At 45.4% G+C, this 71,193-nt stretch overlaps 4 protein-coding genes across 4 annotated transcripts; all 4 read left to right on the top strand.

Annotated features, from left to right (window-relative positions):
• The first annotated feature begins 13,363 nt into the window (after positions 1-13,363).
• LOC117887554 (olfactory receptor 14A16-like) lies at positions 13,364-14,320 on the top strand. The gene has a single exon (XM_034790203.1). The coding sequence runs from the start codon at positions 13,364-13,366 to the stop codon at positions 14,318-14,320; it is 957 nt and encodes a 318-aa protein (XP_034646094.1).
• A 14,162-nt stretch (positions 14,321-28,482) lies between these two features.
• On the top strand, positions 28,483-29,136 carry LOC117887556 (olfactory receptor 14A16-like). The gene has a single exon (XM_034790204.1). The coding sequence runs from the start codon at positions 28,483-28,485 to the stop codon at positions 29,134-29,136; it is 654 nt and encodes a 217-aa protein (XP_034646095.1).
• A 12,291-nt stretch (positions 29,137-41,427) lies between these two features.
• On the top strand, positions 41,428-45,201 carry LOC117887557 (olfactory receptor 14A16-like). Its single transcript, XM_034790205.1, has 2 exons — positions 41,428-42,337; positions 45,011-45,201. The coding sequence occupies exons 1-2, from the start codon at positions 41,428-41,430 to the stop codon at positions 45,199-45,201; spliced, it is 1,101 nt and encodes a 366-aa protein (XP_034646096.1).
• A 13,605-nt stretch (positions 45,202-58,806) lies between these two features.
• Positions 58,807-59,763, top strand: LOC117887558 (olfactory receptor 14A16-like). Its single transcript, XM_034790206.1, has one exon. The coding sequence runs from the start codon at positions 58,807-58,809 to the stop codon at positions 59,761-59,763; it is 957 nt and encodes a 318-aa protein (XP_034646097.1).
• The last annotated feature ends 11,430 nt before the right edge of the window (positions 59,764-71,193 follow it).

Here is a 71,193-nt window from a genome sequence, read left to right on the forward strand (position 1 = left end):
TCTCCGTCATTCACTTAAGCAGACACTTTAGGTCCATATTGTCTGACCATGTCTTCTAGTCTGGGGTTGTCTGACTGTCTGAGTCTGTCAGTCCTCCCCTTTCTCCAAGTTGTGATGGCCATCGTTCGTGGGGAGCATTGCCTAGTGGTCAGGGGTTTGGGCCCTTTGACCTGCAGAGGGGGTTTTGGTAAGGAAGCCCGGGCCCTCCCACTCCACTGGTCCCTGGCCCAGGGCCCTATGAGGGTGACAAAAGGATCTGAAACCTAGGAGTGCCTTAAGGCTGCCCTCCTTGGGCCAATTCCTACCATCCCTCTATTGTCCACAGTTCATAGTCTGCACAGGAAAGCATGGAGGGGGTGTGACAGACCCCCATGGTACAACCTGGACTGTGGAACTGCTGTGTCCCCTTTTACTCTCTGGCTCAGGGTACCTCTCACACTGCTTTACTAGTGACCAGCAGCCCCTTCAGGCTTCGCTCTCACACAACCATTAGCATGTCAAGGCACACCCAGAGTTACATACAGGCTCTCACAGCCTCTCATGAACTATACATATGGAGACACCAGCAAATCGCCCCAACCCCTGCCTTGCACCCCTGAAATGTACTGTCTTACACTGCTCAAGACCTTCTTCATCAGTGCAAGCACATTAATTAGTTTGCCACTTCATCAAAGGATAGTGGTCATGCGCGAGTCTTTGTAATCTGAGCAGATTCCCCAAGCACTTTAGACAAACTCATTGGTAAAGATAAAACATTAAAATAAACGTATTAACTACATAAAGATAGATTTTAAGTAATTATAACTGTTAGGCATAGAGGTCAGAGTTGGTTACATAAGAAATAAAAGGTAAAATCATAGTCTTTGGGCTGATCTACACAAGGGGGGGATCGATCTAAGATACGCAACTTCAGCTACACGAATAGCATAGCTGAAGTCGAAGTATCTTAGATCGAATTACCTGGGGTCCACACGGCGCGGGATCGACGGCCGCGGCTCCCCAGTCGACTGCACTACCGCCGCTCGCTCTGGTGGAGTTCCGGAGTCGACAGTGAGCGCGTTCGGGGATTGATATATCGCGTCTTAACGAGACACAATATATTGATCCCGGATAAATCGATTGCTACCCGCCGATACAGCAGGTAGTGAAGACGTACTCTAAATTGTAAGCTTTATCAGACTAAGCCAGATTTGAATCAAGCAGTTTTTCTCACCCCACTAGACATTGTAAGTAGTTCACAGTTCTTTGGTCCCAGGCTGAACAGAGAATTCAGCCTGTGTATTATCTTCCCAGTTCAAAATCTTTTCTTCCAAACTTTCTTGTTGCCTTCAGAGAAGGTGGGGGAGGAGAGAGGTGAAATGGTGATGTCATTTCCCCTCATTTTATACTCTTTTCCAGGTGCTGGAAAGATCCTTGCTGTGTCATGGGGATTAGACAGCCCCCATTGTGTACGTGCTCTCTCAGGAGTCTCCGGGAGGGGCCCACTGGGAGAGTAGATTCTCCTTAATGGGTCATCAACACATAGCTGGCTAGTCCTGATGAAAATCTGTCTTGGGGGTGTTAGTTGCTCATTTGTTGCCACTGAAAGACTAGTTGTGGCCATCTCCCAGACTCACAACATACTTCAGTAACATACATAAAGCAAAGCTTCATAACTTCACATACAATGGTAATGCATATAATTCAACAGGATACTAATGTTCAACAGATCATGACTTCTCAAATCATAGAATCGTAGGACTGGAAGGGACTTCGAGAGGTCATCTAGTCCAGTCCCCTGTACTCATGGCTGGACTAAGTATTCTCTAGACCATCCCTGACAGGTGTTTGTCTAATCCCCTCTTAAAAATCTCCAATGATGGAGATTCCACAACCCCCCGAGGCAATTTATTCCAGTGCTTAACTATCCTGACAGTTAGGAAGCTTTTCCTAATGTGCAACCTAAATCGCCCTTGCAGCAAAGGTCAATGAGAACAATTTTTCTCCCTCCTCCTTGTAACAACCTTTTATGTACTTGAAAACTGTTATTATGTCTCCCCTCAGCTTTCTCTTCTCCAGGCTAAATAAACCCATTTTTTTCAATCTTCCCTCATGTTTTCTAGACCTTTAATCATTTTTGTTGCTCTTCTCTGGATTTGCTCTAATTTTTCCACATCTTTCCTGAAATGTGGTGAACTGGACACAATACTTCGGTTGGAGTATTGATACCTCACAAGGCATACTTTGTACATAACATATCATAATCATAAAACATTGGTGAATATGTGGGTACACGGTGTTATTTTGAGATACAGTGTGTAACAGGGGCCAGCTCACCATGTGGCACCTCTTCATGGCCAGGAGTGGCATGGTAGTTCTCTCACTGCTTCCTGTGGTGACTTGGCCTTCTGGCCAGGTCAGTTCTGAGTCTCTTTCCCCTTCAGGGCCAGTCCATAAACCACACACAGGGAATTAACACAAATAAACTGGATTAGTAGGTGAGAGGGGGAAATGCGTCCCTCTCAGGGTCTATGAGAAGCAGGTCCTCCCTTTCCTCAGGGAGGGACCTTCAAAAGCTGTGGATGGAAGAGATTCTTCCTTCCCTCAGTCCTTTCCTCAAGAGCTGCAAGATGAGGGTCCTTTCTCTCCCTGGTCTACCCCCAAGTGAGTTGTTCTGTTCCCTTTTAACTCCTCCTCCAGCCTGTGCATCTCTTACAGGTGTGGTGGGGCAGGGCTGGCTGAGTCCAGAGCAGCTCCTTAATCCCTCGTTGCCCAGTGTGGCGTTTGTATATCCCATCACATAAGAACATAAGAACGTCCATAATAGGTCAGACCAATGGTCCATCTAGCCCAATATCCTGTCTTCCGACAGTGGCCAATGCCAGAGACTAGGGACACCATCATTGCCCATCCTGGCTAATAGCCATTGATAGACCTATCCTCCATGAACTTATCTAGTTCTTTTTTGAACCCTGTTATAGTCTTGGTCTTCACAACATCCTCTGGCAAAGAGTTCCACAGGTTGCCCATGTGTTGTGTGAAGAAATACTTCCTTTTGTTTGTTTTAAACCTGCTGCCTACTAATTTCATTGGGTAACCCCTAGTTCTTGTGTTATGAGAAGGAGTAAATAACACTTCCTTATTTACTTTCTCCACACCAGTCATGATTTTATAGACCTCTATTATATACTCCCGTCTCTTTTCCAAGCTGAAAAGTCCCAGTCTTTTTAATCTCTCCTCATATGGAAGCTGTTCCATACCCCTAATATTTTTTGTTGCCCTTTTCTGTACCTTTTCCAATTCCAATATATCTTTTTTGAGATGGAGCGACCAGATTGTAAGGGGGATTCTTTTTTTGATTCCCCCCCTTTGCCATCTTGCTTTTTTGTATGTTGTTGTTTGTCCTCCATGTTGGCCACCCTTCTTCATGAAGGAATTTTCACCCTTTTTCCCAGCGTGGGAAAGCTTGGGTCAGATGACTGTCTGATCTGCCTAGCAACAGCAAAGAATCTGTCCAACGACAGCAGGTCACAAAAGGGTGGAGCAACCTGTGATCTGGGCTGTCTGATGTAGTGACAGACTGTGCTTGCACTCACTGCTGTCTTCTACAAACAGTCAGTAGGATTGTTGTCTCAGCTGAAATAGGAAAGAGAGCAGTCTGAACCCATGCTGGCACACACTGTACTAGCTGTAGTACTGTATGTGCCCACACGCTTGGCAGTCACCCCAGAAAGGTTGACCTGTCTATACCATCTCACTTCCTGCCTAGACATACTTACCATCTGTTATAGTCCGCAGTGCTTCCACTCCGGATAGCCAACATCTGCTATTCCCCAAGTTATAGTCTGCATATTTACACCCAGGACTATGTATCAAGAATATAAGAAAGAAGACCCTGAAGGCAGATTACCTGTGTGTATCCTTGTGTACCTGTGTTTCTGTTCCCATCCTGTTCCCAGTGTCCGGATCGTTGTCGTCTTCCCTGGAGTCCGTGTGTCCCTTATCCTACAAGAGATGATGATGTAAATCTTTGTGATTCTTTCCCTTACCTACCCATGTTGTACTTTGTCTCTGGGGTTCTGGGCTTAAGGCCCACTGTTAATGTATTATAATACCGAGCTATTACTAGTTATTTAGCTGTTATCGTTTACTTACCTGTTGCCCTCATGCTGGGGGTCCCATTTAATAAAATCTGTTTCTTTGCACCGTATCTTTCTGTCAGTCATCTATCAATAACAGACCCTGATGATAGAAGCGGGATAAGGGGGCCGGCATTTGCGTCTTTTATATTTTAACCCACTGTTTTAGGTCATCACTTTAGTTTTCGGGTTAACATATTGACGACCACAGCAGGACCCCCTTTTGTTTGTTTAGTAATTTTAGCTACGTTATTGTTTGCTCGGTTCGGTTATTTTGGCAGCCAATAGGCTGTGTGGGCGGGTTGCCGTTCCAAGAGCGCCGGAGCAGTGCCAGAAGTGGGCAAGCCTTGTGTGCCGGTGGCTAGAGAGAAAAGAAGCAGCTGAAGTGCTGTGAAGGGTGGACTACCCACCCCTCTTCAGTGTGATTTATTGTTTGGGCCCATTGTGGAAAGACAGCCTGAGCGCTGTGGTGGTATTGCTTGCAGTATCCCTCACCAAGAGTGTCAGTGGGCAGCCGGCAGACTGCAGTGAAAGCCCAGCTCTGGTGGAAGGCAGCAGCATTGTAGTTTTGAGCAGGTTGATGCCTGGCTCATTGCGGGACCTACCTCAGTCTGTGGGAAGACAGCCGAGCTGCTGCCAGGAAGGGGAGCTAACTACTTCCGACACATATCAGACAGGGCCGAATGTGTCAGTACTGTAGCCTGATACAAAGGCTTCAGCAGAGGGCTTAAATGTCCAGGGTCCCATTTGGTTGTACTACATGGCCAAGATGTGTGCTTGGACCTATGAAGAATCCAGATGGCTGCCACTCCTGAAGTATCCCTGCAGTCAAGCGCGTCTTACTTTGGCAAGGGGGAAAATCCATGGGCAGAGGGGCTGTTCTGCGGTGGGAATTCTTACACCACCTTGTTGAGCAAGTGGGAAAGCTTTGTCCAGGATGAGCCAAAGCCTAACAAGAAGCAAAAGAATAGGGCCTTAATTTATGGGCTACATATGGTTTGCAGGTAGTTACAAGCATATAGTATTATGCAAGGGTTAACCATATCCCAACTAGAGGGCCGGGTAAAAGCTAAAAACACCAAGTTAGACAAGTTAGGTGGTAGGGTGGAAAGGTTAGAATCCCAGAATGGAAGCTATCCAGCACAGATAGGCAGGTTGGATCTGCAGGTGAGGGACTTCAGTGATCTCCTAGCCAAAAAGGAGAATGAGATCCAATCACTAACAACTAAACAAGAGGAATCCCAAGCTGCCATTGGGGAGCTAATGAAGGAGGTCTGCTCCAGCTAGAGCCAGCAAGCTGAGCATTCCAACGGCCAGAAAAGAGTGAAGAAGCTTCAGCAGAAGCTGCTGCACACGAGGGGGCTCCTAAGAGCCATCAGCCGAGGCCTTCTGAGAAAAAGTTCAGGAGAATCAAGTAGTGGTACCAGCAGCTCGAGTGATACTGAGCAAAAGATTCTTCATAAAACAAGGTGGCTGCAACCGAAAAGAGTGAAAGGACAACTGCCTTCTGCTCCCATAGAAGAAGATCTCCCAGCAGCAACAGAGACGAAGATCCAGGAGGGGAGAATCTTGCCCATGGCACCACTAACAATGACGATAATCAGCTACGGGCCAGATTCAACACACCCATTGGACACCTGGCATGAGATCAAGCCATATGCTCCTGAGCAGGCCTGAGCAGTAGGAAAGCCCTTGGGCTCCCCGAACAGGGAGACGGCCTTAGACTGGCTGGCCAAAATAAGCTCCCTCCCAGGACTCAATAAGGAGGATGCTATTGCCTTAATATGGGAGTCTGTGCCAGGAGAGGACTTCAGAGCTCTCCCCATCCATCTGCAGGTGGCTGACACCGATACCACCATGCAGCTGTATGAGGGTGTAAAGAATTATATTTTCCTCACCAGAACTTAATTGGCAAGTATTACTCAGAGAGACAGGGGGCCCAAGAATGCCCCGAGAGATATCTTAGTAGGAAGAAGCTGCTGTTCCAGCTTGCAGATGGCCATTCTTGTGGCACCCCGGAATTTCAGGAGCAGTTCCCACTAGTTAGCTCCCACTTTAAAGGTGGCAATGGGACCGGTGGATCACTAGATCACACCCCTGAGAGATATGGAGGATAGGATGTGGGAAGCCTTTGAAGTCCAAAGGGAAGCATTCCTGGCATTCAAAAAGGTCTCCGCAGTCACGGACAAGCGCAGTAAGGAAAAGGAGCTCAATGTGAAAGACTCTGATCACCTGAAGAAGACCAGAAAGCACGTTACATTCCAGCAAGATAAATACCAGAGTAGTTCCAACAGCAAGGAACAAAGAACATTCCACAACATTTTGTGGCAAAAGCTGCTTCACTTTGAAAACAAAGAAGCTATCAACGGTCTGCCGACTGAGGAGCTACTGCAAAAGCTAGAACAGCATAGAAGAAAACATGAAGATGCAACCGCGTATGAGCCTCCAAAAGGTATCACAAATGAGGTTGAACCAGCTTTTGTAACCTGAGCAGATTTACCAAACACTTCAGACAAACTCACTGGTAAGAATAAACATAAAAATAAGTTTATTAACTACAGAAGATACATTTTAAGTGATAGGCAAAAAGTCAGATAAGTTACCAAAAGAAAATAAAAGCTAAGCATGCAATCTAAACTCTCCACCTTATTAAACTTAGACAATATCTAGTTTAAGCATTTTTTCTCACCCCACTGGATATTGTAGATTGCTTATTGTCTTGGATACACAGGCCTTTCCCTGTCAGGCCTGGGGACCAGTCTCTTCAGCTCCAGCGTTCCTATTGCCCCGCATATCACAGTCCCTAGGATCTCCACCAGGGTTTTCTGATTCCAGCCCAGCTTCTGTGTAATATATGGATGAGGATTACAAAGAGATTTAGGCACCTAAAGATGGAGACAGGCACCTAGTGAGATTAATCAAAGATCCTAAGTAAGTCAGGTGGCTAAATCCCATGGACGTTCAATGGGAGTTAGGCACCTAACCTGCTATTGTAATAGAATAGCTAGGTGCCTAAATCCCTTTATAATCCTGGCCCCGTGTCTATCTTCTCAAGTTCTAAGGCCTGGGCTTCACTTGAACTCCAGAAACATTAAACCTATCATTTGCAAATGAGCCTATTGGAGCAAACCTTGGGTTTATACAACTGATACACCACCATCTGCAAACCTCTGCAAGAGCAGACCATAATGGACTTTATCCAGGGAAATGTAGGTGCTTACAGGGTTAGGCAGCAGCTGAGCAGAGGTTTTGAGGATGTAAATTTTGGACTTAGGCACCTAAATGCTTTTGTGGATCTAGCTCTCGGCTACTGCTCAGTGGGGCTGGGTTTGGACAGGTAACTTAGAGGTGAAAGCAGCAACTTCATCTCGTATCTCCCGAGCCAGCCTGTCCCATCCTGCTCTACAATGTTTGTAGCATCCACATGGAAATGGGGTGTGAACTGAGACCTCATCTCCTTTCAAATGTTCAGGGGGCTAAGATAAGGGACAGTCGTGCTCGCTAAAGATGCCTGATTGGGGCACAATCTATTCCCAGGCCCTGCCACAGTGTGGTGCACACCGCATGGTGTGCAAGGGACAGAACATCAACCCAGGGATTCAGTTACTGATAGCAAACAAAGCAATCAGACCAAGCAGGGAATCCCTTAGAAAACTCCCGTGAGGAGCACAGAGCTTTGATTATCCCCAGTGGGCATTAGCAGGGGAGAGAGTAGAAAACAGCTCAGCAGAAGGGACCCAATGTATCTTGGGTGCAAAATCACTGATTTCCCTGGAGAGGCCCCAGGAATGGGCTTGGCCCTCTGGAGGAACCAGTGATTGACTCTGCAGCATCCTGTGCAATTAGAGCAGACACAAGGGGCTGTGGGTGCTGCAGAATCTGTAACCATACAGCGAACTTTTACTACAGGCCATGAGCTGTGAGAGTGATTTTCAGAGTGACTTCAGGGAATTACATGCCCAGCTCCCATTGACTGACAGGCCCAACAAGGACAATAACAGAACACCACTGGCCATCACATACAGCCCTCAGCTAAAACCTCTCCAGCGCATTATCCACGATATACAACCTATCCTGGAAAATGATCCCTCACTCTCACAGACCTTGGGAGGCAGGCCAGTCCTCTCTTACAGACAACCCCCCAACCTGAAGCAAATACTCACCAGCAACTACACACCGCACCACAGAAACACCAACCCAGGAACCAATTCCTGTAGCAAACCTTGTTGCCTACTCTGTCCCCATATCTACTCTGGCGACACCATCAGAGGACCCAACCACATCAGCCACACCATCAAGGGTTCATTCACCTGCACATCTACTAATGTTATATATGCCATCATGTGCCAGCAATGCCCCTCTGCCACTTACATTGGCCAAACCAGACAGTCCCTCCGCAAAAGAATAAATGGACACAAATCGGACATCAGGAATGGTAACATACAAAAGCCAGTAAGTGAACACTTCAATCTCCCTGGTCATTCTATTACAGATTTAAAAGTCACTATCATTGAACAAAAAAACTTCAGAAACAGACTTCAAAGAGAAACAGCAGAACTAAAATTCATTTGCAAATTTAACACCATTAATCTGGGCTTGAATAGGGACTGGGAGTGGCTGGCTCATTACAGAAGCAGCTTTTCCTCTCCTGGAATTGACACCTCCTCATCTATTATTGGGAGTGGACTACATCCACCCTGATTGAATTGGCCCTGTCAACACTGGTTCTCCACTTGCGAAGTAACTCCCTGCTCTCCATGTGTCAGTATATAATGCCTGCATCTGTAACTTTCACTCTATGCATCTGAAGAAGTGAGGTTTTTACCCACGAAAGCTTATGCCCAAATAAATCTGTTAGTCTTTAAGATGCCACCAGACTCCTTGTTGTTTTTGTAGATACAGACTAACACGGCTACCCCCTGATACTTGAGCCCTGGTTTGACCTCTATCTGGGCACAAAAAATCAGCACCAAAACACACCAACGTTAAGAAAAGTTAGAAATAACTCCTTTGGAGTCAATGGGGCTGATTTCCTCTCACTCATCCTGGTGTAAATCAGGAGTAACTACATTGCAGTTAATAAGCCTGATTCCCCCATCACTCTTTGCAGGGTAAGTCCATGGAGTTAAAATGGAGTATGTCTGGTCTAAGGAAGAGGAGATTCAGGCCCATTGACTCCAGCCCCTGCTGCATCCTCCACCCCCTGAATCCCCTTATCCTACTCCCTGAGTGTTTCCCTCCCTCTGCCTCACACAGGCCAGACCCCCAAACAAACATCCACAGCACCTAACCCCCTCCATCAATCTCACAACCCTCCACCCCACATACCCTCTCAGCCCCTATTCTTTGAGATTCCCCCTCCCATGGCCCAGAGCCAATTCCCCTATCCAGAGTTCCTGACTGAGCTTCCTCAGAGATCCCTGCTTAACTCCTCTGTCCACCAGTCCCCTCCTCTGCTTAACCCAACTCCCCTAAAATGGCCCCAGCCCTAGGGAGCATCCCCCACCTCAGCTCCAAACACCTGCCCATTCTCTCCTCCTTCTCCCCATTGACAAGCCTTGGCCACCATTTCCTTCCTTCCCATCTCTCATTCTTCCTCTGCCTGGCCCAGTCCCTTTTCTGAACAGTATATTCAGGGTGGCCTCTGCCCAGCCCCACCCAGTACACAGCTAACCTGGGGAAACTCACTGCCACAAGGTATCACTGAGACAAAATGACCAGCAGGCTGAGACACTGACAGGGATCATGAAAGCCTTCACAGTTACATTCGATCAGAGAATGAATTAAACCGCCATGATGCAAGTCTCCAACCGGCCACTCACAGGGAATCTCCCTGACGTAGAGGTTAGTGCAGAATTGTCCATTGAGGGGGGGGCGGGGTCCCTGCCCCTCCCTCTACAGTAGCTGGTGCTGGTCCCTCCAGGACTCACTGCTCTGAGCAGGGCTGTTCCCAGGAGCCTGGGGAAAGAGGCAAATTTATTCCCACAAAGCTCTGCTGACTCTCAGGGTTGGATTCAGACACTCCAGGGCCATGCAAGGGACTCTGCCCCCTTGATCTGGTGTCCCACGTGGAGTGTCAGTGGCAGGAGGCCCTCAAAGAGAGGCTGAGATAGTGGCATAGGACCCCTGCTCTGACCTGGAAGAGGACTCCTTGGGATCAGCATGGTGCCCACAGACAGGCAGGGGGCAGTCATGTTACTCCGAGTCTTTACCTCCCCAGCCAGGGTGTATCTGCTTGGGTGAGGGGGTCAGGACTGCTGTGCTCTTCCCCTCCTCCTGCACACTGAGCCCCCTGCTGGGGTGGGGTTGGTAGAGTCCTCCAGAGCAGTGGGGCTGGGAGTTCATACCCCATGGAGATGCCTGGGGCAGTTCCCTTCTTCCAGAGCCCTTGTCTCAGGCCCTCTTCAGACTCAGGCAGACGATGCTACAGATGCTGCAGTGGGGGCAGATCTCCCCATCCCATCCCTGTTGTTTCATGCTGTGGGTGATGCAGTATCTGTTGCTGGCCCCTGTCAGAGATGGGGCACTGGACTCTGGTGATTCCTATGTTTCTGTGGAACACAGGCAAATTCTGTTTGGGAAATAAAAAGACAAATATTTCACCCAGATCTATGAAAATTCATTAAGAGCTCAAAGAAAACTGAATCATGGATCATCTCTAAATAAAAGTTTCATTATGAATTTTCTCATCCAGTCTCAATTATTATGCCCCAGATTTTGGTAAAGTGAGCCACAGAGAGTTGAAGTAACATAGCTGCATAGTTTTTGGCATCTTGTGACCTCTTATATCTAGATCCCTGGCTGTACTAGTTATCATTTCAGGCTGGGGTTCTCAAGGGAGTCTAAGGGAGTTAGGAGCCCAGGATATACATCCTTACTGCCATAGGCTCCTTTGCGAATCCCAGACTTTCAGGAGAAGCCCCAGCCCACGGACCAGGATTATAAAGGCACCTAAAGAAAGAGACAGGTGCCCATGGGAATTTACAATAGCATCTAAGCAGGTTAAACTCCTAACTCCCAGTGAATAACCATGGGACTTAGCCACCTAGCTCATTTAGGAGCATTGATAAATCCCCGTAGGTGCCTGTCTCCATCTTTGTAATCGTGGCTCAGAGAAAACACAGAAGCTGGGCTGGAATCAGGGAACACTGGGGGAGATCATATGTGGAGGTGCTATGTGGGGTTCATACTTGTGGGACAAAATGGCTCTAGGCATCTATGCACTCACCTCTGGGCCACTGCTGCTAAGCTGTGCAGGGCTCCAGGGAGTGTGTCCTGCTAGCCCTTAGGAAATAGACATGAATAAATCACCTTCCTGCAGCATCAGTCCTTTAATGCCAGTGATGCTCAATGCCAGCTACACACAGATCATCTGCAGAGAGCAACAGGTTTGAGTCTAGTTCTGTCAGTTCAGAGGAGGTGGGGAAAGGATTCTCGGATACCTGTGTGTGCCTTTAGCTTCTAGATTCTGGTATATAGATAGATATTGACCAAAGAATCCTGGTACTGGATGACTGAATGTTTCATATGTTGGGAAAAAATCCACAAAGATCAGTACAGTAAGTTTGCTATTTCAATTAAATGTGTTGGGGGGTCAACATACAGGGGGAAATTAAGATGCTAAATAAGACTTTCATTATGAACTCATTAAGACTTTTACTTTCAATTTAATCAAATACCTGTTGCTGATTGGAATTTTTCCACCCTTTGGGAAAAATTTGACTTTTCACCGGAAACCCCAAATCAGTTTTTTCCCCAGTTTTTGGCAAATGAAAACTTTCTGCTGAAAACTGGATTTTTTTTTATCACAATACCAAAAAAGTTTGGTTTTTGAGTTTTCAGTTTCTTTACAAAATAATCCCAAAATGTTTGAGATTCTGAGATTTTGTTGGTGGTGGTATGGTTTAGATAAAAAACCAATCTCCCTTAAAAATAACACAGCTGAAAATTTCCAACCAGCCATAAATTTTAAATAAATTGGAGAACATTAATATTGCCTGATAAGAGCTTGATTTCAAACCATTTATTCTATTGCAGCTGTGTGATTTCTCTTTCAAAGGGATAGTTGCGTAGAGGTAACAATTAAATAACCAGTAACGTTGGCAGCACACACAATGTTTTATACAGACTAAAATCTTTAAATCCCAGTTTAGAGTTGAACCAGGCAGCCAAAGCCTGTCTATCCTGACCCCATTCAAGGACATACAGGAGCTCACTGGGAGTAGAACGCTGATCTCCTGGTCTAGCTCCACACTGCTGCCAGCTGAGTATAAACATTGTAAATAGGTGTGCAAAACATTCACAGACTAAGACATGGGGCCATGTTATCAAAGTTATTTAGGTGTCTAGTGGGATTTTCAGAAGCACCTAGGAGCTTATAACTCATTAATTTCAAGGGGTTTTGGGGGCCTAGATGGTTTTGAAAATCCCACTAGGTGCCTTTAACAATCAGCTCCACAGCCCCTCTCCGAAAGCTCTTACTGTCCTCGTAGACATGGCAGAGAAAGGGAGGGAGGGAAAACAGAGGCAGAAAAAGGGGAAATGACTGGCCTAAGGTCACACAGCATGTCACTGGCAGAGACAAGAGTAGAACCCAGGTGTCCTGACAACCGCTGCACCGGACAGCACAGAGTAAACAATACAACATAGTGGTGACCGAGGGATGCTGCTAGTCCATTGTTACATTCAAACTGAAGTGCAGCTGGGAGTTGGTCCCATAAATCAATTTGTAAGCAGGCATCAGACTGTCTAGGCACAGAGATTTCAGATGAGCTGCTACTTATGATGCAGGAAGAGTCTATGTCATATTGCTCTTCAAAGTGGAACTCAGGCCGTGTTGGCATTTTAGTCTATTAGTTTAATGTCCAAGTTGTGAGCTCGGTGATGGTCGCAATGGAGGGACCCTCTTTGCAAGAATTGTTGGATTTGGAGTGTGCTTTGTTCCATCGTTCATACTGCATTTATCAAGCCACACCTTGGGCCAAATCCTCAGATCATGTAAAGTGATGCTCTGTTGAGTTTAAAGGAGGTTGTACTAGTATGATAATATGACTGATGGATTATCAGAGCTGAGGAGTACTAACAACACCTAGTCGTTGTAAGTGATGAGTTCTGTGCACCTTTGAGATTCATATAATGAGATATTAGAGAAAGGGGAATCAGAGCAATTGTTTCTCTCACTCTAATCCTGACCATTGTCCTTCTCATTCCCTGCACAGCCATCACACAGTGTACTGAAGAAGAAAATGTCCAACCAAACCACCGTGACCGAATTTCTTCTCCTGGGATTCTCTGACGTTCGGGAATTGCAGATTTTACACTTTGTGGTGTTTCTACTGCTTTACCTGGCATCCCTGCTGGGGAACCTTCTCATCCTCACAGCCATAGCCCTCGACCACCACCTTCACTCCCCCATGTACTTCTTCCTGATGAATCTGTCCATCCTAGACTTCGGCTCCATCTCTGTCACCATCCCCAAATCCATGGCCAATTCCCTCACGAACACCAGATCAATTTCTTATTCTGGATGTGTTGCCCAAGTCTTTTTTTACATATTCTTTGCTTCAGCAAATTTTGCCTTACTGACTATCATGGCATATGACCGATACGTCGCCATCTGCCAACCACTGTACTATGAGATGGTGATGACTAGGAGAGCTTTCGTTCAAATGACAGCCAGTGCCTGGATCAGTGGTATTCTCAACTCTGTATTGCACACTGGGAACACGTTTGCGATATCCTTCTGTGGAGGCAACATGGTGGATCAGTTCTTCTGTGAAATCCCCCAGCTCCTCCACCTTGCCTGCTCTGACTCACACCTCGGTGAAGTTGTTGTTATTTCTCTTAGTGTGCCTTTATTTTCAATCTGCTTTGCTTTTATAATTGTGTCATATGTTCAGATCTACAAAGCAGTGCTGAGAATCCCTTCTGAGCAGGGCCGGCATAAAGCGTTCTCCACCTGCCTCCCTCACCTCATTGTGGTCTCCTTATTCCTTTTCACTGGCACCTTTGCCTTCCTGAAACCCACCTCCAACTCAACCTCAGATCTGAATCTCTTGGTGGCTGTTCTCTATTCCGTAATGCCCCCAATAATGAATCCGGTCATCTACAGCTTCAGAAACAAGGACATGAAAGATGCACTGAATAAACTGATAGGTTGGAGGTTATTCAGGAAGAATAAAATGTCTATATTTCGCCACTGATCACAATTTTACTCTGTGTTTCTTTATAAATATAATCATCTGATGACATTACTGCCTTCATGATAACATACTGTGCAATCAGTTTATGCAGTATTGAGTATTTACACTAATAAAAATCCAGACAAACTTAAATCAAGAAAAAAAGTAGTTACTAGAGGTTTACATCAATGAATTTAAAATCGGAATCTATCTATCTATCTATCTGTAACCCTTCTGCCCCTCTGAGTTGGCAGCAACAAGGGCCGGGTTCAGTATCTAGGGGTTCCGTTTCAATAACGCAATGCAAAACCAGCTTGAGCCCCCACCCATTGACCTGGGACAATTACATACCACCCCTCTGGGCGCCTCTAGGAGGCAATACTTCTCCTCTGAGTGTAGCAAAAGGCTTTTAATAAAGGAGGGAAACAATGTGACATTATGTTCGGGAAACACCAGAAACAGGATTCATAACACAAACCATGAGCAAAAGACCCACCTTCAAGTAAGTTTGGCAGTGTCCTTTTCCCCTCAGGGTCTTAAGTCCAATCACCCCAAAGTCCAACAACCCCAAAGTCTCTGTCCCTGGTCAGTGCCGCCCCAGAGTTCAAAAGTTTATCTGTGGAGTTTTACCCCCCCAGCCTGGGCGGAAATGTGGGGGGCACACAGGATGTTAAGAGGCACTTTATGTGGTCTGAGGCCGACTGACCCATCTCTCCGTGCAGTTCTGCTGCAGACTTCACCACGAATGGCTCCGCTTTACCAGCCGTGCCGCACTGCGCCGCTCCTCCAGCCGCCCCCGCAAACTGCTCCGCTCTGCTCCCCGTTCCGTGGACTGCTCCAACCGTCCCACAAACTGCTAAGCTCTGCCAGCCGCTCCACTCCACCAGCCGTCCCATGAACCACTCCAGCTGCCCCCGCAAATGGCTCAGCTCCGATCTGCGCTGCTCGCTGTTCCGTGGGCTGCTCCAACCAGCCCACAAACTGCTCGGCTCTGCCAGCTGCTTAGCAATATTTTTTCAGGCTCCCCCACTGTTTAACACAGCACTCAGTGATCTCAGCTCAGCAATTTTAGCTCTTTTAGTGATTTCAGCTCTTAGTGATTTCAGCTTGTAGTAGGGGAGCCCCAGTGCTTGTGCACCATTGGCCCAAAGTGACTTCAGTTCAGCAATTTCTAACTAGATTCTTAATGGAAGCAAACTTAGCTCTGCTATTTAACAGTATAATTGGTGTTCCAGGCCCTCAAAAGGCACCCATACAATCAGGTATACATACCTGTCCCCAACCTCTCTCAATTCACTATGTTTTGTAACCCATGCCCCTTGTCTAGCGAGTGCTACTTAGTTACTGGTGAGTCCCTCTGTCATACAACAGTTCCACTGGCCTTGATTCACAGAATCAGGGTAACAACACTTTATTCTTCCTGCCCCAATAACAGAGAAACTGGGGATCCCACACCAGACAAAATAACCATTTTCAGTTGTTGTTGTCCCAGGCTAGGCAGGTGGGTGTGCCTATGCAAACAAGATCAGCCCCTGAAGTTCTTTTCCACCCTTGCCATAATTCACCACCAGATGTCAGGGTAGAGCTCATCCTGACTCTGCTTACATATCTATCTATCTATCTATCTATCTATCTACTGCTAGCCATCACCATTCTATGTGATAATCTTGCACATAAAATCAGTAGCCACAGCAAAGTCCCTACTGGGTTCTCTGGCTCTTCTTATTTTTCAGGATAATAACTCTGACTGAGGTATCAATTCATTTGTTCTTTGGGTTTTATTTTTATTTTTTTGTCAAATGTTTAGTTTATGTTGTGACGTTGTGCAGTCTATATGGTTTTATAAAAACTTGATAATAGGTCAATATAATGTAACTGAGATAGTTTTAGAGAAAATATGGTAATAAGTGAATGTAAGTAACTGGGATATGCCTCATGCAAAAGGTCTCTTGTAAGGTATCATTCCAAAGCTTATAATCTACTGAGTGTGATCATCTGATTTGTATAAATGTACCACTCTGGTATCCAAAACTAGAAATATAAAATGTAACTCCGAGGGCCTATTGTAATTGTGTAAAGTGTGGACCATTAATGATGGTTTGGAATCTTGATGACTCCCATTGTCTGCAGATGGCTGTATTTACCTGTGAGTCTTCCTGTATATGTGTGTGCTGGCAAGTGAGTAATGAAGTCTTGCAGTGACATGTGATCATGTCACCTGAACTGGAATCCATCTTTAACCTGGTGCTTTTCCAGTGAGGGGGGGTGGAAACCCAGAGAGACAAAGAGTTCCCGCCTTATGCAAAAGATATATAAAGGGGGGAAGAGAACAGAGAAGGGGAGAAGCCATCATGAAGAATCCCCTAGCTACCACCTGAGCTGCAACAAGAGCTGTACCAGGGGAAAGAATTGTGCCCAGGCCTGGAAGGTGTCCAGTCTGAGAAAAACTTACTGAAACATCTCTGAGGGTGAGATTATCTGTATTTAGTTTGATTAGGCATAGATTTGCGCATTTTATTTTATTTTGCTTGGTGACTTACTTTGTTCTGTCTGTTACTACTTTGAACCACTTAAATCCTACTGTCTGTATTTAATAAAATCACTTTTTATTTAGTAATTCACTCAGAGTATGTATTAATACCTGGGGGAGCAAACAGCTGTGCATATCTCTCTATCAGTGTTATAGAGGGCAAACAATTTATGAGTTTGCCCTGCATAAGCTTTATGCAGGGTAAAACAGATTTATCTGGGTTTAGACCCCATTGGGAGTTGGGCATCTGAGTGCTAAAGACAAGCATGCTACTGCGAGCTGTTTTCAGGTAAACTTGCAGCTTTGGGACAAGTGATTCAGACCCTGGGTCTGTGTCTGGAGCCAGACGGGAGCGTCTGGCTCAGCAAGACAGGGTGCTGGAGTCCTGAGCTGGCAGGAAAAACAGAAGCAGGGGTAGTCTTTGCACATTGGGTGGCAGCTCCCAAGGGGGTTTCTGTGATCCAACCCGTCACATATGTTTCTTGTTTTTATTTGTTTCTTTCTTCCAGGTGGATTTGCAGGTGGGATGGCCTGGAGAGATGGCAAGTGTTTTCTTAGACAGTATTTTCAATGTTTGCCTTCTCTTGAGAGTGCTCATATGTCATCTCTTTGATGGGGTTTTCTGAGTGAGCTGAAGGTTTGCTCCCCACAATGATAAAGGGTTGTATTATTAATGATGTGTTAGGGGAGAAAAAGCCTCAGGTAGCTGTCTTTTATTATTTTAACCCAAAGAAGAGGTCCATGTAGCTCAAAAGCTTATTCCTCTCACCAAGAGAAGGTGGTCCAATAAAAGTATCTCACCAATCTCCTCTATGTAAGAAATGTGTCATTCTTGCTATGGTACAAAGCCTGTTTTGAAGAGAAACTTTTTCCAGTGTTTTCTACAGAAAATCTAACTCGGGACAATAAGGCCAAATTTGGATCCCATTGAATTCACTGAGGTTTAGCCCCTCACTTCAAAAAAATTAGGCTTTGGCCAATAGCATATATACAGAAGGATCCAGAATTGGCTGACAGACTTCTGGAGAAAGTGAGTGTGACATATATGTAAGAGTCTGATATAGCAACTCATCTAAACCAGCACCAACGTAGAGTAGACACATTGACATCACCAATTTAATACTGATGAGGTTTTAGCCCAAATTCTCTGGGCTCCACTCAGTAGTGACATAAACACTGGTGTAAGTTACTTGTTTGGGTTCATTTTGTTCTAGCCTTGGTGTAAGTGGAAATGTGCCATCCACAGAACCATAGAATCATAGAATATTAAGGTTGGAATAGATCTCAGGAGGGCATGTAATCCAATCCCCTGCTCAAAGGAGGACCAACACCAACTAAATCATCCCAGCCAGGGCTGCATGCATTGATCTGCATGCACTGATCTGGTGTTCTATACACTATCCCATATAGATCTACTCACCTCCAAGTGAGAAAGGATCTCAAAGTTATTAGTATTATAATACCATCTTTGTGCATGGTTCTGTAAACTATATATATGACAGACAAAAACAGATCATGTGATTAGACAGAGAGACAGACAGATATGACCATTTCTTCTCTTAACACACAACCTCATTTAGTCATAATGATAGATTTCTATTTGATTGTGAATTATGATAGCTAGCTAGATAACAAATAATCTATGAAAATGATTGTGCTTCTTTTCCTGTTAATGATTGTCTTTGTCCACATCATGATTTTCTTATAAGTACTCCTTATTAAAAATTATTTAGCAAAGATTTTTTATGACTATATCTTACTCCATTATTTCCCGCAGCTCCTAAGATGGTGAGATTTTAGTCCATGGAAATGTGATACCTAGAATGCATCATTTCTTCACATGCCAAGTCCAGTTGATTTTAGGGGTTCTTTAACATTTGTATTTGCTGTTTCGTTAATTTTAAAACTAAATTTGCAATAATTATTTTGAGTCACATTTTCAAATGTTGCTTTTATTCTGCATCCTGAAAGGACTCCAGAATTGTGCAAAAAATTACATATTTGGGCTTTTATTTTCAAGGGATTCTAAGCAAGTTCATGCAGTAGATAGGAATTCAGAACTTGCTCCAGGCCCAGGTCCTCCAAGCTATTATGCATCTAGCTCTCATGGGACTTGTTTTTTGGTTTTGCCACTGACATACTTGGTGGCTCTGGGCAATAGCCAATACTTGGTGCTTCACAGCAGGTAAAAAATCAACTCATCCAGTGCTGCACATGGAATGTAACTTATTCTTTATGCCCAGAGGCCAGCTCAGAAGAACTCATTTCCCATTCAGGCACCAAATTAAATTGTGCCCATAGATTAATTTAATCTGATAATGACATGAAGTCCTGGCACAATCAAGGACATATGATGTGATTGGAATAGCAGAAACTTGGTGGGACAGTTCACATGACTGGAGCACTGTCATGGATGGGTATAAACTGTTCAGGAAGGACAGGTACAGGAGGAAAGGTGGAAGAATTGCATTGTATGTAAGAGAGCGGTATGACTGCTCAGAACTCCGGTATGAAACTAGAGAAAAGCCTGGTGAGAGTCTTTGGGTTAAGTTTAGAGGAGAGAGCAACGAGCGTGATGTCATGGTGGGCGTGTGCTATAGACCACGGAATCACAAGCATGAGGTAGACCAGGCTTTCTTCGGACAACTAACTGAAGTTTCCAGATCACAGGACCTTGTGGACTTCAATCACACTGACATCTGCTGGGAGAGCAATAGACCAATGCACAGACAATCCAGGAAGTTTTTGGAGAATGTTTGGAACAACTTCCTGGTACAAGTGCTGGAGGAACCCACTAGGGGCTGTGCTCCTCTTGACCTGCTGCTTAGAAAGAAGGAAGAGTTGGTCGGGGAAGTAGAAGTGGCTGGCAACCCAGGGAGCAGTGACCATGAGATGGTTGAGTTCAGGATCCTGACAAAAGGAAGAAAGGAGAGTAGCAAAATATGGAGACCCTGGACTTCAGAAAAGCAGACTTAGACTCGCTTAGGGAACTGATGGACAGGATCCCCTGGGAGAATAACATGAGGGGGAAAGGAGTCCAAGAGAGCTGGCCGTATTTTAAAGAAGCCTTATTGAGGGTGCAGGAACAAACCATCCCAATGTTCATTAAGAATAGCAAATATGGCAGGCGAACAGCTTGGCTTAACAGTGAAATCGTTGGTGAGCTTAAACTCAAAAAGGAAGCTAACAAGAAGTGGAAATTTGGACAGATGACTAGGGAGGAGTATAAAAATATTGCTAGAGCATGCAGGGGTGTAATCAGGAAGGCCAAGGCACAATCAGAGTTGCAGCTAGCAAGGGATGTGAAGGTAACAAGAAGGGTTTCTACAGGTATGTTAGCAACAAGAAGAAGGTATGGGAAAGAGTAGGACCCTTACTGAATGGGGTAGGCAACCTAGTGACAGATGATGTGGAAAAAGCTGAAGTACTCAATGCTTTTTTTGCCTTCTTCTTCACAGACATGGTCAGTTCCCAGACTGCTGCACTGGGCAACAAAGTATGGGGAGGAGGTGAGTAGCCTTCAGTGGTGAAAGAACAAGTTAAGAACTATTTAGAAAAGCTGGACATGCACAAGTCCGTGGGTCCAGATCTAATGCATCCAATGGTGCTGAGGGAGTTGGCTGATGTGATCGCAGAGCCATTGGCCATTATCTTTGAAAATTCGTGGCGACTGCGGGAGGTCCTGGATGATTGGAAAAAGGCAAATAGAGTGCCCATATTTTAAAAAGGGAAGAAAGAGAACTCAGGGAACTACAGACTACAGTCAGTCTCACTTCAGTCCCCGACAAAATCATGGAGCAGATTCTCAAGGAATTCATTTTGAAGCACTTGGAGGAGAGGAAGGTGATTGGGAACAGTCAACATGGATTCACCAAGGCCAAGTTATGCCTGACCAACCTGATTGCCTTCTATGATGAGCTAATTGGCTCTGTGGATATGGGGAAAACCATGGATGTGAAATATCTTGACTTTAGCAAATCTTTTGTTATGGTCTCCCACAGTATTCTTGCCAGCAAATTAAAGAAGTATGGAATAGATGAATGGACTATAAGGTGGATAGAAAGCTGGCTAGCTTGTTGGGCTCAACGGGTAGTAATCAATGGCTCCATGTCTAGTTGGCAGCCGGTATCAAGCGGAGGTCTCCAGGGATCGGTCCTGGGGGCAGTTTTGTTCAACATTTTTATTAATGATCTGGATGATGGGATGAATTGCACCCTCAGCAAGTTCGCAGATGACACTTTGCTGGGGGGAGAGGTAGGCACGCTGGAGGGTAGAGATAGACCTAGACAAATTGGAGGATTGGGCCAAAAAAAAGGTCATGAGATTCTACAAGAACAAGTGCAGAGTCCTGCACTTAGGAAGGAAGAATCCCATGCACAGCTACTGTCTGGGGATCAACTGGCTAAGCAGCAGTTCTGCAGAAAAGGACCTGGGGATTACAGTGGACGAGAAGCTGGATATGAGTCAGCAGTGTGCCCTTGTTGCCCAGAAGGCCAACATCATATTGGGCTGTATTAGTAGGAGCATTGCCAGCAGATTGAGGGAAGTGATTATTCCCCTCTATTCGGCACTGGTGAGGCCATACCGGGAGTATTGCGTTCAGCTTTGGTCCCCCCACTACAGAAGGGATGTGAACAAATTGGAAAGAGTCCAGCGGAGGGCAATGAAAATGATTAGGGAGCTGGGGCACATGACTTACAAGGAGAGGCTCAGGGAACTTGGGGTTATTTAGGGTACGTCTATACTTACCTCCGGGTCCAGCGGTAAGCAATCAATCTTCTGGGATCGATTTATCGCGTCTTGTCTAGACGCGATAAATCGATCCCGGAAGTGCTCGCCGTCGATGCCGGTACGCCTGCTCCACGAGAGGAGCACGCGGAGTCGACGGGGGAGCCTGCCTGCCGCGTGTGGACCCGCGGTAAGTTTGAATTAACATACTTCAACTTCAGCTACTTTATTCACGTAGCTAAAGTTGCGTATCTTAGTTCGAAGTGGGGGGGGTTAGTGTGGACCAGCCCTTAGTCTGCATAAGAGAAGAGTGAGGCAGGATTTGATAACAGCCTAAGGCTGAGGTCTCTTCCAACCCAAATATTCTATGATTCTATGATTGTAGAGAAGGGGGGAAGGACTAGGAGGTGAGGCTGCGCAAAATCGATCTTGCTCTTGAGGGATAAAGACAAAATTCACTACAAAATATTTTGACTATAGTCTGGTATCCCAAAATGCGCCAAAAAGGGTCTCAGCTTGCTGTTTACACAAAATAAGCCCCTTCTGCGGAAATGGTTTAGTCCGAAAGTCCCTACCTGGCTTCTCTGCACAGCCACTGTGGGAGGAGGGGGGCCAAACACCCGGGAAAGACTGAGCTGTGGGTTTCTCTGGTGGCTGCATCCCAAGAGCTACTCCTGCAATGAAGGAGAAAAACATGTCTGCTCACACACAGGTAATTCTGTGGAGTTAATGAAGGAACAGGCTATTCCAGGCTAGCTGAGGTTCTGGTGCCACTGGGTTCTTAGCTATTGTAGGTCACATGTCAGTGCAACAAATATATATTAAGATCTGCACAGGCTTTGTAACACCCTTTGTGCCTCAGCCCTGCCTTGTTTTTAGCCAAGGGTCCTGACAGGCAATCTGCCATCATGTGAGATCCATGGTGGGATGTGTGTTCCCCCTCTATGGCGTTTGGGTCAGTTAGAGCACGTTGTTAGGGTGCTTTGCGCAGAGGTGAGATCAGAGCTGGGCTCACAGCCCTGGAGACCAGATTCAGCTATTTAGCCCCAGAACAGGTACAGCCTGGGCTGTGACTGTGTTTGAAGCCTGCACATGCCGGGATCAGCTTGAAAACTGCAGGGAGTCTTTCAGTCCCTGATCCTGTTTAGTCCATCGCCTCTCGGCCAAATCTGCCCAATGTGGGGAAAAGGGAGTGCCCCTCTGTGGAGTGGATCCCCATCTGCTAGGAACTGTAGAGAGACCCAGCAACTCAGGACACCCAGGAAAGGACAGGGCAATGGCAGTTGGATAACATAGTGATGGGTGCATGACAGATAGATGGATAGATAGATAGATAGATAGATAGATAATGAGTAAACAATTCTGATGCTTGAGAATCAACTGCATCACAAGCTGAGACAAATTCCACTAAGACCAGCACAGTAAGTTTGGTATTGCAGTTATATATTTGGGGGGATTAATATATAGGGGAAATATAAGAATATAAATATGAAATTACAATCTGATCTCTTTTAGATATTTGATATCAATTTAATTAAAATATCTGATGCTGGTCAGATTTTTTTTTTCCCTGGAAAATTTTGAATTTTCACTGTAAACCCTAAAAGTGATTTTTTCCCTCTCCTACAGTTTCTGACAGTCAAAAAAATTCAGCTGAAAACTAAACATTTCTTTTTAAAATGTTCAGTTTTACAAGAATGATAAACAGTTTCCAAGACAACTGTCTGATTTGGAGAAAAAAATTGTTTAGCTGAAAACCCTATTTTCCATCAAAAATAAATAAATTAACAGCTAGCTTGACAAAGAGAAGGTACAGGGATGACTTGATAAACGTCTGTAAGTATCTACATGGAGAAAACAAATTGTGGATCAGGTCTAAATAAATGTCTCCATGTGAATTACCTATCCACTCCCTGTAAGTAACCCTCATGTCACAGTTGGAGAAACCAAGGAACAGAGATTTGAGGTAATTTATTTGCATATCTAGGCTTAGATCACAGGAGCTGTATTGTCTTGATCACCTCTCTAGCCCCTGCTGCCTAGCTGTACTTGTTATCATTTTAGACTGGAATTCTCAAGGGAGTGTAAGGGAGTTAGGCAAACAAGATGTACATGCCTTACTTCCTTAGGTTCCTTTGCGAATCCCACCCTTCATTTTCTGAGATTCAAGAAAAGCCCAGCCCTTGGAAGTAACAAGATAGACACAGGGCTAGATTACAAATTGGTTTAGGCACCTATATATAGATATAGATGCCTATTGGGATTTTCAATACCCCCTAAGCAGGTTAGGCACCTAACTCTCATTGAATGTTCATGGGATTTAGCCAACTAGCTCACTTAGGAGTGTTGATAAATCCTACTGGGTGCTTGTCTCCATCTGTAGGTGCCCAAATCTCTTTGTAATCCTGGCCTACAGGTAACACAGAAGATAGGGTGGAGTCAGGGTACCGGCGGGAGATCCTAGTGTAAGGAGACTGTTGCCCCTTACTAACATTCAGTGGGGGTGTTTTGGTTGGCTAGCTCCCAGCACTAAAAGGGGAAGGGTCATTGGGAAATTAGGACCCTGAGACTGACAGTCCCCAGGAACAATGGCGAAAGGCCAGTGCTCCGGGTCAGCCTGATTGACAGGGCGGGCAGGCTTATCAGCATGACAGGAGGCCAGGGTGGGTCCCGTCCTCCGTGTGAGTTGGAATTGCCTGGGTCAGACTGAGTGGGGCTGAGGTAAGGAGAAAGCAGGGGCCCAAGCTGAGCTGGGGAGCAAAACCGTGCCAGATCCAGAGGGGCCAGAGGCGCAGCCACAGAGCCAGAGACGTAGCCCAGGGAGAGCAGATCCTGTGCTGGGAGCAGAGCTGCAGCCACCAGAGCCAGGTGTGGTGAGCAAGTGGGGCCAGCCAAGGCGGGACCTTGGGCAAAGGGCCCAGCACAGAAAGACACCTCCAGACAAGGGCCCTTGCAGGCCAGACCAGGAGGGGGACCGTAACCTGACGGGGGGCTGAGGCTGGGAAGAAGGGTCCCACCACTCAAAGCCCGGAGGTGTGTGGCCACCACCATTGCAAGTGTCCAACCTGCATCATACCTGCAGCACAGCCAGGGCCTGAGAAGAAAATCTGGGACCTACAAGGAACAGACTGCAAAGTGCCCTGATGTCCAGAGACACTGTTTGTGATGTTCCCTGCCACAGAGCAGGGTGATGTATTTCCTTCAACCTTTCCCATTTTTCCTAATTCTTTTCTTTAGATTAATTGTTAATTAAACAACTTGTATTTGTTTTAAATTGTATGGAATAATCAGTGGGTCAGTGCCCAGTGCAGAGAGAGTACCCCGAAGTGGGGACACCCTAGCCCCTGCCCTAGGTGACCACAGCAGGGTTGGGGATTGAGTCCCCCAGGAATCCTGGGCCCAGCCTTGTTGGGGTTATGAGAACTCTGCCAGACAGGAAAGTGGAAGGGGAGCCCTCAAGGGCAGGGAGGCCTCTGGGTAGAGGAAGTGGAAGCGAGGACTCAGATCCTTTCGCTAGCCCACTTCACCGGGGTAGTGCAGAAGGCAGGAAAGTTCCCCACAATAGCGGGACCATTCCCCCGCTTACACTAGGGCCTCTGCCATGCAGGGGTCAGACAAGGGGATCATAATGGTACCTTTTGCCTTGAAATCCATTAATTTATGAACTTTTGCCTCTGGGCCTCAGCTTCTGAGCTGTGCAGGGCTTCAGGGAGTGAGTCCTGCAAGCCCTTAGGAAATAAAGACCAAAGAATCCTGGTGCTGGAGGATCGAATGAATCGCAAGATGGGAAAAAATCCACAGTGACCAGCACAGTAAGTTCACTATTTCTGTAAAATACTGTTGTGGATTAATATACAGAGAAATGTAAGACCCTAAACATAAATTACAATTTGAACCCTTGAAGACTTCAGCTGTCAATTAAGTCAGACATCTAGACCCAGTCAGAAAAAAATCAGTGCGAAATTTCGACTTTGTATCAAAGCCTGAAATCAGAATTTTTTTCAGTATTTGTCAACCAAAAATGTATTTGTTTTTATCTAATTACTATTATTACCTGGAAATATTAAGTTAAGAACAGAAGAAAATTTTGGTTTTCAGTTTTCCAAATAAATAAATAAATAGGTTTTTGCTAAGTAGAGAATACTCTTTCCCTGAACATATTTGTTTAGTTCAAAATCGCATTTTTGGGGGAAAAAAATGGACGGAAAATCTTTGACCACCCCAAATTGGAAACTAAGCTTTAAAGAAAGGTGGGAACATTATTATTTTTAATAATACAGCAATTTCAAACCTAGTTGTTCTATTGCAACCGTGTTTATTTCTGTTTCAAAGGAATACTTATGGCACGGTAAAATACAAGCAAGCAGCAAAGCCCGCAGATTGTGTTTTATACACACTAGCACTTGTAAACTGAGATGGGTGGAGGGATAGCTCAGTGGTTTGAGCATTGGCCTGCTAAACCCAGGGCTGTAAATTCAATCCTTGAGAGGGCCATTTAGGGATCTGGGGCAAAAATCTGTCTGGGGATTGGTCCTGCTTTGAGCAGGGGGTTGGACTAGATGATCTCCTGAGGTCCCTTCCAACCCTGATATTCTATGATTCAGAGATGTGCCAACAGTCTGAAGCCTCTCTATCTCAGTCCTGCTCAAGACACAGAGAGGGTCAAGGAGGATAGAAGGAAGATCTCCTGCTCGCACCCCATATCCTCTGTCCCACACTGCTGCCAGCTGAACACCAATGCTGTAAACAGGTGCACAGAACATACTGTCAGAGAAAAACAGAGTTCTCACTGTTTGGGTACAGTAAGTCAGATGCTTTATTAACTCTCACAACTGCGCAGAGGGAGAGAGCTACGCAGGTCTCTCAACAGGTAAACAATTACAGAAAGCATTTATACCTTTTGTTACAGACAATAATAAGCAACAACTGCATTTTGTTTATACATAGATGAATCTGATATCTTGTTTTGCTCACTAATGTAGACTCTTAGTCTACATTCCATATTATCTACACAAGGTCGCAGCAACTTCTCACACAGTTCTTTCCCACTCGCCTCACACATTCCTCGCTTCTACAAATCTCGCGTTATTAGGGTTACAGTTAGCCTAACTCTTGCTAACGAACTGTCATGCATTGCACCCCCTTCCTGTCAGTTCTTTCTCTGCTTCCACAATACACATCATAAAACACAGCCCCTCTCTAACCGAGATCACAGTCCTTAGTAGACAACGCAGAGAAAGGCGGGAGAGGAAACAGAGGCACAGGGAGGGTAAGTGACTGCCCAAGGTCACCCAGCAGTCAGTGGCAGAGTCAAGAACAGAACCCAAGTCTCCTGATTGCCACTGACTCGCAGGGCACAGAAATGAAGGTAGAAAGGGAAAGATAAAACAGAGCAGCAACAGAGGGATGCTCCTAGCCCATCATCACACAGAGACACAAGTGCAGCTGGTATTTGCAGCCATGAATCAATCTGTAAGCAGGTAGCAGGCCGTCTCTACACAGAACTCAGTGTGGAATCATCACAGATGAGCTGGCGCTCGGCACGCTGTGTGTGTCTGTGTTGTGTTTCCCTAGGAAGAATGAATCAGGCATTGCTGGTGGTTTGGAAATTTCCTGTCCATGTTGTTACCTTGCTGTTTGTCCTAAGAAAAACTGACTAGAAGGGACTTGGATCATTGAGTCCAATCCCCTGCTCTCACTCTCAACCCAGTCATATAATCCCCGTCAAAAACTGATCCAACCCCGTCTTAACACCAGTTAAGTTTTGTCCCCAACTGCTCCTATTCGGATGCTGTTCCAGATCTTCCCTCCTCTGATGGGGACAAACCTTCTTCTCATTTCCAAGCTGAATTTACTCCTGGCCAATTTATCCCCATTCCTTCTTGTGCTGATATTGTCCTTTAGCATCAATAGCTCTGCTCCCTTCCGCATGTTTACTCCCTTGATGTATTTATAAAGGTTAAATTAGCCAAACTCTTTTAGGCTATGTGTACTCAGCAAGCTAGGGCTGTGAATCACCAGCTTGCATACATGTACTCACCCTAGCTCGACGAGTATAAATAGCAGTGTAGCTGCGATAGCAGGATTGGCAGCATGGCTTAGCCATACTGAGTACAAACCCACCTGAACCCTGGGGGTATGTATTCGGCACAGATTCCCATGCTACCATGGCTATACTACTTTTCAGACTTGTGCTAGCTGTCGTCAAGCTATTGCAGGTAGTGTATGCGATCTGGGAATCACTCTCCCTATTTTGTAGTGTAGATGTAGCCTTATTCCTCTCTCCTCAAATAGCTCTCCATTGTAGCAATAGGATGACCATCATTCCTAAAATCGTTGGGATTGGGATGTAACTTGTTCCATATTTACACTGCATTTTATCAAGCCTCATCATGGACCAGATCCTCAGATCATGGAAAGGGACACAGTAAATGTAAGGGAACTGTGGCAATTTACACTGGTGTGACAATGCTCCTCACTAGTGGTGTCATTGTCAGAGGTGAGGAGGCATGAGCGCTCTAGCCTGACCATTGCCCTTGCCCTTCCTTCCACAGCAGCCCATGATGTACTGAGAAAGAAAATGTCCAACCAAACCACCAAGCCTGACTTCCTTGTCCTGGGATTGTTTTAGGTTCAGGAGCTGTAGATATTACACTCTGTGGTGTTTCTAGGGATTTACCTGGCAGCCCTGGTGAGAAATCTCCTTGTTATTATCCTTGTAGTCGTCGAACACCATCTTCATACCGCCCTGTACTTTTTCCTGATGAATTTGTCCATACTAGACCTCAGATCCATCTTCGTCTCCGTCCCCAAGTCCATGCTCACTTCCCTATTGAATAGCAGGTCGATTTCTTACACTAGATGAGTAGCCCAAGTTTTTCTCTTCATTTTCTTCACTGTGGCTGACTTTGCTTTTCTCACCATCATGGTTTATGACTGCTATGTTGCCCTCTGCCAACCACTGCACTATGAGACTATAATGAACAAGAGAGCTGGTGTCCAAATGGCAGCCAGTGCCTGGATCAGTGGAATTCCCATTTCTACTCTGGAGACTGGGAACATATTTGCATTAACCTTTTGTGGAGGCAACATGGTGGATCAGTTCTTCTGTGAAATCCCCCAGCTGCTCAAGATCGCCTGCTCTGACTCATACATCGGTGAAGTTGTTGTTACTTCTTTTCTCTTGTTCTTAGGCTTAAACTGCTTTGCTTTTATAATTGTGTCATATGTTCAGATCTTCAAAACAGTGCTGAGAATCCCCTCTGAGCGGGACTGGCATAAAGTCTTCTCCACTTGTCCTCCTCACCTCATTGTGATCTCCTTGTTACTTTGCACTGGTACCTTTGTCTACCTGAAACCCACCTCCAGTTCAACATCAGGTCTGGATGTCATGGTGGCTGTTCTCTATTCTGTGGTGCCTCCACTGATGAATCCAGTCATGTACAGCATGAGGAAGAAGGAGATAAAAGTGCCCCGAGGAAACCGACTGAAGGGAAGTTATTCAAGAAGAATACAATTTCCACATTTCTCCCATGACCATGTTTGCATACTGTGCTTCTTTACAGATATAATCAACTGATGACATTATTGTCTCCATGGGAATGTGATGTGCAGTCTTTTTATGCAAAAACTCTATATTCACAGTAGTAATAATCCAGACTAAGTTCACTGAAGTCAGTGGAGTTACTCTAGGTTTACACCAGTGTAAATTATATAAGAATCTATCTATCTATCTATCTATCTATCTATCTATCTATCTATCTATTAAAAAAATAATTGTGAACACAGAGTTGAGGTCACCTAGTGATAGCTCTTGCCGTACCAGAGCATAAAGTTCAGCAACACTTAAACTTTGGAGACCCAAGAAATACAGAGTTAAGGTACATACATGCTCACATAACCTTAACTCTGCCCCCAGGATCTGACAATAGCCACTGGGAATTATCTGCCTGCACTCCAGCTCCATTCACTGTGCTAGCTGTAGCTGTATTGAATAGTGGAGGCTGTAGGTGGGGCAAATTGGTGGAGGTGTGATTTGACATGAGTAGATTTTGGGATTAGCTGAGGACCATCACAGAGCCGTGATTGTGATATAACAAGATCTGGGTCTGAGTCCCCCCATGTGTGTGATAGTGGAGAGAGGTGCACCTGTTCCTTGAGAGTTCCATCTGCATCAGTTCAATACAGAACTGTGTAGGTTGTGTCAGTAGCAGGGCACTGGTTTCTTCTTGCCATGGGTATAGCCAGCAGTGAAGTGGGATACGAGAGCAGGCTGTGGATTTAATGATGGGTAGGGAAGTATAAATTTAGATTTCAGAGTAGCAGCCGTGTTAGTCTGTATCCGCAAAAAGAACAGGAGTACTTGTGGCACCTTAGAGACTAACAAATTTATTAGAGCATAAGCTTTCGTGGACTACAGCCCACTTCTTCGGATGCATACAGAGTGGAATCCATGCATCCGAAGAAGTGGGCTGTAGTCCACGAAAGCTTATGCTCTAATAAATTTGTTAGTCTCTAAGGTGCCACAAGNTAACAAATTTATTAGAGCATAAGCTTTCGTGGACTACAGCCCACTTCTTCGGATGCATACAGAGTGGAATCCATGCATCCGAAGAAGTGGGCTGTAGTCCACGAAAGCTTATGCTCTAATAAATTTGTTAGTCTCTAAGGTGCCACAAGTACTCCTGTTCTTTTTATAAATTTAGATGATCTCCTGTGGGCAGGTGTGAAGGGGCTGTAAAAGGGCATGAAGTGGCTGTTAAACTTCACAGGTGTGGTGTTCCATCAGGGGAGCAGGCTGTGTTTGAGGGCAGGGCAGGTGAAGGTAGCTCCAGTGACAAGGCAGAGTGGAAGTGTGTGCTGTTATATTTGCACCCCGCAGAGATAGACACTGACCCCAAGGAAGCTGACAGGAACCCAGCTGGGTGTTGTGCTCTTTTTATTTTTCTAGCTGCAGAACTGAAAGTAACATGAAAGTGAGGCTGTGTGCTGGGGAGGGGAGAGTGCTCAAACATTGAAAGGCACAGGACATCATGTGTGTTATGAGTGTCGTGAGGCATTGCACAGGGACAAGTAAGTTATGATTATGAAGGCATTTAATTCAAATCTGCATTTCCTTGTTAGAAGCGTGAGTTTAGCTGAACTTGACCTTCTGGACAGGCACGAGCTGTTACTGGGAAACCGTAACTCTCTGTTAATGAAGATTTCAGCCATTTTATTTCCTAATTTTTTAAGAGAAAGAAAGAAAGGAGTTAGTGGTCACTGTGGTGGCTGTAGGTGGCCGTGGATATGGATGATGAGTGAAGCAAAAGGCTTTTTTAAGAACCATCACATTTTTCTGGAAAGGAGCTGTATTCTGTGCACTGCTTGGCCAATCTGGGTTCCCCTCACATCCACCCCCCACATCTCGGTAAGCGCAGCACAAAGCTGGACACAGCCATCTGCAGCAATGCAGGCTCAGAGCGGTGGGAAGTGGCCTGTTCATCTCATTGAGCTGTTCTCAGCAGAGTGAGAAACACTTGCAGAAGACAGTACAGCCTGAAACAATTGATCGGAGAGATGTGAACTGCTCCACTCATATGAATCCCCCAGGTGCCAGCAGGCTGTTCAGTGTGTTGTGGGTACATGTCCCTGTTTGCCTCTTCACAGCTTGACACCCCAAGGGGAGGCGCTTCTCCAGACCCTAGTAACATCGGGAGGGGTGTCTAAGGAGACAGCCTCAGTTCCCTCCCCCCACTCCGCCGCACCGAACGGCAAGGTCAAGGCCCCCAAGATCACAAAAGAGGAAGAGGGAGGGAGCTCGGACCCCCAGAAATGCATCAAGAGCCCCCTCCCCCCAATATTGACACACACAAGAGAGGGGAATGTGGACCTGTCAGGCGTCCTGCCCCTTGTTTTAGTTCTGGATCCAGCAGAGAAGGAGACAGTCACACAGGCTGAGAGAGCGCTGATGGAAACACAGCAGGGTGCTCTACTAGCTTTTACAAAACTGAAACTAATAGGTAAGTGTGGCTTTTTGCTGGGGAGGGGAGAGAGTATAGAGATCCCTGAACACTGAAAGAAACAGGACATCAACCCATCTGTTGTCCCAGCCCCCCTGTCACTCACCCTCATGTCCCCCCTTACCAGTGTCCCACCCCTCCTCATCTCCTGACCCCCAACCCACCTCCTACCCACCCTCCCTTTCCATCCTCTTCCCCATAATCACCCCTCTCCTTGCTGCCCCAAAAATCCTTCTTCCAAAATTCCCACACCCATCATCCTCTCCTCCCAGCAGGTAAGTACGTTTCAAAAATAGTTTCAGCACCTCTTAAATATCCTGCTGTGCTCAGGTGACATTTCCCCAAAATTCAAAACCTTCAGACAGAGCCAGATGCCTCCTGTTCTTAGTTTCAGATTTCTGCTCAGGGTTAGATCTCAACTCAAAGTGCCCAGCTGGCATGCAGTTTTGCCAGCCAAAACATTCCACCTTATTGGTAGCTTTCAACCAGCTCATCCTCTCCCCATGCATGTGCCCATGTAATTCATTCTGCACAACTCCAAGCAGTTCTGAGGCTGAAGGGCCCAACTGAGAGCTAAACTCTGGCTAATAACACTGTAACTTTATTTCCCCCAAAGAGCTGCTGGGGTGACCCTTGAGTACTGGAAATGCTCCCTGCTGTGAGGATCTGAGACCTGGTTTGATCTCTATCTGAGCACAAAAAATCAGCACGAAAACACACTAACGTTAAGAAAAGTTAGAAGTAACTCCTTTGGAGTCAATGGGGCTGATTTCCTCTCACTCACCCTGATGTAAAACAGGAGTAACTCCATTGCAGTCAAGGAGCCTGATTCCCCCATTACTCTCTACAGGGTAAGTCCATGGTGTTACAATGGACTATGTCTGGTCTAAGGAAAAGGAGATTCAGGCCCTTTGACTCCAGCCCCTGCTGCATCCTCCACCCACTGAACCCCCTTATCCTACTCCCTGAGTGTTTCCCTCCCTCTGCCTCACACAGCTCAGACCCCCAAACAAACACCCACAACCCCTAATCCCCTCCCTCCCTCTAACAACGCTCCACCCCACAGACCCTCTCAGCCAGGGCTGGCTCCAGGGTTTTTGCCGCCCAAAGTGGCAGGGGAAAAAAAAAAAGCCGTGATCAGTTCCAAACACCTGCCCATTCTCTCCTCCTTCTCCCCATTAGCAAACCCTGGCCACCATTTCCTTCCTTCCCCACTCTCATTTTTCCTCTGCCTGGACCAGTCACTTTTCTGAACAGTATTTCCAGGGTGGCCTCTGACCAGCCCCACCTAGTACACACCTAACCTGGGGAACTCACTGCCACAAGGTATCGCTGAGACAAAATGACCAGCAGGGTAAGACACTGACAGGGATCGTGAAAGCCTTCACAGTTACATTCTATCAGAGAATGAATTAAACCACCATGGTGCAGGTCTCCAACCAGCCACTCACTCACAGGGTATTTCCCTGATGTGGAGGTTAGTGCAGAATTTTCCATTCGGGGGTTTCCTGCCCCTCCCCCTACAGTAGCTGCCACTGGTCCCTCCAGGAGTCACTGCTCTGAGCAGGGCTGTTTCCAGGAGCCTGGGGAAAGAGGCAAATTTATTCCCATAAAGCTCTGCTGACTGTCAGGGCTGGATTCAGACACTCCAGGGCCATGCAAGAGACTCTGCCCCCTTGATCCAATGTCCCACGTGGATTGTCACTGGCAGGAGGCAGGAGGCCCTCAAAGAGAGTCTGGGACAGTGGCATAGGAACCCCGCTCTGTCCCAGAAGAGGAGCAGACTAGATGATCATAATGGTCCCTTCTGACCTTAAAGTCTATGAGTCTATGAGACTGTCCCCCAACCCCTTGGGATCAGCATGGTGCCCACAGAGAGGCAGGGGCCAGTCGTGGTACTCTGAGTCCTTACCTCCCCAGCCAGGGTGTATCTGCTTGGGTGAGGGGGTCAGGACTGCTGTGCTCTTCCCCTCCTCCTGCACACTGAGCCCCCTGCTGATGTGACTTTGGTGGAGTCCTCCAGAGCAGTGGGTATGGAAATTCATACCCCACGTTGATATCTGTGGCAGTTCCTTTCTCCCAGAACCATTGTCTCAGGCTCTCTTCAGACTCAGGCAAATGATACTGCAGATGTTGCAGTGGGTCAGATCTCCCCATCCCATCCCTATTGTTCCAGGCTGTGGGTGATGCAGTATCTGTTGCTGGCCCCTGTCAGAGCCAGGGCACTGGACTCTGGTGATTCCTATATGCCTGTAGAACACAGGCAAATTCTGTTTCGGAAAAAAAAGACAAATATTTCATCCAGATCTATGAACATTCATTAAGAGCTCAAATAAAACTGAATCATGGATCATCTCTAAATAAAAATTTCATAATGAATTTTTCATCCAGTCTCAATTATTATGCCCCAGATTTTGGTAAAGTGAGGCACAGAGAGTTGAAGTAACATAGCTGCATAGCTAGGCTTAGATTACAGGAGTTCTTGGCATTTTGTGACCTCCTCTCTCTAGATGCCTGGCTGTACTAGTTATGGTTTCCGGCTGGGTTTCTCAAGGGAATCTAAGGCCTGGTCTACACTATGAGTGTAGGTCTAATTTAGCAGCGTTAAATCGAATTGAGTCTGAATACGTCCACACGACGAAGCCCTTTTTTTCTACTTAAAGGGCCCTTTAAACCGATTTCTTTACTCCACCTCCAATGAGGGGATTAGTGCTGAAATTGACCTTTCCGGGTCGGACTTGGGGTAGTGTGGACGGAATTCGACAGTATTGGCCTCCGGGAGCTATCCCAGAGTCTTCATTGTGACCGCTCTGTACAGCACTTTCAACTCAGATGCACTGACCAGGTAGACAGGAAAAGGCCCGCGAACGTTTGAATTTCATTTCCTGTTTGCCCAGCATGGAGAGCACAGGTGACCATGCAGAACTCATCAGCACAGGTAACCATGATGGAGTCCCAGGATCGCAAAAGAGCTCCAGCATGGACCGAACGGGAGGTACGGGATCTGCTCGCGATATGGGGAGATGAATCAGTGCTAGCTGAACTCTGTTGCAGTAAACGAAATGCCAAATCATTAGAAAAAGTCTCAAAGGGGATGAAGGACAGAGGTCATAACAGGGACGCACAGCAGTGCCGCGTGAAAATTAAGGAGCTAACGCAAGCCTACCACAAAGCCAGAGAGGCAAACGGAAGGTCCGGGGCAGAGCCGCAGAAATGCCACTTCTACGCGGAGCTGCATGCCATTCTAGGGGGTGCAGCCACCACTACCCCAACCCTGTACTTTAACTCCATCAATGGAGAATCACACAACACAGAAGCGGGTTTGGGGCACAAGGAAGATGATGATGAAGACAATGAAGATAGCTCACAGCAAGGAAGCAGAGAAACCGGTTTTCCCAGCAGCCAGGATTTGTTTATCACCCTGGACCTGGAACCAGTAACCCCTGAACTCACCCAAGGTGTGCTCCCAGACCCTGAGGGCACACAAGGGAGCTGGTGAGTGTTCCTTTGTAAATATTACACACGGTTTAAAAGCAAGTGTGTTTAATGATTAATGATTAATTTGCCCTGGCAATTGCAGCCAGTACAGCTACTGGAAAAGTCTGTTAACATGTATGGAGATGGAGCGGAAATGCTCCAGGGACATCTCCAGAAAGCTCTCCTTCATGTACTCCCAAAGCCTTTGCAAAAGGTTTCTGGGGAGGGCTGCCTTATCCCGTCCGCCTTGGTAGGACACCATGCCAGGCCAGTAGCATGTAGTCTGGAATCATTGCATAATAAAGCATGGTAGCGTATGGTCCTGTTGTTTGCTGGTATGCAGACAACATCCATTCCTTATCTCTCTGGGTTATCCTCAGGAGAGTGATATCATTCACGATCACCTGGTTGAAATGGGGTGATTTTATTAAGGGGACATTCAGAGGTGCCCGTTCCTGCTCAGCTGAACAGAAATATTGCCCGCTGTTAGCCACGCAGTGGGGGGAAGCGGTGAAGTGATCATCCCAGATAATTGGGTGTGTGTAGGGGGGTGTTTAGTTGGGTTTGTGTGTGTGTTATGAAGGTTAAAAAAGCCAAAAGACTGTGGCTTACCATAGCTGCCTGCAAGCCGAATTCTGTTGCTTGGCACTGCGTGAGTGATCTCTCACACCAAACCGGCAGGCCCTCAATATAAGAGGAAAAATGCGACCTTGTAACAAAAGCACATGTGCTGTGTAATCTGAACAGCAAAATTTAACATGAAAGAGTGTACCCATTGTTCTCTAAAATGTGTCTTTTTAACCACCTCTCTCTTTTCCTCCACCAGCTGCAAATGTTTCTCCTTCGCAGAGGCTAGTGAAGATTAGAAAGAGAAAACGGCGGACTCGGGATGATATGTTCTCGCAGCTCCAGATGTCCTCCCACGCTGACAGAGCACAGCAGAATGCGTGGAGGCAGACAATGTCAGAGTGCAAAAAAGCACAGTATGAACGAGAGGAGAGGTGGCAGACTGGAGAGAGCAAGTGGCGGGCTGAAGAGGATAGGTGGTGTCAGATTGCTGACAGAAGGCAAGAGTCGATGCTTTGGCTGCTGGAGCATCAAACTGATATGCTCCAGCGTATGGTTGAGCTGCAGGAAAGGCAGCAGGAGCAGAGATCGCCGCTACAGCCCCTGTGTAACCAACAGCCCTCCTCCCCAAGTTCTGCAGCCTCTTCACCCAGATCCCCAAGAACGCTGTGGGGGTGCCTCCGGCCACCCAGCCACTCCACCCCAGAGGATTGCCCAAGCATCAGAAGGCTGGCCTTCAATAAGTGTTAAAGTTTTAAAGTGCAGTGTGTCCTTGTTCTTCCCTCCTCCCCCACCCCACCTGGCACTTCCCTCCTCCCCCACCCCTCCCAGGCTACCTTGGCAGTTATCCCTCTATTTGTGTGATGAATTAATAAAGAATTCATGAATGTGAAGTAACAATGACTTTATTGCCTCTGCAAGCAGTGCTCGAAGGGGGGAGGGAGGGTGGTTAGCTCACAGGAAAGTAGAGTAAACCGGGGAAGGGAGGGAGCGTGTTTCATCAAGGAGAAACAAACAGAAGTTTCACACCGTAGCCTGGCCAGTCACAAAACTGGTTTTCAAAGCTTTTCTGTTGCGCACCACACCCTGCTGTACTCTTCTAACTGCCCTGGTGTCTGGCTGGACGTAATCAGCGACCAGGCAAATTGCCTCAACCTCCCACCCCGCCATAAATGTCTCCCCCTTACTCTCACAGATATTGTGGCGTGCACAGCAAGCAGCAATAACCATGGGGATATTGGTTTCGCTGAGGTCTATCCGAGTCAGTAAACTATGCCAGCGCGCTTTTAAATATCCAAATGCACATTCTACCACCATTCTGCACTTGCTCAGCTTATAGTTGAACAGGTCCTGACTCCTGTCCAGGCTGCCTGTGTACGGCTTCATGAGCCATGGCATTAAGGGGTGAGCTGGATCCCCAAGGATAACTATAGGCATTTCAACATCCCCAACGGCTATTTTTTGGTCCGGGAAGAAAGACCCTTCCTCCAGCTTTTGAAACAGACCAGAGTTCCTGAAGACACGAGCATCATGTACCTTTCCCAGCCATCCCACGTTGATGTTAGTGAAACATCCCTTTTGATTCACCAGGCCTTGCAGCAGCATTAAAAAGTACCCTTTCCAGTTCATGTACTTGGTGGCTTGGTGCTCCGGTGACAAGATAGGGATATGGGTTCTGTCTATTGCCCCACCACAGTTAGGGAATCCCATTGCAGCAAAGCCATCCACTATGACCTGCATGTTTCCCAGAGTCACTACCCTTGATACCAGCAGGTCTTTGATTGCGTTGGCAACTTGGATCACAGCAGCCCCCATAGTATATTTTCCCACTCCAAATTGATTCCCAACTGACCGGTAGCTGTCTGGCGTTACAAGCTTCCAAAAGGCTATCGCCACTCGCTTCTCAACTGTGAGGGCTGCTCTCATCTTGGTATTCTGGCACTTCAGGGCAGGGGAAAGCAACTCATAAAGTTCCATGAAAGTGCCCTTATGCATGCGAAAGTTTCGCAGCCACTGGGAATCGTCCCACACCTGCAACACGATGCGGTCCCACCAGTCTGTGCTTGTTTCTCTTGCCCAGAATCGGCGTTCCACGGCATGAACCTGCCCCAGTAACACCATGATTTGCACATTGCTGGGGCCTGTACTTTGTGAGAGGTCTATGTCCATGTCAATTTCCTCATCACTCTGTCGCTGCGCTGCAGTTGCCTCCTCACCTGGTTTTGCCTTGGCAGGTTCTGGCTCTGCATATACTCCAGGACAATCCGCGTGGTGTTCATAGTGCTCATAATTGCTGCGGTGATCTGAACGGGCTCCATGATCCCAGTGCTATGGCGTCTGGGCTGAAAAAAGGCGCGAAACTATTGTCTGACAGAGGGAGGGGCGACTGACAACATGGCTTACAGGGAATTAAAATCAACAGAGGTAGCTGTGCTTCAGGAAGAAACACAAACAATTGTCACACAGAGTGGCCCCCCCAAAGATTGAACTCAAAACCCTGGGTTTAGCAGGCCATTGATTTCATGGCGGGAGGGGGAAGCAAATGAATACAGAGCAAATCTGGTCCATCTATCTTTTACATCTTAGGCTGGCAGCAGACGGTGCAGCATGACTGATAGCCATCGGCATCTTCTGGGTGCTTGGCAGAAGATGCTGAATTACAACTGCTAGCCATCATTGTCAAGATGGTGCAATAGGACTGCCGGCAGGACTGAGTCTCCAGGAGAGAAAACATGTCTGCTCAGGCGCCTCTGACTGAACTCACTGAGGAGTACGATGACGACGGATACCAGTCGTAATACACCATCTACTGCCAAAAGGCAAGGAGCTGCTGCTGTATAGCAATGCAGTCAAACATCTGCCAGCACCCAAATTGCCAATGAAGGCTACCAGTCATCCTGCACCGTCTACTGCCAAAAGGCAATTAGCTGCTGCTGTGTAGCAATGCAGTACCACGTCTGCCGGCACCCAGCTGACATATGGTGACGGTGAGCTGAGCTAAGCTGAGCTGAGTGGACTCCATGCTTGCCGTGGTATGTCGTCTGCACAGGTAACCCAGGAAAAAAGGCGTGAAATGATTGTCTGCCGTTGCTCTCATGGGGGTGGGGAGGGCTGACGATATGTACCCAGAATCCCACGTGACACTGTTTTTGACTCATCAGGCATTAGGATCTCAACCCAGAATTCAAATGGGCGGCGGAGACTGCGGGAACTGTGGGATAGCTACCCACAGTGCAACGCTCCAGAAGTCGATGCTAGCCTCGGTACTGTGGACTCAGTCCGCCGACTTAATGCACTTAGAGCATTTTATGTGGGGACACACACAATTGACTGTATAAAAACGATTTCTAAAAAACTGGCTTCTATAAATTCGACCTAATTTCGTAGTGTAGACATACCCTAAGGGAGTTAGGAGCCTAAGATGTACATGCCAGCCTTCATTATCTGAAATCAAGGAGAAGCCCAGGCCTTGGAAGTTAACAAGAGACACAGGGCCAGGATTACAAAGGGGTTTAGGCCGCTAAAGAAGGAGATTGCTGCCTATTGGAATTTACAATAACATCTAAGCAGGTTAAGCTCTGAACTCCCACTATGGGACTTAGCCACCTAGCTCATTTAGGAGCATTGATCAATCCCCGTAGGTGCCTGTCTCCATCTTTGTAATCCTGGCCCACAGGTAACACAGAAGCTGGGCTGGAATGAGGGAACACTGGGGGAGATTGTGGGCCCCGTGCTATGTGGGGGCCAGACTTGAGGGACAGAATGGCTCTTTTGGCTTTATCACCTAGGCATCTATGCACCTGCCTCTGGGCCTCTGCTGCTGAGCTGTGCAGGGCTCCAGGGAGTGAGTCCTGCTAGCCCTTAGGAAATAGACATGAATAAATCACTTTCCAACAGCATCGGTCCCTTAACACCAGTGATGCTAAAAGCCAGCGACACAAAGCTCATCTGCAGAGAGCAACAGTTCTATCATTTCAGTCTAGTTCTATCAATTCAGGCTCAGAATGAAGGGGGAAAGGATTCTCGGATTCCTGTGCCTTTAGCTTCTAGATTCTGGTATATAGACAGATATTGACTAAAGAATCCTGGATGACCGAATGTGTCATATGTTGGGGAAAAAACCACAAAGATCAGTACAATAAGTTTGCTATTTCAATTAAATATGTTGGGGGATCATCATACAGGGGAAAATTAAGATGATAAAAAATAAAACATTATGAACTCATTAAGACTTTTACTCTCAGTTTAATCAAATACCTGTTGCTGATTGGAATTTTTCCACCCTTTGGGAAAATTTTGTCTTTTCACTGAAAACCCCAAATCATTTTCCCCCCCAGTTTTTGGCAAATGACAAATTTCTGTTGAAAACTGATTTTTTTTTAAATCACAAAACTAAAATAGTTTGTTTTTTGAGTTTTCATTTTCTTTGCAAAAGAATCCCAAAATCATTGAGGGAAGCAGACATATTCTAAAATTTTGTTGTTGGTGATGTTTAGCTGAAAAACCAAACTCCATTAAAAATAACACAGCTGAAAATTTCCAACCAGCCGTAAATTTTAAATAAACTGGGGAACATTAATATTTCTTGTAAAAGCTTGATTTCAAGCCCATTTATTCTATTGCATCTGTGTGATTTCTCTTTCAAAGGGATAGTTGTGTAGAGGTAACAATTAAATAATCAGCAAAGTTGGCAGCACACACAATGTTTTATACAGACTAGTCTCTTTAAACCCCGGTTTTGAGTTGAACCAAGCAGTCAAAGCCTGTCTATCCTGACCCCGTTCAAGGACATAGGGAGCTCACTGGGAGTAGAACCCAGACCTCCTGGCCTAGCTCCACACTGCTGCCGGTTGAGTATAAACGGTGTAAATGGTTGTGCAACACTTACACCAGAGTAATGCATGGGGCTATGTTTTCAAAGGTATTTAAGCTCCTATTGGGATTTTCAGAAGCACCTAGGAGCTTACAACTTGTTGACTTAAAGGGGTTTTGGGGGCCTAGATGCTTTTGAAAATCCCACTAGGTGCCTCAATATCTTTAAAAATCTGCCCCACAGCCCTTCTCCGAAAGCCCTTACAGTCATAGTAGACATGGCAGAGAAAGGAGAGGGGGGTGAAGCAGAATCACAAAGAGAGGAAATGACTGGTCCATGGTCACACAATAGGTCACTGGCTGAGACAAGAATAGAGCCAAAGTGTCCTGGCAACCGCTGTACCACAGAGCACAAAGTAAGTGATATAACATAGCGATGATGGAAGGATGCTGCTAGCCCATTGCTACATGCATGCAGAAGTGCAGCTGGAAGTTGGTGCCATAAATCAATTTGGAAGCAGGCAGCTGGCTGTCTAGGCACAGAGCTTGGGGTAGAAATATTACAGAGGAACTGCTACTTAGGATGCTGGAGGAGTCTACATCATATTGCCCTGCAAAGTGGGAATCAGGTTGTGTTGGCATTTTAGTCTATTAGTTTCATGCCCAAGTTGTGAGCTTGGTGATGGTCACAATGGAGGGACCTTCTCTGCAAGAATTCTTGGATTTGGGGTGTGCTTTGTTCCATCCTTCATACTGCATTTTATCAAGCCACATCTTGGGCTAAATCCTCAGACCACGTAAAGTGATGAAGCTCTGTTGAGTTTAAAGAGGGTTACATTAGTGTGATAACATGACTGATTGATTGTCAGAGGTGAGGAGCACTAACAATAACTAGTCACTGTAATGAGATATTAGGGAAAGGAGAAACAGGGCCATTCTCTCTCTCACTCTAATCCTGACCATTGTCCTTCTCATTCCCTCCACAGTCATCACACAGCGTACTGAGGAAGAAAATGTCCAACCAAACTGCCATAACTGAATTCCTTCTCCTGGGATTCTCTGACATTTGGGAATTGCAGATTTTACACTTTTTGGTGTTTCTACTCCTTTACCTGATATCCTTTCTGGAGAATCTTCTCATCATCACAGCCATAGCCCTTGACCACCACCTTCACAATCCCATGTACTTCTTTCTGATGAATCTTTCCATCCTAGACTTTGGCTCCATCTCTGTCACCATCCCCAAATCCATGGTCAATTCCCTCATGAACACCAGATTGATTTCTTATTCTGGATGTGTCACCCAAGTCTTTTTTTACATATTCTTTGCTTCAGCAAATTTTGCCTTACTGACCATCATGGCGTATGATCGATACATCGCTATCTGCCAACCACTGCACTATGAGATAGTGATGACCAGGAGAGCTTGTGTCCAAATGGCAGCCATTGCCTGGATCAGTTGTATACTTTACTCTGCATTGCACACCGGGAACACGTTTGCGATATCCTTCTGTGGAGGCAACATGGTGGATCAGTTCTTCTGTGAAATCCCCCAGCTCCTCCACCTCGCCTGCTCTGACTCAGACCTCGGTGAAGTTGTTCTTATTTCTCTTTGTGTGCCTTTATGTTTAATCTGCTTTGCTTTTATAACTGTGTCATATTATCAGATCTTCAAAACAGTGCTGAGAATCCCTTCTGAGCAGGGCCGGCATAAAGCCTTCTCCACCTGCCTCCCTCACCTCATTGTGGTCTCCTTATTCCTATTCACTGGCATCTTTGCCTTCCTGAAACCCACCTCCAACTCAACCTCAGATCTGAATCTCTTGGTGGCTGTTCTCTATTCTGTAATGCCCCCAATAATGAATCCGGTCATCTACAGCTTCAGAAACAAGGACATGAAAGGTGCACTGAATAAACTGATAGGTTGGAGGTTATTCAGGAAGAATAAAATGTCTATATTTCTACACTGATCACAGTTTCATTCTGTGTTTCTTTATAAATATAATCTGCTGTTGACATTATTGCCTTCATGAGAACATACTGTGCAATCAGTTTATGCAGAATTGAGTATTTACACTAATAAAAATCCAGACAAACATAAGTCAAGAAAAAAAGTAGTTATTATCTATCTATCTATCTATCTATGTATTGCTAGCCATCACCATTCTACGTGATAATCTTGCACTTAAAATCAGTAGCCATAGGAAAGTCCCTACTGAGTTCTCTGGCTCTTCTTATTTTTCAGGATAATAACTGACCAATGTATCAATACATTTCTTCTTTGGGTTTTTTTTTGTTCGTCAGATTTTTAATTTATTTTTGTTCAGTTGTTTGTTGGTTTTATTTGATGCTTTGTTCCAGGTGGGTTTGCAGGTAGGAAGGCCTGGAGAGATATTGAGTGTTTGGTAAGACAGGATTTTCAATGTTTGCCTTTTCTTGAGAGTGCTCATATGTCATATCTTTGATGGTGTGGAAGTAGAAAAAAAACTGACAGGGATTTAAAGGGGATTTCAATGCAAACAGTCCCATCTATGAGCAAGAACTGTGTGAAAAGTTGTTGCAACTTTGAGTTAAATAAATGAAATGTAGACTATAGTTTAAATTGGTGAAAAAAAATAAAATATCAGGATGACCTATGTATAAACAAAGTGCAGCTGTTGCCCATTATTGTTTGTAACAAAAGGTATAAATGCTTGCTGTAATTGTTTATCTGATCAGAGACCTGTTTAGCTCTCTCCCTCCACGCAATTGCTAGAGATAATAAAGTATCTGACTTGCTGCACCCAACCTGAGACAATGGGGTTTTCTGAGTGAGCTGAAGGTTTGCTTCCCACAATGATAAAAGGGTGCAAAAGAAGTTTCTGCATGGCTAAGTTCCTCCTGAAATGATTATGTATATACTCTTGGGATATTATTGTATTATTAATGACGTGTTAGGGGACAAAAAGACTCAGGAAGCTGTCTTTTATTATTTTAACCTGAAGAAGAGCTCCGTGTAGCTCGAAAGCTTTTCCCTCTCTCCAACAGAAGATGATCCAATAAAAGATATTACCTCACCCATCTTCTCTATGTAAGAACTGTGTCATTCTTGCTATGGTGCAAACACTGTTTTGAAGAGAAACTTTTTCCAGTGTTTCTAAAGAAAATTAACTTGGGATAATAAGGCCAAATTTGGATCCTATTGAAGTCACTGAGGTTTAGCCGCTCTCTTCAAAGAAATTAGGATTTGGCCAATAGCCGATATACACAAGGATCCAGAATTGGCTGACAGACCCCTGGAGAAAGTGAGTGTGACAGAAATGTAAGGGTCTAATATCCCAACTCATCTAAACCAGCATCAATATAGAGTAGACCTATTGACATCATCAATTTAATACTGATAAGGTTCTGGCCCAAAGTCTCTGGGCTCCACTCAGTAGTGACATAAACACTGGTGTGAGTTACTTGCTTGGGGTCATTTTGTTCTAGCCTTGGTGTAAGTGGAAATGTGCCATCACGTAGAATAATAGAATATTAGTGTTGGAAGAGACCTCAGAAGAACATCTAGTCCAATCCCCTGCCCAAAGAGAACCAACACCAACAAAATTATCCCAGCCAAGGCTGCATGCACTGATCTGGTGTTCCATATGGTATCCCATATAGCTCTACTCACTTCCAAGCTGAGAAAGGATCTCAGAAGTTATTCGTATTACAATACCATCTTTGTGCATGATTCTGTATTCTACATATATGACAGGAGAAGAAATGGTCCTATCTGTCTGTCTGTCTATCTAATCACATGATCTGTTTTTCTCTAACACACAACCTCATTTAGTCATAATGATAGATTACTATTTCAGTGTGAATTATGTTAGCTAGCAAGCTAGATAACAAATAATCTATGAAAATTATGGCGCTTCTTTTCCTGTTAATGATTGTCTTTGTCCACATCACAATTTTCTTGTAAGTACTCCTTATTAAACTTTATTTAGCAAAGATTTTTATGACTATATCTTACTTCATCACTCATTTACAAACAACTCATCAAAAGTATTTGGTGTTTGGACTTCGAGCTGTTTTGACTGGATACATTTTAAACATGCTGTGTTTTGTTTCTCTGAATAAATGAAAGTATCACACATGGGTTCCTGAAAAATCAAGGGGCTAATTCTCAGCTGGTTTAAATTGTCATAGCTCTGTTGAAGTTAATAGATCTCTGAGAATTTATACCAGCTGAGGATCTGGTCCAAAAACTCATGATTATGAAATTAAAAGTCACTTTGAATAATCTGTAAAAAAGGCCCTGATTCTGCAGCCACTTCAGCACATTTTAAACTTTAAACACATGAGTGGCCCTATTGAAGGTTTAAAGAAAAACTTATACTTAAGTCCCTGTTGGTTATGGGTTAGGGTTATGGATAGGGCTTAAGGTTAACACCAAGCTGGTGTCAGACCCTGACATGGTGCAAGTTACTCTCCTTTCCCAATCAAATAAAGCCTTGCAATTGGTGCACTGGAATTATTCTTCCTTTCTGGGTTTTGGATTATTAACATGAAAAAACAGTTTATCTCAAAACCAGAATCTCTGGGTCTTCTCCTCCAAACTCACCAGTCCAGTATGCCCTTTCAACTCCAACCTCTCCCTCCTGGACGTCCTGCTCACCAGCATGGTCAACCCAATGGTGAGCAACTGGGAGATGATTTCCTGCCCTATCTACCATGCTCAGGCCTACTTCCACTTCTTGATGGACTGCATGGTGTTCTTCCTCTTTGATGTCATGTCCTTAGACTTCTATCTGGCCATCTGATACCTGGTGCAATACGTCACTATTGTGAGCAATCATATCTTCCTCTGGCTGTTGGCTGCCTCATGGTGAGGGGTAACATTTGCAAAAGCATTTATGTGACAAGGTTCCATTTTAAAAAATGCCTTAGTCACTCAGGCCAGATTTTTAAAGGTATTTAGGTGTGTTGTGAGATTTTCAACAACATCTTATCACTTATCACCCATTGATTTCTATAGTTATTAAGCACCTAGGTTCTTTAGGTAATCATTCATAGGCACCTAAATACTTTTAAAAATCTGGCTGTATTATATTTATAAGTGCCAAAGTCAATTTTGAAAATAAGACTTAGGTACCTAAATAACTTGGTGGGGTTATAATTTTACCCAATGGCAGTAAATGAAGGAGAATCTGTGTGCGTGTAAGGGCATGGCTACACTTGCAGATGTAGAGCGCTTTGAGTTAAACCAGCCTTCATAGAGCACAGTAGGGAAAGCGCTGCAATCTGTCCACACTGACAGCTGCAAGCGCTCTGGTGTGGCCACATTAGCAGCTCTTGCAATAGCCACAGAGAGAAGTGTGTTGTAGCTATCGCAGCATGCAAGTGGTTGCAACATGCTTTTCAAATGCGGGGGTGGGGTGGGGTGGAGCGTGACAGGGAGTGTGTTGTATGTATGTGGGGGGAGAGAGTGGGTTTTTTGGGGGCTGAGAGCATGTCAGCATGCTGTCTTGTAAGTTCAGACAGCAGCAGACCCCCACTCCCCCCCCGCTTCTCTCTTTCACATACAGCATTCCACAGTAATGGTTTGCTCTGTGTCGGAGCAGATAAGCATGCCGGATGTCAGAAACGGAGCTTTCAAAGGGCATATCCGCATTCCGGCAGCGATTCCAAAACAATGACAAGAGTGGCCACTTGATTTAAGAGGATTATGGGACGTTTCCGGAGGCTGATCAGAGCATGGTAATGCAACACCTCGTTCAAACTGATGCCTGGGCGTTTCAGCCAAGGCGCAGCAAGCATTAATCTTCTCACCGAGGTGGAGTACCAGGAGCGCTCTAGCCGTGGAGTCAGAGCACTCTACATGCCTTGCCTGTGTGAATGGGTAGTGAGCTAGGGCTCCTGGGGCTGCTTTAATGCACTCTAAGTCGCAAGTGTAGCCAAGCCTTTAGTGTCAGTGTGTGAGTGTGTGTGTTTATATGAGAAGAAGAGGGAGAATGTATAGCGAGACAATGTATAGCCAGGTCTACACTGGAAAAGTTTTGCTGATATAGCAATACAAACAAACTCTCCTAATGTAAATGTACTAGTAGTTTAGCTGGTATTGCTTACACTGGTTCTCTGAGACAAACAAGCCACACCACAGAAGCATTTTTAAGCTGGTTTAACCATGTCTACACTAGGCGTTTTACCGGTATAGAAATGTTGCAAAACATCACACTTCCAAGCTGACATTGCTATGATGGTGAAAGTGTCTAGTGTAGATTTGGCTTATGTGTTTCTTTTTGTGAGATTACATTATAAGTGCAATGTACTGAGACTTTGCTTTCAGTGTGTGTTTGCTAGTCAAGTGCACTGCTCACATGTGTGTTGTTGTCAGTGTACATTATTGTGAGTGTATTCCTGAGTTAAAATCAATGTCCATGTGAGTTTTCTATTCCTGTGTGTGTCCTTGAGAACATACATGATGTTAATGTACAATATCATGTGTTTATTACTGAAAAATATTGTGTAACTTTTGTGTGTGTTGTCAGTGCTTCTTCTGGAGTACGTGTGCATTATTGTTGTGTTTGTGAATACACAATATTGTGTGTTTATTAGTGGAAAATATTGTGTGACTACATGTGTGTTGTGACAGTGGATTATTGTGTGTGTGTTTCTACATATACATGATTGTGCATTTATGGGCAAATATTATTTTGTGCACGTGTATGTTTGGAAGTGAACATTAATAATGACTTATCTCTGAGTCTGGTATAAAAATCACAAGCTGCTGTCTTCAGGCAGCTCCTAAAATGGTAAGAATTTGGTCCGTTCAAAGGTGATGCCTACAATGCATCATTTCCTCACATGCCAAGTCCAGCTCATTTTAGGGGTCCTTCAATATTTGTATTTGCTGCTTTTTTAATTTTAAAACAACATTTTCAATAATTATTTTGAGCCACATTTTCAAATGTCGCTTTTATTCTGCATCCTGAAAGGAGTGAAGAATTGTGCAAAAAATTACATATTTGAACTTTTATTTTCAAGGGAGTCTAAGGAAGTTCATGAAGTAGATCGGAATTCAGAACTTGTTCCAGGCCCAGGTCCTCCAAGGTATTATGCAACCCAGCTCTCATGGGACTTGGTTTTTGGTTTACCACTGACATACTTGGTGGCTCTGGGCAATAGCCAATACTTGGTGCTTCACAGAAGGTGAAAAAAAAAAAAAGCCAAGCCCTTGGAAGTAACAAGATAGACACAGGGCTAGATTACAAAGGGGTTTAGGCACCTATATACGGAGTAAGATGCCTATTGGGATTTTCAATACCACCTAAGCAGGTTAGGCCCCTCTCAATGAATGTTCATGGGATTTAGCCAACTAGCTCACTTAGGAGCTTTGATAAATTCTACTGGGTACCTGTCTCCATCTTTAGGTGCCCAAATCTCTTTGTAATCCTGGCCTACAGGTAACACAGAAACTAGGGTGAAGTCAGGGTACCATGCGGGATGCCCATTTTCGATTGAAAATCCATGAATGTATGACATTTTGCCTCTGGGCCAGTCCTTCTGAGCTGTTTAGAGCTCCAGGGAAGTCCCTGCAAGCCCTTAGAAATTAGAGAAGGATAGACAGCCTTCTACAGCATCAGACCTGTAGTGTCAGGGAAGCTCAAAGTCAGCTACACACAGCTCATTGACAGACAGCATCAGGTTTCAATCTAGTTCTGTTAGTTCATTCTCAGAGTGACGGGTGAAAGGGCTCTTACATAGCTGTGTCTTTGGCTTCTAGATACTACAGCAGTAGGAACAATGGAGATAGAGAAATAATGACCAAAGAATTCTGGTGCTTGAGGATCGAACGCATCACAAGTTGGGGAAAAATCCACAGTGATCAGCACAGTAAGTTCACTATTTCTATAAAATATTGTTGTGGATTAATATACAGAGAATTGTAAGACCCTAAACATCAAATTACAATTTGAATCCTTTAAGGCTTTAGCTGTCAATTAGGTCAGACATCTAGACCTAGTCAGAAAAATATCAGTGCAAAATTTTGACTTTTTATCAAAGCCTGAAATCAGAATTTTTTTTAGTATTTGTCAACCAAAAATGGACAGCACTTTCAGCTAGGGTGACCAGATGTCCATATTTTATAGGGACATTCCCGATTTTTGGGACTTTTTCTTATATAAGCTCCTATTACCCCCCACCCTCTGTCCCGATTTTTCACATTTGCTATCTGGTCACCCTACTTTCAGCTCTGATGCACTAGCCAGGTACACAGGAAAAACACAGGGAACTTTTGAATTTCATTTCCTGTTTGGTCAGCATGGCGAGCTCAGCAGAACAGGTGACCATGCTGTCCCAGATCGCAAACGAGCTCCAGCATGGAGAGAACTGGAGACACTGGATATGATTGCTGTATGGGGAGAAGAATCTCTGCAGGCAGAACTTCGATCCATCAGAAGAAATTCTGATATATATGCCAAAATCGCACATGGCATGGTGGACAGAGGCTACACCAGGGACACACAGCAGTGCCGCGTGAAAATTAAGGAGCTCAGGCAAGCCTACCAAAAGAAAAAAGGAGGCAAACGGTTGCTGCGGGTCAGAGCCGCAGACATGCCACTTCTATGATCAGAAGCATGCCATTCTACGGAGGGACCCTACCATTACCTCACCATTGTCCGTGGCAGTCTCACACAACACGGAGGAGGGTTTTGTGGATGAGGAAGAGGAGGAGGAGGAGAATGCACAGCAGGCAAGCAAAGAATCCATTCTCCCTGGCAGCCAGGACCTTTTCCTCACTCTGGAGCCAATACCCTCCCAGGGTATATTGTTCCCGGACCCTGAAGGTGGAGAAGGCACTTCTGGTGAGTGCACATTTGTAACTTCACTAAAAGGGTTAAAAGTAATTCTGTTTAATGTTTCATTTACCCTGAACAATTGGGATGCATTCATAGCCAGTACATGGAAAAGTCTGTTAATGTGTCTAGGGATGGAGCAGGAATCCTGGAGGTACTCTGAAAGCCTTTGCAGAAGGTTTCTGGGGAGGGCTGCCTTATTTTGTCCTCCACGGTAGGACACTTTACCATGGCAAGCCAGTAGCAAGTAGTCTGGAATCATTGCAGCAGAAAGCATGGCAGCGAAATGTCGTGGATTTTGGTCAGATGAATACAACATTCGGTCTTTATCTTTCTGTTTCAGCCTCAGGAGAGTGATATCATTCATGGCCATGTGGTTAAAATCAGGGAATTTTTGTAAGGGAACAGTAATTCCCTCTGACTGATGATCCCCGGAACATTAGACCCCGATCAAGCTGAGCTGTTTGCACTTGGCTAAAAGGGATCACCCCAGAGAATAGCCATGCGGGGGAGGAGGAAGGGGAAGAGAGGAGTGTGCCGCACATCCACCCTAAAACCACAGCCCCTCCTTTTAAACGGCAACCGCAGCCCCTCCTTTTAAACGGCAAACCCAACTGGCATTGATTGCTATGGGAAAGGAGGGCGCTGCAATTTGAAACCATTCCCACATGTTATGCACGAGGAAGAAGCCAACCCTGCATATCCTTTGGCTTACCATGGCTGCCTGCAAACTGAATTCTGTTGCCCAGCCATGTGTGATGTGTCACCATACCGGCAGGTGCTCAATATAAAAGGAAAAATGCAACCTTGTACATAAAGGACATGTGCTGACTGCTGTAAATTGCATGATTCACTGTGAAAGAGTCTCCCTTTTGTTCTCAGGAATGTATCTTCTTAAATGTTACTCTCCCTTTTTATCCCCCCTGCAGGTGCAAATGTTTCTATGATCCCAATATCAACTCCATTCCTGAGGTTATCACAGATGAGTAGGCAAAAAAAAATGCTCTCATGATGACATGTTTTCAGAGCTCATGCAGTACTCCCGCATTGATAGGGCATAGCTGAATACATGGAGGCATACAGTGACAGAGGCCAGAAAGTATAAAGTGAGCATGATGAGAAGAGGCAGGAGGCAAAGCTGAGGCTAATGGGGGAGCAAACGGACATGATGAGGCATCTGGTGGAGCTGCAGGAAAGGCAACTAGAGTACAGACCACCGCAGCAGCTATTGTGTAACCATAAGAAAATAAGAATGGCCGTACCGGGTCAGACCAAAGGTCCATCTAGCCCAATATCCTGTCTACCGATAGTGGCCAATGCCAGGTGCCCCAGAGGGAGTGGGCCTAACAGGCAATGATCAAGTGATCTCTCTCCCACCATCCATCTCCATCCTCTGACAAACAGAGGCTAGGGACACCATTTCTTATCCATCCTGGCTAATAACCATTAATGGACTTAACCAGCATGAATTTATCCAGTTCTCTTTTAGACGCTGTTATAGTCCTAGCCTTCACAACCTCCTCAGGTAAGAAGTTCCACAAGTTGACTGTGTGCTGCGTGAAGAAGAACTTCCTTGCATTTGTTTTAAACCTGCTGCCTATTAATCATAGAATCATAGAATATCAGGGTTGGAAGGGACCTCAAGAGGTCATCTAGTCCAACCCCCTGCTCAAAGCAGGACCAATTCCCAACTAAATCATCCCAGCCAGGGCTTTGTCAAGCCAGGCCTTAAAAACATCCAAGAAAGGAGACTCCACCACCTCCCTAGGTAACGCATTCCAGTGTTTCACCACCCTCCTAGTGAATTAGTTTTTCCTAATATCCAACCTGGACCTCCCCCGCTGCAACTTGAGACCATTGCTCCTTGTTCTGTCATCTGCCACCACTGAGAACAGCCGCACTCCATCCTTTTTGGAACCCCCCTTCAGATAGTTGAAGGCTGCTGTCAAATCCCCCCTCATTCTTCTCTTCTGGAGACTAAACAATCCCAGTTCCCTCAACCTCTCCTCATAAGTCATGTGCTCCAGACCCCTAATCATTTTTGTTGCCCTCCGTTGGACTCTTTCCAATTTTTCCACATCCTTCTTGTAGTGTGGGGCCCAAAACTGGACACAGTATTCCAGATGAGGCCTCACTAATGTCAAATAAAGGGGAACGATCACGTTTCTCGATCTGCTGGCAATGCCCCTACTTATACAGCCCAAAATGCCGTTAGCCTTCTTGGCAACAAGAGCACACTGTTGACTCATATCCAGCTTCTCGTCCACTGTGACCCCTAGGTCCTTTTCTGCAGAACTGCTACCTAGCCATTCAGTCCCTAGTCTGTAGCAGTGCATGGGATTCTTCCGTCCTAAGTGCAGGACTCTGCACTTGTCCTTGTTGAACCTCATCAGGTTTTTTTTGGCCCAATCCTCTAATTTGTCTAGGTCCCTCTGTATCCGATCCCTACCCTCTAGTATATCTACCACGCCTCCTAGTTTAGTGTCATCTGCAAACTTGCTGAGAGTGCAGTCCACATCATCCTCCAGATCATTAATAAAGATATAAAACAAAACCGGCCCCAGGACCGACCCTTGGGGCACTCCGCTTGAAACTGGCTGCCAACTAGACATGGAGCCATTGATCACTACCCGCTGAGCCCGATGATCTAGCCAGCTTTCTATCCACCTTACAGTCCATTCATCCAGCCCATACTTCTTTAACTTGGCGGCAAGAATACTGTGGGAGACCGTATCACAAGCTTTGCTAAAGTCAAGAAATAACACATCCACTGCTTTCCCCTCATCCACAGAGCCAGTTATCTCATCATAGAAGGCAATTAGGTTAGTCAGGCACGACTTCCCATTGGTGAATCAATGCTGACTGTTCCTGATCACTTTCCTCTCCTCTAAATGTTTCATAATTGATTCCTTGAGGACTTGCTCCATGATTTTTCCAGGGACTGAGGTGAGGCTGACTGGTCTGTAGTTCCCCGGATCGTCCTTCTTCCCTTTTTTAAAGATGGGCACTACATTAGCCCTTTTCCAGTCATCTGGGACCTCCCCCGATCGCCATGAGTTTTCAAAAATAATGGCTAATGGCTCTGCAATCTCACCCGCCAACTCCTTTAGCACCCTCGGATGCAGCGCATCCGGCCCCATGGACTTGTGCACGTCCAGTTTTTCTAAATAGTCCTGAACCACTTCTTTCTCCACAGAGGCTGGTCACCTTCTCTCCACTGTACTGCCCAGTGCAGCAATCTGGGAGCTGACCTTGTGCGTGAAGACAGAGGCAAAAAAATCATTGAGTACATTAGCTTTTTCCACATCCTCGGTCACTAGGTTGCCTCCCTCATTCAGTAAGGGGCCCACTCTTTCCTTGATTTTCTTCTTGTTGCTAACATACCTGAAGAAACCCTTCTTGTTACTCTTAACATCTCTTGCTAGCTGCAACTCCAAGTGTGATTTGTCCTTCCTGATTTCACTCCTGCATGCCTGAGCAATATTTTTATACTCCTCCCTGGTCATTTGTCCAATCTTCCACTTCTTGTAACCTTCTTTTTTGCGTTTAAGATCAGCAAGGATTTCACTGTTTAGCCAAGCTGGTCGCCTGCCATATTTACTATTCTTTCTACACATCGGGATGGTTTGTTCCTGCAACTGCAATAAGGATTCTTTAAAATACAGCCAGCTCTCCTAATTTCATTTAGTGACCCCTAGTTCTTGTATTATGGGAATAAGTAAATAACTTTTCCTTATCCACTTTCTCCACATCAGTCATGATTTTATATACCTCTATCATATCCCCCCTTAGTCTCCGCTTTTCCAAGCTGAAGAGTCCTAGCCTCTTTAACTCTCCTCATATGGGACCCGTTCCAAACTGCTAATAATTTTAGTTGCCCTTTTGTAAACCTTTCCTAGAGCCAGTATATACTTTTTGAGATGAGGAGACGACATCTGTACGCAGTATTCAAGATGTGGGTGTACCATCGATTTATATAAGGGCAATAAGATATTCTCCATCTTATTCTCTATCCCCGTTTTAATGATCCCTAACATCCTGTTTGCTTTTTTGACCGCCTCTGCACAGTGCATGGACATCTTCAGAGAACTATCCATGATGACTCCAAGATCTTTTTTCTGACTTGTTGTAGCTAAATTAGCCCCCATCATATTGTATGTATAGTTGGGGTTATTTTTTCCAATGTGCATTACTTTACATTTATCCACATTATTCCTGCTCTTCAGGGCGGGGGAAAGCAACTCTCAAAGTTCCATGAAAGTGGCCTTACGCATGCAAAAGTTTTGCAGCCATTGGGAATCATCCCATACCTCCAACACTATGCAGACCCACTAGTCTGTGCTTGTTTGCCGGACCCAGAATCAGCGTTCCACTGTATCAGCATGCCCCAATGCCACCATGATATTCCAATTGCCACATACTGTGCTTTCAGGAAAGTCTGTGTCCATGTCCTCCTCACAATCTTCCTCGTGCTGGCAGCTCCTATCTAGGCTCTGCACAAAGTGCAGGATAATGCGTGGGGTGTTTACAATGTTCCCAAAAACAGTGTGCAGCTGAGCAGGTTCCATGCTTGTCTATGGTGTCTGCACGGATAATCCAGGAAAAAAGACACAAAGCGATTGTTTGCCATTGCTTTCAAGAAGGGAGGAAGGGAGAGAGGGAGGGAGGGGAGACTGACGACATGTACCCAAAATCACCGACAACAATGTTTTTGCCCCATCTGGCATTGGGAGCTTAACCCAGAATTCCAATGGGCAGTGGGGACTGGGATAGCTACTCACAGTGCACCACTCCATGAGTAGAAGTTAGCCATGGTATTGAGGACGCACTCCGCCTACCTAATGTCCTTAGTGGGGATACATACGATAAACTGTATAAAATCGCTTACTTCTGTAAAATCGACCTAATTTCATAGTGTAGATATGCCCTTAGTTTCAGATTTCTTCTAAGGATCAGCTCTGAACTCAAAGTGTCCAGCTGTCATGCAGTTTTGCCAGCCAGAACATTCCACCTTATAGGTAGCTTTCAACCAGCTCATGCTCTCTCCAAGCACCTTCCGTGTGTAATCCATTCGGCACGATTCCAATAACTTCTGAAGCTGAAGGGCCCAACTGAGAGCTAAACTCTGGCTAATAACACTGTAACTTTATTTCCCCTAAAGGGCTGCTGGGGTGGCCCTGAGCACTGGAAATGCTTCCTGCTGTGAGGATCTGAGCCCTGGCTTAATATCTATCTAGGCACAAAAAATCGGCACCAAAACACACCAACGTTAAGAAAAGTTAGATGTAACTCCTTTGGAGTCAATGGGGCTGATTTCCTCTCATTCACCCTGATGTAAAACAGGAGTAACTCCATTGGAGTCAAGGAGCCTGATTCCCCTTTCACTTTCCGCAGGGTAAGTCCATGGTGATACAGTGGAGTATCTCTGGTCTAAGGAAGAGGAGATTCAGGCCCATTGACTCCCTCCCCTGCTGCATCCTCCACCCACTGAACCCCCTTATCCTACTCCCTGAGTGTTTCCCTCCCTCTGCCTCACACAGCCCAGACCCCCAAACAAATACCCGCAGTCCCTAATACCCTCCCTCCCTCTCCACAATCTTCCACCCCACAGACCCTCTCAGCACCTGTTCTTTGAGATTCCCCTTTCCATGGCCCAGAGCCAATTCCCTCACCCAGAGTTCCTGACTGAGCTTACTCAGAGATCCCTGCTTAACCCCTCTGTCCACCAGTTCCCTGCTCTGCTCAGCCCAACTCCCCTAAAATGGCCTCAGCCCCAGGGAGCATCCCCCCACCCCGGCTCCAAACACTTGCCCATTCTCTCCTCCTTCTCCCCATTGGCAAACCCTGGGCACCATTTCCTTCCTTCCCTGCTCTCATCCTTCCTCTGCTTGTCCCAGTCACTTTTCTGAACAGTATTTCTAGGGTGGCCTCTGCCCAGTCGCATCCAGTACACAGCTAACTTGAAGAAATCACTGCCACAACGTATCGCTGAGACAAAATGACCATGAGGGTGAGACACTGACAGGGATCACGAAAGCCTTCACAGTTACATTCGATCAGAGAATGAATTAAACTACCATGGTGCAGGTCTCTAACCAGCCACTCACTCATGGAGAATCACCCTGACGTGGAGGTTAGTGCAGAATTGTCCATTGAGGGGGGGCAGGGTACCTGCCCCTCCCTATCCAGTTGCTTGCTCTGGTCCCTCCAGGAGTCATTGCTCTGAGCAGGGCTGTTTCCAGGAGCCTGGGGAAAGAGGCACATTTAGTCCCATAAAGCTCTGCTGATTCTCAGGGTTGGATTCAGGCACTCCAGGGCCATTCAAGGGACTCTGTCCCCTTGATCCGGTGTCCCATGTGGAGTGTCAGTGGCAGGGACCCCTCAAAGAGAGGCTGGGACAGTGGCATAGGACCCCAGCTCTGTCCCAGAAGAGGAGCAGGTGACTGTCCCCCAACCCCTCGGGATCAGCATGGTGCCCACAGAGAGGCAGGGGGCAGTCATGGTACTCTGAATCCTTACCTCCCCAGCCAGGATGTGTCTGCTTGGGTGAGGGGGTCTGGACTGCTGTGCTCTTCCCGTCCTCCTACACACCGAGACCTCTGCTGGCGTGGGGTTGGTGGAGTCCTCCAGAGCAGTGGGGCTGGGAGTTCATACCCCATGGAGATGCCTGGGGTAGTTCCCTTCTTCCAGAGCCCTTGTCTCAGGCCCTTTTCAGACTCAGGCAGATGATGCTGCAGATGCTGCAGTGGGGGCAGATCTCCCCATCCCACCCCTATTGTTCCAGGCTGTGGGTGATGCAGTATCTATTGCTGGCCCCTGTCAGAGCCGGGGCACTGGACTCTGGTGATTCCTATATTCCTGTGGAACACAGGCAAATTCTGTTTGGGGAAAAAAAGACAAATATTGTACCCAGATCTATGAAAATTCATTAAGAGCTCAAACAAAACTGAATCATGGATCATCTCTAAATAAAATTATTATGCCCCAGATTTTGGTAAAGTGAGGCACAGAGAGTTGAAGTAACATAATTGCATAGCACGAGTTCTTGGCATCTTGTGACCTCCACTCTCTAAATCTCTGGCTGTACTAGTTATCATTTCAGGCTGGTATTCTCAAGGGAGTCTAAGGGAGTTAGGAGCCCAAGATGTACACCCCTTACTCCCATATGTTCTTTTGCGAATCCCAGCCTTCATTATCTGAAATTCAGGAGAAGCCTGGCCTTGGAAGTGAACAAGCTAGACACGGGAGCACACCTAAAGAAGGAGACAGGTGCCTATTGGAATTGACAATAGCATCTAAGCAGGTTAAGTGCCTAACTCCCACTGAATGACCATGGGACTTAGCCACCTAGCTCATTTAGGAGCATTGATAAATCTCCGTAGGTGCCCGTCTCCATTTTGTAAATCTGGTCCATAGATAACAAAGAAGCTGGGCTGGAATCAGGGAACACTGGGGGAGATTTTAGCCCCGTGCTATGTGGGGCTTAGACTTGAGGGACAGAATGGCTCTTTTGGCTTTATCACCTAGGCATCTATGCACTTGCCTGTGGGCCTCTGCTGCTGAGCTGTGCAGGGCTCCAGGGAGTGAGTCCCACTAGCCCTTAGGAAATAGACATGGATAAATCACCTTCCTGCAGCATCGGTCCTTTAATGCCAGTGATGCTCAACGCCAGCTACACCAGCTCATCTGCAGAGAGCAACAGGTTTGAGTCTAGTTCTGTCAGTTCAGTCTCAGAATGAGGAGGTGGGGAAAGGATTCTCGGATACCTGTGTGTGCCTTTAGCTTCTAGATTCTGGTCTATAGATAGATATTGACCAAAGAATCCTGGTGCTGGATGACTGAAGGTGACATATGTTGGGAAAGAATCCTCAAAGATCAGTATAGTAAGTTTGCTATTTCAGTTAAATATGTTGGGGGATCAACATACAGGGGGACATTAAGATGCTAAATAAGACTTACATTATGAACTCATTAAGACTTTTACTCTCAGTTTAATCAATTACCTGCTGCTGATTGGAATTTTTCCACCCTTTGGGAAAAAGTTTACTTTTCACAGCAAACACCAAATAATTTTTTCCCCTAGTTTTTGGCAAATGAAAACTTTCTGATGAAAACTGGATTTTTTTAATCACAAAACTAAAAAAGTTTGAGTTTTCAGTTTTCAGTTTTTTTACAAAAGAATCCCAAAATGTTTGAGGGAAGCAGACAGATTCTACGATTTTGTTGGTGGTGGTGGTGTTTGATGAAAAACCAATGTCCATTAGCTGAAAATTTCTAACCAGCTGTAAATTTTACATAAATTTCAGAACATTAATATTGCCTGATAAGAGCTTGATTTCAAACCCATTTATTCTATTGCAGCTGTGTGATTTCTCTTTCAAAGGGATAGTTATGTAGAGGTAACAATTTAATAACCAGTAAAGTTGGCCGGGCATAGAATGTTTTATACAGACCAGTCTCTTAAAACCCCAGTTTAGAGTTAGGCAGACTGTCTATTCTGACCCCATTCAAGGACATACGGGAGCTCACTGGGAGTAGAACCCTGATCTCCTGGTCTAGCTCCACACTGCTGCCGGCTGAGTATAAAGGATGTAAATGGGTGTGCAGAACTTACACAGAGTAAGACATGGGGACATGTTATCAAAGGTATTTAGGTGCCTAGTGGGATTTTCAGAAGCACCTAGGGGCTTACAACTCATTGATTTCAAGGGGCCTAGGTGCTTTTGAAAATCCCAGTAGGTGCCTCAGTACCTTTAACAATCAGCACCACAGCCCCTCTCCGAAAGCCCTTACAGTCCTAGTAGACATGGCAGAGAAAGGGAGGGATGGGAAACAGAGGCAGAAAGAGGGAAATGACTGGCCTAAGGTCACACATCAGGTCACTGGCAGAGACAAGAATAGAGCTCAAGTGTCCTGACAACCCCTGCACCGCACAGCACAGAGTAAATGATAAAACATAGTGATGATGGAGGGATGCTGTTAGCCCATTGTTACATGCAGACAGAAGTACAGCTGGGAATTGTTGCCATAAATCAATTTGGAAGCAGGCAGCCGGCTGTCTAGGCACAGAGCTTGGGGTAGAAACATCACAGATGAGCTGCTACTTATGATGCTGAGGAGTCTATGTCATATTACCCTACAAAGTGGGAATCAGGATGGCATTTTAGTCTATTAGTATCATGCCCAAGTTGTGAGCTTGGTGATGGACACAATGGGTGGACCTTCTCTGCAAGAATTGTTGGATTTGGAGTGTGCTTTGTTCCATCCTTCATACTGCATTTTATCAAGCCACACCTTGGGCCAAATCCTCAGATCGGGTAAACTGATGAAGCTCTGTTGAGTATAAAGGAGGTTACACGAGTGTGATAACGTGACTGATTGACCGTGAGAGGTAAGGAGCACTAACAACACCTAGTCATTGTAAGTGATGAGTTCTGTGCACCTTTGACATTCATATAATGAGATATTAGGAAAAAGAGAAACAGGCCATTCTCTCTGTCACTCTGATCCTGACCATTGTCCTTCTCATTCCCTCCACAGCCATCACACAGTGTACTGTGGAAGAAAATGTCCAACCAAACTGCTGTGACTGAATTCCTTCTCCTGGGATACTCTGACATTTGGGAACTGCAGATTTTATACTTTATTGTGTTTCTCGTGCTTTACCTAATATCCCTGCTGGGGAACCTTCTCATCATCACAGCCATAGCCCTCAACTGTCACCTTCACAACCCCATGTACTTCTTATTGATTAATCTAGCCATCCTAGACTTTGGCTACATCTCTGTCACCATCCCCAAATCCATGGCCAATTCCCTCATGAACACTAGATTGATTTCTTATTCTGGATGTGTTGCCCAAGTCTTTTTTTACATATTCTTTGCTTCAGCAAATTTTGCGTTACTGACCATCATGGCGTACGACCGATACGTCGCCATCTGCCAACCACTGCACTACGAGATGGTGATGAACAGGAGAGCTTGTGTCCAAATGGCAGCCAGTGCCTGGATCAGTGGTATTATCTGCTCCGCATTGCACACTGGGAACACATTTGCGATATCCTTCTGTGGAGGCAACATGGTGGATCAGTTCTTCTGTGAAATTCCCCAGATCCTCCATCTTGCCTGCTCTGACTCAGACCTCGGTGAAGTTGTTGTTATTTCTCTTTGTATGTTTTTATCTTTAATCTGCTTTGCTTTTATAGTTGTGTCGTATGTTCAGATATTCAAAACAGTGCTGAGAATCCCTTCTGAGGAGGGCAGGCATAAAGCCTTCTCCACCTGCCTCCCTCATCTCATTGTGGTCTCCTTATTCCTATTCACTGGCACCTTTGCCTTCCTGAAACCCACCTCCAACTCAACCTCAGATCTGAATTCCTTGGTGGCTGTTCTGTATTCCATACTGCCCCCAATGATGAATCCTATCATCTACAGCATGAGAAATAAGGAAATTAAAGGTGCACTGAGTAAACTGATAGGTTGGAGGTTATTCAGCAAGAATAAAATGTCTATATTTCTCCACTGATCACAGTTTCATTCTGTGTTTTTTATAAATATAATCGGCTTATGACATTATTGGCTTCATGAAAACATATTCTGCAATATTTTTATGCAGAATTGGGTATTTCCACTAATAAAAATCCAGACAAACATAAGTCAAGAAAAAAAGTAGTTACTATCTATCTATCTATCTATCTATCTATGTACTGCTAGCCATCACCATTCTATGTGATAACCTTGCACATAAAATCAGTAGCCACAGCAAAGTCCCTACTGGGTTCTCTGGCTCTTCTTATTTTTCAGGATAGCAACTCAGACTGAGGTATCAATGCATTTGTTCTTTGGGTTTTTTGTTTGTCTGATTTTTAGTTTATTTTTGTTTAGTTATTTGTTGTTTTTATTTATTTTTTCCAGATGGGTTTGCAGGTGGGAAGGCCTGGAGAGATATTGAGTGTTTGGTTAGACAGGATTTTCAATGTTTGCCTTGTCTTGAGAGTGGTCATATGTCATCTCTTTGATGCGGTTTTCTGAGTGAGCTGAAGGTTTGCCCCCCACAATCAAAAGAGGTTTCTGGATGGTTAAATCCAGAAATGATTATGTAAATACATTGGGATATTATTGTATTATTAATGACATATTAGGAGCCCCAGGAAGCTGTCTTTTATTATTTTAACCTGAAGAAGAGCTCTGTGTAGCTCGAAAGCTTGTCCCTCTCACCAACAGAAGATGGTCCAATAAAAGATATTACCTCACCCATCTTCTCTATGTAAGTACTGTGTCAGTCTTGCTATGGTGGAAAGACTGTTTTGAAGAGAAACTTTTTTAAGTGTTTTCTAAAGAAAATCTAACTCGGGATAATGAGGCCAAATTTGGATCTCATTGAAGTAACTGAGGTTTAGCCCCACTCTTCAAAGAAAATAGGATTTGGCCAGTAGCCTATATACACAAAGATCCAGAATTGGCAACAGACCCCTGGAGAATGTGAGTGTGACAGAAATGTAAAGGTCTGATATCCCAACTCATCTAAACCAGCACCAATGTAGACTAGACCCATTGACATCACCAATTTAATACTGATGAGGTTTTGGTCCAAAGTCTCTGGGCTCCACACAGTAGTGACATAAACCCTGGTGTAATTTACTTGTTTGGAGTCATTTTGTTCTAGCCTTTGTATAAGTGGAAAAGTGCCATCACATGCACTGATCTGGTTTTCCATATGCTATCCCATGTAGATCTACTCACATCCAAGCTGAGAAAGGATCTCAGAAGTTATTAGTATTAGAATACCATCTTTGTGCATGGCTCTGTACACTACATATCTGATAGACAAAAACAGATCATGGGATTAGACAGAGAGACAGACAGATAGGACCATTTCTTCTCCTAACACATAACTGAATTTAGCCATAATGATAGATTTCTAATTGATTGTGAATTATGTTAGGTAGCTAGATAACAAATAATCTATAAAAATTATTGTGTTTCTTTTCCTGTTAATGATTGTCTTTGTCCACATCATGATTTTCTTATAAATCCTTCTTATTAAGCCTTATTTAGCAAAGGTTTTTTATAACTATATCTTACTCCATCACCCATTTACAAACAGCTCATCAAAAGTACTCTGTGTTTGGACTTTGAGATGTTTTGACTGGATACATTTTAAACATGCTGTGTTTTGTTTCACTGAATAAATGGAAGTATCACACATGGGTTCCTGAAAAATCAAGTGGCTAATTCTCAGGTGGTTTAAATTGTCATAGCTCTGTTGCAGACAATAGATCTCTGAGAATTTACACCTGCTAAGGATCTGGTCCAAAAACTCATGCTTATGAAATTAAAACTCACTTTGAATATTCTGTACAAAGGCCCTGATTCCCCAGCCACTTCAGCACATTCTAAACTTTAAACACTAATGGCCCCATTGAAGGTTTAAAGAAAAAACTTATACTTAAATTCCTGTTGGTTATGGGTTAGGGTTATGGATAAGGCTTAAGGCTAACATGAAACTGGTGTCAGACCCTGACACTATACAAGTTACTCTCCTTTCCCAGTCAAATAAAGCCCTGCAATTGAAGCATTGGAATTATTCTCCTTTTCTGGGTTCTGGATTATTAACAAGAAATAACAGTTTATCTCAAAGCCAGAATCTCTGGGTCTTCTTCTCCAAACTCACCAGTCCAGTATGCCCTTTCATTATCAACCTCTCCTTCCTGGATGTCCTGCTAAGAAGTCACCTACTACAGGAGATGCCCAACAAAGAAAGTAACAGAACGCCACTAGCCTCTACTTTCAGTCCCCAACTTAAACCTCTCTAGCGCATCATCAACGATCTACAACCTATCCTGAAAGACGATCCCACACTCTCGCAGACCTTGGGAGACAGGCCAGTCCTCACTTGCAGACAGCCCCCAAACCTGAAGCAAATACTCACCAAAAACCACACACCACACAACAAAAACACCAACCCAGGAACCAATCCTTGCAACAAACCCTGTTGCAAACTCCGTCCACATATCTATTCAAAGTACACCATCATAGGACCTAATTACATCAGCCACACCATCAGTGGCTCATTCACCTGCACATCTACCAATGTGATATATGCCATCATGTGCCAGCAATGCCCCTCTGCCATGTACATTGGCCAAACTGGACAGTCTCTAAGTAAAAGAATAAATGGACACAAATCAGACGTCAAGAATTATAACATTCAAAAACCAGTCGGAGAACACTTCAACCTCCCTGGACACTCAATTACAGATCTAAAAGTGTCAATTCTTCAACAAAAAAACACGAGTTTGTTGTCCAACGAGAAACTGCAGAACTGGGATTAATTTGCAAACTGGACACTATGAAATTGAATAAAGACTGGGAGTGGATGGGTCATTACAGAAACTAAAAACTATTTCCCCANCACCCAGATAAACTGGACCTTGTGATAAAAGGTTATTCAAACAAAAAAAATTCACATTATATTAGGTTCCTCCCAACCCCAAAGGGTCAGTCACTTATCCCAGGTCAATGGATACTCTAGATCTCACATCAAAGGCAACACTGGCAGCCAATTTCTCTAGTAAACTAACTAAAGGTTTATTAGCTAAGAAAAGACATGAAAGTTATTGAGAGGTTAAAGCAGGTAAAATACATTAACAGGTTTGGACAGTCCAAGTTTGTCAGTCCAAAGTGACAGCAGAGATATGGTAATCTGCTAGTTTTCCATAAGTCTCTCGAGGTTACCCAAAATAACTTTGGGAATCTCTGTCTTGCACCTGGAATGTTCCCTGAAAGTGTCCAAACAGCTCAGAGATATAAAACCATTCCCTGGATCCATTCTTATATCTTTCTTCCCCGGTAAGCAATGTGGCAAGTGTTTCCATCATAGCATGGGTTTTTCTTCTGTTGACTAAAGGCAGACTGGGTCTGTGGATTTCCCTTTGTCGAACACAATGAGCCGTGCTTTCAAGTTAGCATGTTCTTCATTTACATTTCCAAGGCTCCAAACACATTTGATGGGCAAATGTAATTACCGGGATACATGCAATGTAAATTGCAATGTAACAGCATACAACAATCCTTTGTTAGTTTTCATGAAGTTCACACATCAAGTAAATTCACACTTTGGATCTAGGGTTAATTAAGTACAGGGATATACATAATGTAAAGGGATAGCATTCAACAGGTTACAGATAAGTGAAGACAATATCATTCCCATTTCCTTTGAACTAAATTAATACTCGAGTGAATTAGTACACTTCACGTTTCTTTGATATTCACACATTAGTGATGGTAATATAGTATGTAGACCTGTTTATTTGCCTGAGATAGAATTTTGGGTTTTGTTTGCCTACTTGTATTTTGAGGTTTTTAAAATATAATTGTTTGTGTCTTATACCCTTATCAACATATGTGAACAAGGGAAAAAAAAACACTGTGTGTTGCTTCTGCCTACAGCCAGATGGGATTTTTTAGTACAAAGAGAAAAGTTAAGAAATAGAGTTAAAGTGTTGCTGGATATCGTGGGAGTTTGATATACAGTGTATAATTGATGGCTGTCTGACTCCTCTCCCAAGACAAGGTCAAGTAACCAGTTGGGAAGGGCCAGGAGGCTGTGGGGGAGCTATAAGGAATACTAAAAACCAATGAGAAAGGTAACCCTGACCAGTGCATAACCTCACTTCCTACCCCTCCCATGGGGTACAAAAGAGATGGTACTGAAGCCCCCAGACTCAAGACCCTCCAAAACGGAATAGGACCATACATTGCAAGGGTGGTACCAGGGGCGTACACTACAGGTATAATTAAGCCCACTGCAAAGAAGGAGGGAGAGGACGCTCTACTGGTGTAAAAAGCTGTGGTTATGCTTGCTTGATAACCCCAATAAATGTCACATTGCTTGCATTTTGGACTCTGGCTATCTGCTCTCTGCTTGTGTGACAAGAACCAAGGGAGGGTAGGGGAAGCCCTAACAACACACAAGTGCATTGGCCTATTGCTCTGACCTGAGCTGGCCTGTCAGTGTCACAATTGCTACATGACCACAGAGAGCAACATTACCAAGGTATGTCTTCACAGGGATAAAAAAAAAACATGGCTGACCTGGGTCAGCTGACTCCACCTCATGGGGCTCAGGCTCTGGGGCTGAAAAATTGCTGTGCAGACATTCGGTCCCAGGCTGGAGTCCGAGCTCTGGGATCCTACACAGCAATTTTTAGCCCCACTGCCCAAACTCTGCAACCCCAAGTCAGCTGACCCAGGCCTGCCACAGCCATGCCACAAGGCTTTTATCCCTGTGTAGACATACCCTAAGGGACTGGGACTCATGACACTCAGGTTATATTCCTCAGAGCTGCTGTGTGACCTCTGGCCAGTCACTTCCCCTCTCTGTACAATCTGAAAAATGAGGATGATAATACAGCAGACCCTTACTAGAACACACGCCTATATAGTGCAAATTCGCTTTGAACGCGGTTGTGTCCATGGCTCCCAAATTTAATTATTCTCATTATGAGTCATGGTAACATGGTCCCCGCTATAACGCGGTCCCTGCATTAACGCAGTACCGCACACTGATCCCAAACCCCGCATTCAAGCGAGGGTCTTGTATACTGACCCGGCTTGATAAATCACTCTGAGATCTACAGTTAAGTTGTATTGTTATCTAGATAGACAGGGTAACGAGGCACCGAGCAGGGAAGAATACTTGAGCAGCTGGGTGGGAAATGGGTTTCCCATCCTGCAAGATTTTTCAAGATTTTGAGAGAGACAAAGAAGGTGAGGTAACATTTTTTTTATTGGACCAACTTCTGTCGGTGGATGGGACAAGCTTTTGTGCTTTATAGAGCTCTTCCTCTTGTCTGGAGAAGAGAGAACTATAGTGTCCAAGATTAGTAGAAGGTGGGACAGATTGTTATTCATAAGGGGATTACACATGTTGTAGGAGACCACTTAAAACGAAGTGGGCATTTAACATGAAGTGGGTGATTAACACTCTGCAGAACAGGCAGCAGGGCCCATTGACTCCAAAGGAGCTACAGCCAATTTACACCTGATGGGAGACCAATGTGAACTAAATGTTTGTAAAAAGTTGTCCAACATTGCATCTGCAGCCCATTGAGCTTTTTAGTTTAGTGCTGTCTGTAGAAAGAGAAAAATTAATGTAATGGCTAAGAAAGAAAGAAAGAAAAAAAGAAAGAAAGATTCTGGGCCAATCATTCCAGATCCTGGTGAAGATCAGATACTTGAAAACTGTGCAACACAGAATTCCTCCAAGGTTCTATCCCTAGTGGGACTGAACCATTCTCCATCACCAATAAAAGTTACACTTGTAATTAAATACATGGGGCAAAAAGCTAAGAAAGTGTGGTCTGGTTCAGAACTCTTGAATCAGCTTCAGATCAGATTGGCAGGCAAAAAATATGGATTTATGAGTGTGTAATGGGCTAGATCCCCAGATGATGTAAATTGACAGCACTCGATGGAAATCAAAGGCCCAGATTCCTAATTGGCATAAATAGTCCAAACTACCATGAACTCAATGAAAATGTAACAATCTACACAAGCTCATGACCTGGCCCTTAGTTTTTAGTCTTCACCTCTGGGAACCTCTTGGTGACTGACTTCAAGCAGACAGGGCAACCTGAGCTGTGGGTTGCTCTAGCGGATGCATCTCAAGAGCTGCTGATACAATGCAGGAGGGAAAAAAAATCTCTGCTCACCCAAAAATGATTGTGTGATGTTAATGAAGGAACAGGCTATTCCAGGCCTGCTGATATTCATAGAATATCAGGGTTGGAAGAAACCTCAGGAGATCATCTAGTTCAATCCCCAGACAGATTTTTGCCCAAGATCCCTAAATGGCCCCCTCAAGGATTGAGCTCACATCTCTAGCAGGTCAATGCTCAAACCACTGAGCTATCCCACAAACCAACTGAGTGGCAAACAGCAGAGGCTAACAGAGGGAGTTTCCCTGGAAGTTCGCCTGGGTAGAGCCCACTGAGGCTTTCATCTCGTGGGCTTCTGTGAGTTGCTGAAACAGTTGAGGAAACTCTTAGAAGGAAGAAATTATGGAAGGTGAGCGTTCAGCTTTTGTAACCTGCACAGGTTGTGCCATGTTTGTCTTTCTTCCACAGGACAGGAGCGACTTTGTCTGTACAAAGTGAAGCTGGTCTCCATATTGGAAGAGAAGGTTCGAGGTCTGGAGCAACAAGTATCAACCCTGTGTTGCATAAGAGAAAATGAAGATTTCCTGGACAGACGTCAGGATATGCTTCTACGGGCACAAAGTTCTGAAGAATCGGAGCACGCTGTGCAGAGGGGAGAGAGGGATGGTGAAGAAATTTGGCAGCATGTGACCTCCAGAAGAAGAAAGAGGAGCGTCCATGTACCAGTTATGGAGATACAGATGAGCAACCATTTTCATGTTCTCTCCACAGGTACTAATGTGGAGAGTGGACTAGATGATACATCTGAGGGAAGGGAGCAGAAGGAGACTCCACCGATTGGAAGGCATGAGATGCACTGTCCTAGGGATGGGGGTTCCACAACCACCGCACCCAAGAGAAGGAGGAGGGTGGTAGTGGTTGGGGACTCCCTCCTAAGGGGGACCGAGTCATTTATCTGCCTCCCCGACCGAGAAAACCGAGAGGTCTACTGCTTGCCAGGAGCTAGGATTCATGATGTGATGGAGAGACTGCCGAGACTCATCAAGCCCTCAGATCACTACCCCTTCCTGCTTCTCCACGTGGCACCAATGATACTGCCAATAATGACCTTGAGCGGATCACTGCAGACTACGTGGCTCTGGGAAGAAGGATAAAGGAGTTTGAGGCACAAGTGGTGTTCTCGTCCATCCTCCCTGTGCAGGGAAAAGGCCTGGGTAGAGATCGTTGAATTGTGGAAGTCAACGAATGGCTACGCAGGTGGTGTCGGAGAGAAGGCTTTGGATTCTTCGACCATGGGATGGTGTTCCAAGAAGGAGGAGTGCTAGGCAGAGACGGGCTCCACCTAACGAAGAGAGGGAAAAGCATCTTCGCATGCAGGCTGGCTAACCTAGTGAGGAGGGCTTTAAACTAGGTTCACCGGAGGAAGGAGACCAAAGCCCTGAGGTAAGTGGGGAAATGGGATACTGGGAGGAAGCATGAGCTGGAGAGTGCAAGAGGGGAGGACTCCTGTCTCAGACTGAGAAAGCGGGACAATCAGCAAGTTATCTTAAGTGCCTATACACAAATGCAAGAATCATGGGAAACAAGCAGGGAGAACTGGAAGTCCAGTCAAGGAACTATGATGTCATTGGAATAACAGAGACTTGGTGGGATAACTCACATGACTGGAGTACTCTCATGAATGGATATAAACTGTTCAGGAAGGACAGGCAGGGCAGAAAAGGTGGGGGAGTTGCATTGTATGTAAGAGAGCAGTATGACTGCTCAGAGCTCTGGTATGAAACTGCAGAAAAACCTGAGAGTCTCTGGATTAAGTTTAGAAGTGTGAGCAACAAGGGTGATGTCGTGGTGGGAGTCTGCTATAGACCACCAGACCAGGGGGATGAGGTGGACGAGGCTTTGTTCCGGCAACTAGCAGAAGTTAATAGATCGCAGGCCCTGGTTCTCATGGGGGACTTCAATCACTCTGATATCTTTTGGGAGAGCAATACAGTGATGCACAGACAATCCAGGAAGTTTTTGGAAAGTGTAAGGGACAATTTCCTGGTGCAAGTGCTGGAGGAACCAACTAGGGGCAGAGCTCTTCTAGACCTGCTGCTCACAAACCAGGAAGAATTGGTAGGGGAAGCAAAAGTGGATGGGAACCTGGGAGACAGTGACCATGAGATGGTCAAGTTCAGGATCCTGACACAAGGAAGAAAGGAGAGCAGCAGAATACAGGTTTTAGTGTAGAAGCCGTGTTAGTCTTGCATCTGAAGAAGTGGGATGTAGCCCACGAAAGTTTATGCTCAAATAAATTTGTTAGTCTCTAAGGTGCCATAAGAACAGCAGAATACAGACCCTGGACTTCAGAAAAGCAGACTTTCACTCCCTCAGGGAACTGATGGGCAGGATTCCTTGGGAAAATAACATGAGGGGGAAAGGAGTCCAGGAAAGCTGGCTGTATTTTAAAGAATCCTTATTGAGCTTGCAGGAACAAACCATCTTTATGTGTAGAAAGAATAGTAAATATGGCAGGCGACCAGCTTGGCTTCACAGTGAAATCCTTGCTGATCTTAAACACAAAAAAAAAAGCTTACAAGAAGTGGAAGATTGGACAAATGACCAGGGAGGAGTATAAAAATATTGCTCAGGAATGCAGGAGTGAAATCAGGAAGGCCAAATCACACTTGGAGTTGTAGCTAGCAAGAGATGTTAAGAGTAACAAGAAGGGTTTCTTCAGGTATGTTAGCAACAAGAAGAAAATCAAGGAAAGTGTGGGCCCCTTACTGAATGAGGGAGGCAACCTAGTGACAGAGGATGTGGAAAAAGCTAATGTACTCAATGGTTTTTTTGCCTCTGTCTTCACGAACAAGGACAGCTCCCAGACTACTGGGAGCTGGGCAGTACAGCATGGGAGGAGCTGACCAGCCCTCTGTGGAGAAAGAAGTAGTTCAGGACTATTTAGAAAAGATGGATGAGCACAAGTCCATGAAGCCGGATGTGCTGCATCTGAGGGTGCTAAAGGAGTTGGCGGATGTGATTGCAGAGCCATTGGCCATTATCTTTGAAAACTCATGGTGATCGGGGGAGGTCCCGGATGACTGGAAAAAGGCTAATGTAGTGCCCATCTTTAAAAAAGGGAAGAAGGAGGATCCAGGGAACTACAGGCCAGTCAGCCTCACCTCAGTCCCTGGAAAAATCATGGAGCAGGTCCTCAAGGAATCAATTCTGAAGCACTTAGAGAAGAGGAAAGTGATCAGGAACAGTCATAGAATCATAGAATCATAGAATATCAGAGTTGGAAGGGACCTCAAGAGGTCATCTAGTCCAACCCCCTGCTCAAAGCAGGACCAATTCCCAGCTAAATCATCCCAGCCAGGGCTTTGTCAAGCCGGGCCTTAAAAACCTCCAAGGAAGGAGACTCCACCACCTCCCTAGGTAACGCATTCCAGTGTTTCACCACCCTCCTAGTGAAATAGTTTTTCCTGATATCCAACCTGGACCTCCCCCACCGCAACTTGAGACCATTGCTCCTTGTTCTGTCATCTGCCACCACTGAGAACAGCCGAGCTCCATCCTCTTTGGAACCCCCCTTCAGGTAGTTGAAGGCTGCTATCAAATCCCCCCTCATTCTTCTCTTCTGGAGACTAAACAATCCCAGTTCTCTCAGCCTCTCCTCATAAGTCATGTGCTCCAGACCCCTAATCATTTTTGTTGCCCTCCGCTGGACTCTTTCCAATTTTTCCACATCCTTCTTGTAGTGTGGGGCCCAAAACTGGACACAGTATTCCAGATGAGGCCTCACCAATGTCGAATAAAGGGGAACGATCACGTTCCTCGATCTGCTGGCAATGCCCCTACTTATACAGCCCAAAATGCCGTTAGCCTTCTTGGCAACAAGAGCACACTGTTGACTCATATCCAGCTTCTCGTCCACTGTGACCCCTAGGTCCTTTTCAGCAGAACTGCTACCTAGCCATTCGGTCCCTAGTCTGTAGCAGTGCATGGGATTCTTCCGTCCTAAGTGCAGGACTCTGCACTTGTCCTTGTTGAACCTCATCAGGTTTTTTTCTGCCCAATCCTCTAATTTGTCTAGGTCCCTCTGTATCCGATCCCTACCCTCTAGTGTATCTACCACGCCTCCTAGTTTAGTGTCATCTGCAAACTTGCTGAGAGTGCAGTCCACACCATCCTCCAGATCATTAATAAAGATATTAAACAAAACCGGCCCCAGGACCGACCCTTGGGGCACTCCACTTGAAACCGGCTGCCAACTAGACATGGAGCCATTGATCACTACCCGTTGAGCCCGACGATCTAGCCAGCTTTCTATCCACCTTACAGTCCATTCATCCAGCCCATACTTCTTTAACTTGGTGGCAAGAATACTGTGGGAGACCGTATCAAAAGCTTTGCTAAAGTCAAGGAATAACACATCCACTGCTTTCCCCTCATCCACAGAGCCAGTTATCTCATCATAGAAGGCAATTAGGTTAGTCAGGCACGACTTCCCCTTCGTGAATCCATGCTGACTGTTCCTGATCACTTTCCTCTCCTCTAAATGTTTCATAATTGATTCCTTGAGGACCTGCTCCATAATTTTTCCAGGGACTGAGGTGAGGCTGACTGGCCTGTAGTTCCCCGGATCCTCCTTCCTCCCTTTTTTAAAGATGGGCACTACATTAGCCTTTCTCCAGTCATCTGGGACCTCCCCCGATCGCCATGAGTTTTCAAAAATAATGGCTAATGGCTCTGCAATCTCACCCGCCAACTCCTTTAGCACCCTCGGATGCAGCGCATCTGGCCCCATGGACTTGTGCACGTCCAGTTTTTCTAAATAGTCCCGAACCACTTCTTTCTCCACAGAGGGCTGGTCACCTTCTCCCCATGCTGTACTGCCCAGTGCAGTAATCTGGGAGCTGACCTTGTGCGTGAAGACAGAGGCAAAAAAATCATTGAGTACATTAGCTTTTTCCACATCCTCGGTCACTAGGTTGCCTCCCTCATTCAGTAAGGGGCCCACACTTTCCTTGATTTTCTTCTTGTTGCTAACATACCTGAAGAAACCCTTCTTGTTACTCTTAACATCTCTTGCTAACTGCAACTCCAAGTGTGATTTGGCCTTCCTGATTTCACTCCTGCACGCCTGAGCAATATTTTTATACTCCTCCCTGGTCATTTGTCCAATCTTCCACTTCTTATAAGCCTCTTTTTTGCGTTTAAGATCAGCAAGGATTTCACTGTTTAGCCAAGCTGGTCGCCTGCCATATTTACTATTCTTTCTACACATCGGGATGGTTTGTTCCTGCAAC

Source organism: Trachemys scripta, chromosome 14 (assembly GCF_013100865.1).
Source record: "Trachemys scripta elegans isolate TJP31775 chromosome 14, CAS_Tse_1.0, whole genome shotgun sequence".
NCBI classification, from domain to species: domain Eukaryota; kingdom Metazoa; phylum Chordata; order Testudines; family Emydidae; genus Trachemys; species Trachemys scripta.

Coding starts and splice junctions, on each gene's coding strand:
- LOC117887554 (XM_034790203.1), top strand. CDS start 13,364: ATGTCCAACCAAACCACCGTGACCGAATTTCTTCTCCTGGGATTCTCT.
- LOC117887556 (XM_034790204.1), top strand. CDS start 28,483: ATGGTTTATGACTGCTATGTTGCCCTCTGCCAACCACTGCACTATGAG.
- LOC117887557 (XM_034790205.1), top strand. CDS start 41,428: ATGTCCAACCAAACTGCCATAACTGAATTCCTTCTCCTGGGATTCTCT. Junction 42,338..45,010: donor TGCACTGAATAAACTGATAG/GTTGGAGGTTAT, acceptor TCACCAGTCCAG/TATGCCCTTTCAACTCCAAC.
- LOC117887558 (XM_034790206.1), top strand. CDS start 58,807: ATGTCCAACCAAACTGCTGTGACTGAATTCCTTCTCCTGGGATACTCT.